At 41.4% G+C, this 72,089-nt stretch overlaps 1 protein-coding gene across 1 annotated transcript; it reads right to left on the bottom strand.

Moving 5' to 3' along the window:
* Window positions 1-45,491: 45,491 nt before the first annotated feature.
* LOC122814889 (oocyte zinc finger protein XlCOF6-like) lies at window positions 45,492-47,399 on the bottom strand. The gene has a single exon (XM_044087159.1). It carries the CDS (start codon window positions 47,397-47,399, stop codon window positions 45,492-45,494), a length of 1,908 nt encoding a protein of 635 aa, XP_043943094.1.
* Window positions 47,400-72,089: the final 24,690 nt, after the last annotated feature.

Consider the following 72,089-nt stretch of genomic DNA (forward strand, 5'->3'; position numbering starts at 1 on the left):
GAGGTTTTTGGACTTTGTCAATGCAAATGCTCTGGAACAGCTGGTCGGCACACCCACTAGGGACTCAAATATCCTGGACATAGTACTCATTAACATGGGGGAGTGTTGCACTATCCCGTATATAATGTCCTCTTTAGACTGGACCACAAAATGGCCTCCTTTGAAATATGTATAAAGTCAGATACACTATCAAGCTCAAAAACACTAAAGAATTTCTCCAAGACAAATTATTTCCTACTAAATGATGGCATAAGAAATTTCAAAGCTCTCCCAAAGCCTGAAAACACAGAATGCTATGCAGAGGTGTACACCAGTTCCCTGTATAGCCACTTAAGCAGTTGTATAGAATAAACGATACCAGACTGGATTAAACCCGGGTCTTGCTGAAAATACAAGCCACCCTGGGGACCCTTGGTATAAACAGGCTATACAACAGAATAATAATGCGCAAAAATAAGCAAGAACGGGCTCAGCAGAAGAAGAAGAAATCCCTCACTAGTCTAAACAAACAAATCAGAGATCTGGTCAAGTCCTCAAAAGCAAATTATGAAAAAAATAACCTTCTTAGCCAAGGGAAATCACAAAGCATTTTTAACTACATCCAGAATCTTCCATTTTACCCGTACCTGCACATTTTTACTTCCTGATTTACAGATTAGCCAATGGCCATCAAATGCTTGTGGTCTTTCTCAGCAAAAGAATTCAGTGATTCTCATGGGGAGAATAATTCTCAGGACTACTGCAATTGTACGCAAGTATGTACAAACATAACCAGTGCATGTCCTTTTCATCTTCATCCAAAAAAGTCCCAGTCATGACTTAAGGCTGCCAGAAACTTTTGAATGTCATTTTAAATTATTTGACATGCTGATGTCAAGTCAGCATGGGAAAGTCTTGGACCAGCTGTGGGGCTAGTGAAATATTATTTTTTTAACTCTATATTACCACTTTTTAATGTGGGAGGAAAGAGGTTTGTCTCCCACCACAGACATCTATTATAAAAGCATTACTAGCATCACTTTAAGGAATTCTGCTTTTATGTTATATTCATGGCACTTTGGTAACACATATACATACATTATATATATATATATATATATATATATATATATATATATATATATATAGTTTGCTACAGGCCTGGGTCTGAGTTCCAAATGAGAGCTACTTTTGTCTTGTCACTTCTATAATTCTAATAGTACCTAAACAGTGGGCTGTGTGTGTGTGTGTGTGTGTGTGTGTGTGTGTGTGTGTGTGTGTGTGTGTGTGTGTGTGTGTGTGTGTGTGTGTGTGTGTGTGTGTGTGTATGTGTGTGTGTGTGTTAGTACCGAGACATAAGTATTCATGAAACCTTCAGCATCCACAGAGTGAGATATACAAAGATGTGCCAAAACACATTTCATGAAGTGTTCGCAAAACCAAAATATCTACATGAATTGACAGAAAAGTCATCCGATGAGGAGATTCATTGCATAGGCATCAGCTATGTAGGTCATAGAAGAAGGTTTGCCCTCAGAGTTCTCTAGATGTTGAAGAGTTCTTAAAAAGCCAGCTAAATACACTGCTAGTTCAGGAAATGCATATGTGTTGGTAATAAACTGATTCATTATGATTGTTTTAACCTGCCACTATTTAAATAATGCTGCACTGCTGAAGAAAGATATTAAAGTACTATTTGTTCACACACACACACACACACACACACACACACACACACACACACACACACACACACACACACACACACACACACACACAAGTGCTTGTGCTTACACACACACACACACACACACACACACACACACACACACACATATATACACACACTGAAGTTTTGAACTAAATAATGATCATAGAACAAGCAATCAAAAATAGTGCTTCCATACATCTCAGATACAACGCTGCCATATATGCCTCAAGCACTGAATATGCTATTGAAATGTATTTAAACACAAACGCACTGTCCCTCCACCACACACACACACACACACACACACACACACACACACACACACACACACACACACACAAAACATACCTTCTAGCCCTAAAAGACAGCATTACACACACCACAAAAGCACTAATACCTGAAACATTTTTAGGTATTAGCTCTACTGTAACTTTATCCAAGAAAGCACTACAGTGCCGAAAGGATATATAGCCAATCCCCAGTGCAGACAAATGCAAACAAGGTGATGGGGTCATTCAATTGTTTGATCATCAATGACAATTTTTTTACATTGCACCTTCAGTCGATCATACACAATGTAAATAAGTTATACAAACTAATAATCTCTCCTTTGACAATCATATTGCCAAAGTAGTTAGGAAATCCTTCTATGTGTCCCATCTAATTACTAAAGGGTTAGCATCTAGAAATAAAGAGGTTATAGTGCCCCTCTACTCGTCACTCATCAGACCCATCATAGAGTACAGTGCCCCATTTGGGATGTACCTCACAACACACTTGGAAGGAATGATTTACATTGCTTTATGCCAATTGTGTAACACTTTTTTATGTTGAAATGAAAACAGGGGAACTTAGGAAGTATATTTTAGAACATCAATATGATATCAAAATAAAAGTTTTAAATCATGCTTTTCATAAACATGCAATTTTTATGAACACAATGTTTTACAACAAATACTATAGATTCAAGACGTAGGGATTATAAAACTTTGATTGAACAAAAATATGTTCTGTGGCAATTTCATTTATAGGCAGCTAAAACACCTGAATTGAATTAAATGATTAATATGTTGTTGTGTCTTTCGGCTTTTCCCGGTTAGGAGTCGCCGCAGTGGAACTTCGGTCCGCTAATGACTGGCAGTAGATTTTTACGTGCTGAGTTGCTGGCCCTGACGCACAACCTTCAATGAAGGTACGCCCATTCACGCATGTCTCCACGCAGAAGACGCTCTAGCTGAGAATCGAACAGGATGTCTTACTGTGAGGCGACAACGCTACCGCAGCACCACCGCAGTAATGAAATGATTAATATAAGGTGCTTTTTTGAAAGATAAGAGGTTTTTAAAAACTATTTTATTAAATGCTTTTAAATTGCAGACTGTTTTATTACAAAAGGTTTTAGATATTTATACATTTTCATGAACGTGCAATTTATGTTTTTGTCAGCTGACTTTTTAATTTTATATCATGTGATGCATTTATATACTATATAACTGTTAAGTTATTCAATGTTTTATTAATTCTGATGAAATCCTTTATTGTGGATGAAAGCAATAAATACATTTTATATCACCATTTTTTGGTGTTTTTTTTTTTTTCTTCAGTATTTTGAGAAGGCCTAGGAGCATTTCCTAAATTATGTTTTTAAATATTTGGTGGCACCTTTTGTCTTACTCAGAGTCCCATGGGTATGTTATATGGCCTTCTTTCTTGTACACTATTGCTCACTCTGAATATTTGTATTTTTATTTGACACTTGTTTACTGGGATAGTCTGACTGGGTCTACAGAACCTATTTTCAGTGGAGGCCTAGGGAGAAAAGCTCCAGGTACAGTAGGATACAAAACATTACAGGCTACAAATGAGATAGTATACATAAATAAATAAATAAATAAATAAAAACAGTTAAAGACATATATTGTGTTACAAGCTATACTACACATCTATACAAACATCTATAAAAAACTTTATTTTCTATTTATAAAAACAATTGAAGGCATATTTTGTGTTCCAAGATATACTACACATGTATGCAGTAATAGACATTTTAACAACATATTAATGGCATATGAGTAAAGAAAATGGGGAAAAATATTATGTAGTAGTACTACAATTTGAGTCTACTGTGCTAAGTGTAAGACAATCTTGTGTAACTGGGGGCATTACTAAAGTTATCTTGCGGGGTCATGAGGACAGTCGTCTGACAGTAGGCGGTTGTAGTACATGAATAAATGTTGCTTCAAGTTAGGAAAACAGTAGATGAACACTTAATGATGTAGGGAAATCCTGAGACAGTTATTAGACTTGAGGCATTACAGACTGAGCAGTAGCTTAGGGAGATGGTATAGAAGACAGAAGGTATTTAGAGTGACATTGGATATTGCATACTGTGTAGCACTGAGATGAAACAGAAGAAGAGGATGGTGCTAGTTTGGAAGCAGAGGAAGAGGTGAGCTTTAGGGTGGATTTATACAGGTGCAGAGCCATGTATTTATGTGATGATTTTTTTAAGGAGGCTTTAATGTAAAGTATAAAAATATAAAGTTGTCAAGGCTGGCAGTTCATCTCATGACAGACCTTTTATCTCATACTTGTGTTTCACTGTCTAGCAATGCAACAATACCCAGTATAACAGAATGTTAAATATTTTGATGATACAGTGCAACACAGACCCATTACTGAGCTATGATCATTGTGCCAAGAATGGTGTTGATAATAAGACACGCGTTCTGCATGCACTGCTTGAAATAATCTCATTAGAGTCATATAGCTCAGACTAGAAAAGGCAATTCTTGCCCACTGTGATTAATGAACATGTTAGCCGTAAAGAAGCTGGAACTCGTTTTTGGCTAATTTACATGTCTCCTGATTTGTAGGTACTGCTGAGCCAGTCACTCTCTCACACATGTTCACAAGCATGTGCTCTCACACACACACACACACACACACACACACACACACACACACACACACACACACACACACACACACACACACACACACACACATATACAAACATTCACTAAAGTTCCCTTACCTTTATCTAGACTCCTGTGGTCCCTCCCACACACACCATAATGTTTTAGTGCCAATACAGCACATCTGACTTAGGCCCTGGTGGTCTGTTGTATCCCCCCACCCTCTAATTCCTGATCTCAGTGCTGTTTTGGCACATAAAGAGTCAGACCTGGTAGTCTAGCTATTCTCCCCACCCCATACTATCATGGGTGCCATTATGGCACATAACACTCTAAGTCTTGCTGTTCAATGGCTCCCGCCAATCATGGTATAGGTGGCTTAGGGTCATTTAAGGGGTATTTCTTGATGGTCAAATGCATCCCCTCATGGATGGCTCCATAGTAATGTTGGTACCATCATGGCACTTTAGGATCTCATTTTTGGTTTCCAGTGTTTCCCCCACTTCGTAATCCCTGTAGTAATGTTGCTGACATCACAGCAGTGCATTTCCTGGTGGTCTACTAGTTCTCCAACCTCAATCCCTATCATGCAGGTGGTGCCATTATGGTGTTTAAAAGTTGTGGCCAGTGTTACCCCCATCACCACCATGCTGTTCCATGCCTTAAGGCACTATTCCCAGTAGCCCCCATAGTAATGCCAGTGCCAGTATAATAGAGTATCCCACCACACCCAACACCCATCTCTGTAGTAATGCTGGTGCCTGTATGTCACTTTTCAACATTATTCAATCCCACCCTGATCCCTATTTTGATGATGGTACAATTTTAGCACTTTTATAGTAAGATTTTTTTTCTAGTGATGTCCATCCACCACATTCATGTTAGGGGTTGAACACAGCATTTTGGCCATCTTCACTACAGCAAAGTGGTGGGGATAGTTATGTTGAACCACACAGCGAAACACTTTCTTGAATTGCTTGACCATGTAGATGACTTCATGAGGAGGTTCCAGTGAAAGAGAAAGCACATGGCTAATTAGCGTATGCTTATCCCCTGGAATGCCTCATTAACATTCCACATGTCTGTGGAGCCAGCTATTTGCAGTGCTGTGTGTCTTTTGTAAGAGTGCTTCATGAAAATCCCAAAACCTACTGAAACATTTACATGGTCATGTATATGTAATGGTGAGTTTATGAATCTATCCCATTGTTTGTACAACAGTGTCTCAACAGTTTCATGAACTTCTTATTAATTTTATCATGTGGACAGCATAATGACAAATAACAAAAATAAAAAAGTCATTATATTTATCCAGAATTGTTTTAAATCTGTCTGCTTTATAATAAAATAGTTAAAAACAAATTGTGTGCATATATAATGGGGCAGCATTTTTAAAATGGACAAAAAAAGGGAAGCAAGTCCACTCAATTAATCTTCCAAAAATGCACTGCAGATCAGACCAGCTGTATATGGGTTGAGCTGTTTACCTCGTCAGTCATTTCTGAAGTTCTGCTGAGTGGGTACTTTCTAAGAAAAAATGTACGCCCCCCCCCCTCTTTTGGAAAATAATTAACTATTTTAGCTCTTTAGAAAAACACAAGTGCAGTTTACAAAAGATACTTTGTAAGTCTTAACATGATTGAGGAACTTCATCCCCATTTCTACCAGACTTAAAACTGAAGGTGCAGAACTGAATGCATTTGTCTGACACTATTCTTTTCATCTAAAGCCACAAAGCTTGCAATCAACCGAGTGATCACCAACCACGAGGTGTAGACTGGTACTGGGAAGCAGAATGTTTTGCTAATAGCAGGCCAAACAAATAATTAAAGGTAGTCAACAACTTTTCTGAAGTCCAAAGTGGACTTTTGAGACATACAACATTTTGGGGCCGTGAGTGAAGGATTCCACGACCCACTCTGCACCTCGTGGTTGGGGATCACTTGGGGAAGTAGCAGAGGAAACAGCAATTAGGATGAATTACAACACCGATAGATGACACAGATCGCAGCAAACACGAAAATTATGAGGGGCTGCTGCTGCTGCCAGCAAGTAGATGAATCGCTGACTTGCATCTCTCCTCTCTGATATGCACAGCCAACCACACAAACCAAGGGACTCATCTGCCTTCACACACACAGCATCCACTCATACATAGACAGCAGCACACACATTAACAATGCATTCAATTTACTTGGATGCATTTCTGTTTTATGGAGGGAAAAACACTGGCTGAATGGGTATCCCCATTACTGGATCTGCATGCTCACACGATCACACACACAAACACAGTCTGTTCAGCATTCATGCGTGAGCACACACGCAAACACAGTCTGTTCAGCATTCATGCACGAGCACACATGCAAACACAGTCTGTTCAGCATTCACGCGTGAGCGCACACACACTTGCACTGCTCATTCACTTTTAACTTTGCAATCAGCACTTTCATACTTACTGCTTTCAGGCACGCATTCACTCACACACATGCAGGCGGGAACAACCATATACAGCACGGTAGATGAGAAAAAAAGCAATGACACAGAGTTACTACAGAAAGAACAGGAAAGTTCTATTTTTCAGACATATGAGTGCATAATTCTGCATGGGCAGGATGAAGAACTGAGCAAACTTACCAAAGAATAGTAGTTCTCCGTCCAGGAACGTTGCCTGCAGCTGCACACAAGGAATTACTTGCTCCAGTCAAGTTTTTATTCTGGAAGGAAACAGAGGTCATAAAAGTGTTCCCCAACAAGCTGATAACGGGCTGGCCGGCATAAATGTCTGCATCACAGTGTGGGAGGATTTGCACTAGAGGGAACTACTGATATGAATGTGTCGAAGGTACGTCATGAAGGGGGAGACAATTTGGAAATGAAAGGATGCGATACTGATGAATGGGGGATGGGCTTTCCTGCCCTATGCTACGGAAAGGTAGATATGTAGAACTAATAAGTGTGTCTGTGCATAACTGTAAATGGCTGGGATGAGTTCACAGGGATAGAGCATGACACGCGGTTGAGCTAAAATGTGTGTAAGCCCGGAATTTTCCTTTAGCAATCAAATCAGTTTTGATTGTTTCTGCCAGTGTTAAACACATTTTAGATAATAATCATTCAATTATATGGTATATTTACACACACACACACACACACACACACACACACACACACACACACACACACACACACACACACACACACACATATATATATAGGTCCCTTACAGAAGACTGACAGCTCACAACACCGACACCAAAAGCCCGACACATGAAATACCGACAATGGGGAAACGGTAAGTCTCCATAGTGTGGAATGAAGATTTCCATTCCTGCACTGTAGTGTGATCTTGGAGTTGGTATATTAAAGTTATGGGGTGTGTGTGGTGGAGTGGATTTGTTAGCAGAAAAAAGGAAATGTTATTTTCCTTTTTTCTGCAGTAGCGCTGTTGTCAGTATTTTGTGTGTCGGGCTTTTGGTGGCAGCGATGTGGGTGTCGGTGTTGTGAGCTGTCGGTCTTCTGTAGGGGTCCCATAAATCTATATATGTGTGTGTGTGTGTGTGTGTGTGTGTGTGTGTGTGTGTGTGTGTGTGTGTGTGTGTATATATATATATATTGGTTCACTTTATAACATCGAAATACTGAAATGTCGAATTTCAGTATCTCGAAGCTATAAAGTCGAATGTTTGAAATAGTGAACGTTCATAATCACGAATTTCACATATGTCGAATATATGTCGAATTCGCGGTTATGAAGTTGCGCTACGTAATGTCCGGGTTTGTGTTTTGGTGGTGCGCGGTGCCGTGTGTGGATGTAGGTGTTATGTCAGGTAAGTGAGTGTTTTATAAGGGTTTTAAGTGAGAGTTAGAGTGTGTGTGAGGGATTGAAGGCTGTGCGTATGTGAGTGAGCTTTTGTGTTGTGCTTGTGCGATCTCGGAGTTAGTATATATAACTAGGGGGGTGCGGGGTGCAGGTGTCTTCAAGCTGTGGGATACCGGATCTGAGCTGGCAACCTTACTAGCATCTGCTCCGATCTCCAAGCTCCTCCCCTTACCCATAACACACCTCCACTACCTTCCAACCCCCTGATCGAGTTTGCTGAATCTTATACTGACCCGACCTGAAAAAAATACTTGTGACCTATAACTGCAGCCTGTAGGCTGTTCATATGCCAAGGTCCGGAGGAAGGAGGGAGGGATGGTTGAAGACAAATGAAGTAGAACTACTCAGATGGAATGCTATGGTGAGTACATAATTTCTTTTTCCTATTCTTGTTTTGGAGTTTTTATATCCAAGCCTGTACTAAAAATGGGCATTTCAGTTCCCAATCAGAATTTCCTTGTAAAGAAGAGCAAATAAATAAATAAATATTTATTTAACTCCAGTGGAGAGAACAGGAAGTTATGTACTCATCACAGTGTTCGATGTATGTAGTCCATCTCACCTTACATTCTTACCCTTGGGTTCGGAGCCGAACCTCGGCTCCGACTTGGCCATACTCTAGCTCGAAGTCTTCAATTGGCTCGTAGCTAAGAGGTATCCCATCATGCAACAGGCCCATTCCCCAGATCTTGTTTGCTGCAAGCACACACACACACACACACACACACACACACACACACTGAGAAGAACAACCCCAACAGAAAGGATTACTGACACCTAGAGGCTATAACTCCAGGTCCTCAAGGAGGGGGTAAGGGGGGGGTTAGTAAGAATGTAAGGTGAGATGGACTACATACATCGACTGTTATGGTGAGTACATAAATTTTTGATGTTATGTAGTCCAATCTTGCCTTCATTCTTACCCTTGGGCCAGCATCCCTAGCACCTTGATCTTGGGTGGCTCAGTGAAAAATACTCTTGAGCACTGTGGAACCAAAGGAAGATCTGCCTCTAGAGACCAGATCTAATTTGTAGTGACTAATAAGAGTATGAGGCAAAGCCCATGTTGCTGCAGCACAAATATCATCCATAGACACACTAGCCTGAAATGCAGTTGAGGTAGCCACAGATCGTGTAGAATGAGCCTTTACTTTAAAGGTTAATTCTTTGCCATTGGAAGCATAAATAAAGGAGATGCAATTGGAAATCCAGTGAGACAATGTTATTCTAGAAACAGGAACCCCAAGTCTAGTGTCTGAAAACGAGACAAACAGTTGATCTGATCTCCTGAAATCTTTTGTCCTATGTAAATAGAAACGCAATTGTCTATGAACGTCTAGCTGATGAAACTTAATTCTGCCTTGTTAGAGAACTTTGGAAAAAATACAGGCAACTCAATGGATTGGTTGATATTGACAACAGAAGCAACCTTTGGAATAAAGGAAGGATTGGTTCTTAAAGAGACCCTATCTTTGTGAAACACCAAATAATCGATAAAGCTTGGAGCTCAGAGACACGCCTAGCTGAAGTTATGGCTACCAAGAATACTGTCTTCCATGACAAGAATTTAATGTCGTGCAGAGCTGCGGGATCAAAGGGAGTCGAGGTGAGCTTCTGTAATACAAAATTGAGGTCCCATGGCATTACTGGATCAAAAACTGGAGGTCGAAGTAACATTGTCCCTTTCAGAAAGGCCCTACAAAGCCTATGAGCCATAAGGTTGTGCTCATTAGCAAAGTGAAAGGTAGAAATCGCTGCCAGTTGCAATTTAATGGTTGCTGCAGCTGACCCCTGACTGAACAGTTGAGAAAGAAATTCTAATATTGCCGAAATAGGCACTGTATAAGGATCAATATGTCTTTTACAGGCCCAAATGGAGAATCTCTTCCACTTACCGGAATAAATCTTCCTGGTAGAAGGCTTGTGGAAAGATAACAGAATGTGGACCACTTCTGGGGAAAAATCATGAAGCCTGACTAAGGATGGAATTGGAGCAGCCAAGCTGTCAACTTGAGGGTCTGGATGGAGGGATGGAACTGTCCTGCATATGAGTCAGCAGATCTGGATCTGGGTTCAGAATCCAGGGATCATCCATTAGATAGGGTTGAAGGAAGGGAAACCAAATCTGACGAGGCCAGTGTGGGGCAATCAGGATCATTTTGCTTCCCAAAGACTGTGCTTTCTGAATGACTTTTGATATCAGAGGAAACAATAAAAAGGCATAGAGAAGACTGAAGGGCCAATCGTGAACCAGAGCATCCCTGGGTGTCTCCCCCTCTGGGGGGATAAGGATGAAGTAGCTGCTGCATTTGGCATTGAGAGGGCTGGCAAATAGATCACAGCAAGGCTGACTCCCATCTGTGGAATATCTTCTCCGCAACATATTTGTTCAGGGATCACTTATGAGGCATTAGGATAGCTCTGCTCAGCCTGTTGGCAATCACGTTGGACTTCCCTGGTATATGGCGTTGCAACTAGAAAGCATTGGGAAGACACCGCCCACTGCCAAACTTGAAGTGTTCTCTGCAAAGGGGGTATGATTTTGTATTGTTAAAATCCTTTTTTTCTGCATATATACCATATCTAATCCCTCTTCTGTTCTTTATCCCATACTTTCTCTTTTGGATTTTAAATAGTTTTGGTACATTTTCCCTCTCTTTTAATACTTCTTTCTCTGCAGCTTTCACCAGATCACTCGATATTTGTTATGCTAAATAAGGTTTTATTTTAATTACTTCAATTATGGATCTTAAATTAGCATCAGCAGTCCTTTATGTTGTCAGATGGATGACTTTACTTCAGTGCTTTTTATCATGGTGCATGAAGCTATCTTTCTTTTTAAAACTCTTCTCATATACTATATATTCTCCAAACATTCTGGGCTTAAAGTTCTGTAAAAGGTATGGAAACCATTCTTAAGCTACGACACAGCTAGTGGTCTGTAAATCACTTCTGCTTTAAGCTTTGACATTTTTGAAAAGTGCTCTTCTCAGCATCTGCAGTGTACCCAAAAATTCTTCCTTCTTTAGTTGATGTGGGTCATCTACATTGGTAACATATTGAACTTAATTTGGAAAACTGTTTTTATTATGCCATTTGCTTCTATTTTTATTAGATCTGGGTATCATTGATCCACAATACTGTAGTTCCTGCTTCTGCTAACATGGTTTGAACACATCAGTACACAGGACAATGTACCGTTTTCCACTTCTGTTTCTCCAAATGTTTACTGTTTCTAATATCATGACAAGGGTGGATCCCATACCCAAGTTACAAAGCAATTAAAGTTCAGGAATGTAGTACAGCTTCAATCTTTCATGTATGCCAACAGTATTCTTCTCAGCTTATACATAGAATTGCTTCATTCTATAGTTTACATGGAGTTATCTATATTGGCAACATATTTAAATATTTATTTATTTATTTGCTCTTCTTTATAAGGAAAGTCTGATTGGGAACTGAAATGCCCATTTTTAGTACACGCTTTGAGAGAAAAACTCCAAAACAAGAATAGAAAAAGAAGTTATGTACTCACCATAATGTTCCATCTGAGTAGTTCTACTTCATTTGTCTTCAACCTGTGGGATACCGGATCCATATCGGATCTGAGCCGGCAACCTTACTAGCATCTGCTCCGATCTCCAAGCTCCTCCCCTTACCCATAACACTCCTCCACTACCTTCCAACCCCCTGATCGAGTTTACTGAATCTTATACTGACCTGACCTGAAAAAAATACTTGTGACCTATAACTGCAGCCTGTAGGCTGTTAATATGCCAAGGTCCGGGGGAAGGAGGGAGGGATGGTTGAAGACAAATGAAGTAGAACTACTCAGATGGAATGCTATGGTGAGTATATAACTTCTTTTTCCTATTCTTGTTTTGGAGTTTTTATATCCAAGCCTGTAATAAAAATGGGCATTTCAGTTCCCAATCAGAATTTCCTTGTAAAGAAGAGCAAATAAATAAATAAATATTTATTTAACTCCAGCGGAGAGAACAGGAAGTTATGTACTCACCACAATGTTCGATGTATATAGTCCATCTCACCTTACATTCTTACCCTTGGGTTCGGAGCCGAACCTCGGCTCTGACTCGGCCATACTCTAGCTCGAAGTCTTCAATTGGCTCGTAGCTAAGAGGTATCCCATCATGCAACAGGCCCATTCCCCAGATCTTGTTTGCTGCAAGCTCACACACACACACACACACTGAGAAGAACAACCCCAACAGAAAGGATTACTGACACCTAGAGGCTATAACTCCAGGTCCTCAAGGAGGGGGTAAGAGGGGGGGGGGTTAGTAAGAATGTAAGGTGAGATGGACTACATACATCGAATGTTATGGTGAGTACATACATTTTTGATGTTATGTAGTCCAATCTTGCCTCCATTCTTACCCATGGGACAGCATCCCTAGCACCTTGATCTTGGGTGGCTCAGTGAAAAATACTGTTGAGCACTGTGGAACCAAAGGAAGATCTGCCTCTAGAGACCAGATCTAATTTGTAGTGACTAATAAAGGTATGAGGCAAAGCCCATGTTGCTGCAGCACAAATATCATCCATAGATACACTAGCCTGAAATGCAGTTGAGGTAGCCACAGATCTTGTAGAATGAGCCTTTACTTTAAAGGTTAATTCTTTGCCATTGGAAGCATAAATAAAGGAGATGCAATTGGAAATCCAGCGAGACAAGGTTATTCTAGAAACAGGAACCCCAAGTCTAGTGTCTGAAAATGAGACAAACAGTTGATCTGATCTCCTGAAATCTTTTGTCCTATGTAAATAGAAACGCAATTGTCGATGAACGTCTAGCTGATGAAACTTAAATTCTGCCTTGTTAGAGAATTTAGGAAAAATTACAGGCAACTCAATGGATTGGTTGATATTGACAACAGAAGCAACCTTTGGAATAAAGGAAGGATTGGTTCTTAAAGAGACCCTATCTTTGTGAAACACCAAATAATCGATAAAGCTTGGAGCTCAGAGACCCGCCTAGCTGAAGTTATGGCTACCAAGAATACTGTCTTCCATGACAAGAATTTAATGTCATGCATAGCTGCGGGATCAAAGGGAGTCGAGGTGAGCTTCTGTAATACAAAATTGAGGTCCCATGGCATTACTGGATCAAAGACTGGAGGTCGGAGTAACATTGTCCCTTTCAGAAAGGCCCTACAAAGCCTATGAGCCATAAGGTTGTGCTCATTAGCAACGTGAAAGGTAGAAATCCCTGCCAGTTGCACTTTAATGGTTGCTGCAGCTGACCCCTGACTGAACAGTTGAGAAAGAAATTCGGAATTGGAGCAGCCAAGCTGTCAACTTGAGGGTCTGGATGGAGGGATGGAACTGTCCTGCATATGAGTCAGCAGATCTGGATCTGGGTTCAGAATCCAGGGATCATCCATTAGATAGGGTTGAAGGAAGGGAAACCAAATCTGACGAGGCCAGTGTGGGGCAATCAGGATAATTTTGCTTCCCAAAGACTGTGCTTTCTGAATGACTTTTGATATCAGAGGAAACAATAAAAAGGCATAGAGAAGACCGAAGGGCCAATCGTGAACCAGACCATCCCTGGGTGTCTCCCCCTCTGGGGGGGATAAGGGTGAAGTAGCTGCTGCATTTGGCATTGAGAGGGCTGGCAAATAGATCGCAGCAAGGCTGACTCCCATCTGTGGAATATCTTCTCCGCAACATATTTGTTCAGGGATCACTTATGAGGCATTAGAATAGCTCTGCTCAGCCTGTCGGCAATCACGTTGGACTTCCTTGGTATATGCGTTGCAACTAGAAAGCGTTGGCAAGACACCGCCCACTGCCAAACTTGAAGTGCCTCTCTGCAAAGGGGGTATGATTTTGTTCCTCCCTGCTTGTTCAGATACCATACCACTGACATGTTGTCTGAGTGGATTGCAATTGTCCCTAGAGGGAGAAAGCTCTGAAGTGCTTGCAACGCTAATAGCACTGCTCTCATCTCCAAGACATTGATATGCAAATGGGTCTTGTGATCCTGCCATGTGCCTTGGACTGTCCTGCCGAGATAATGCCCCCCATACCTGATCTGGGAGGCATCCGTGGTCACCGTGGCAACTAGAGAAAGTGGGACAAAAGGCTTGCCCACACTGAGATTGCTGGCCTGAAGCCACCAGCGTAGATCCTGCTTGCATGTATCCATAATCAGAATAGAATGAGAGAGTGGAAGATACTGTAATGACCATTGGGCGAAAAGCAGCCACTGACAAACCCTCATGTGTAGTCTAGCAAGGGGAACTAGCATGATGGCAGCCATGGTCCCTAATAACTTGAGGACCACTTTTGCACTGACCTTCCTCAATGGTAGCAAGGTGTAGACCTGCTGTTGTAGAGCCTGAATTGTCTCTTCTGGTAAGAAGGCCCTCATGAGCACCATATCTAGTTCGGCACCGATAAAAGTGACATGCTGCGAGGGCAACAAGGCTGATTTTTCCCAACTTAGAGTAATTCCTAACCTTTGCCAAAGTGTAATGGTGGCATCCTTGGTCTGTAACAGTAGATGCCTGGTGGTGGCATAAAGGAGCCAGTCGTCCAGGTACGGAAACACTTGGAATCCCTGACTTCTCAAGTGAGCCATTACCATTGCCATGCATTTGGTGAACACCCTGGGGGCTGTGTTGAGACCAAAGGGCAGAGCGCGAAACTGAAAATGACTGGCTCCCAGCCAGAAGCGTAGATGACTTCTCAATGCCCTGTCCATCTTGATATGGTAGTAAGCATCTTTGAGGTCGATGGAGCACATGCACACATCCTTCCCTAACAGAGGGAGTATTGAATGTAAGTGACCATGCGGAACTTGGACTTTTGTACATGTAGGTTCAATTGGCTGAGATCAAAGATGGTTCTCAGGTCCCCTGTTCTTTCTGGCACCAAAAAGAATCTGGAGTAAGTCCCTAACCCTACTTGGTCTGCGGGGGCAGGCTGGATGGCTCTCTTTGAAAGCAACTTTTTTACTTCTAAAGTTGCTGAATCCCTGTGACTGGGTGGAACTTCTGGAATTCTCTTGATTGGCAGGGGAGGAGAAGAGAAGGGAATATGATAACCTCTGGAAATTATCTTTAATACCCACTTGCCTTGGGTGGCATCTTGCCAGGCTTCTGGGAATAAAGAAATGTGACCGCCAACTGGCTCCAGAGATGCACAGTCGGGCCTCCCTTCAGGAGCACTGGTAGGGAGAAACACGAAAGGAATCACGGTCACCCGGTTATGCGGGCCTCCTCTGCCTAACCACGAAAGGAATCACGGTCACCCAGTTATGCGGGCCTCCTCTGCCTCTAGGGCGGCGTCTACCTGAATTTCCACCCCCTCCCCTGCCTCTGAAGGGGGTATCACTTTGTGTGTCCCAAAATAACCTCTGTGACTTCCCAAACCACATTTTCCCACCCTTCTGCCCCTTGGGGTAAGGTCTAGAAGGCATGGAAAATGGACTCCCACAGCAGACAGGGTTTTTCCTTCCTGCTCACACCTAGTGAGAGTGTCCTTCACCTTGGTTTGAATAACGATGCACCATGAAATGGGGCGTTGGTGAATGTAGACTTGAAGGCCTCCGTGAAATTACACAAGCGCATCCAGGAGTGTCTCCTAAGAGAGACTCCGGAACCCGCTGCCCTGCTCACTCCATCGGCTGCAAATGAGATCAGCCTCATGGAGGAGTTGGTAAGGGAATTTAGGGTAGACATCTGTGCATTGACCTTCTGTGCCACGGCATCAGAAACGTTACCCTGTAGAGAATCTCCTAGATCTTTTAGGAGATCTCTCTGGAGCCTTGTAAAATGTGTCAAGTAGTTTAGTGACCACAGAGTAAAGGCCGCTGAGGTAAACACATGCTTCCTATACCTGTCCATGGCCCGGGACTCCTTGTTAGGTGGATGGACGGTAGACAAAGTTTCAGCAAGTTCCTTCTTGGTGGCTGCTGCCACCACCATGGCATCTACTGGAACGTCTTTTGTCAGATATTCCTTGTCTGTGAGAGCGGACAAAAACTTATTGGGTCTCCTAGGGACCGGTTTCACAGTGTCAGGAGTTTCCCACACCTTTCGATAGACGAGATCTAGTAGCTCATCAAAAGGGGGAGAGACCCAAGAGGAGGAATGTTGAGACCCGAAAGCCTTCAGGAACTCTGACTCATCATCAGAAGGGGATTTGGAGGGCCAGCCACCTCTCTGCTTCAAGATCTCAAGGATATCTGAAAAAGAGATATCTTCAGAAGATGACTTGGAGGACCACTCTGACTCCTCGAGGTCGGTGTCCGACATGAGACTCATCCGGGGAGTCTATGTGTTTCCTCTTACACAATCTCTTTCTGACAGGCTCCTCAGGAAAAAACTCTGGGGAGACGTCAGAAAGTTGGGGACCACTCATGGAGGTATCCTGAGGCTTTGGGTCTCCGCTGTTGAAGAATAAAGGGTGATCCAAAACTGACACCGGTGCCAGAGGGGGAAGAGTATCGGTGCCATAGGATGCAGCTGATGACCTGGCCAGCACGCTCCTCATAACCTCGAAGGCTGATCCCCCTGGCTCCGAAGGCCGACTAACCATAGAGGATATGGTAGTAGCCCTTGGCGCCGAGGAGGTGAGGTCTGAAGCAGATGTCGGATCCAAGCTCACCTGAGCTGAAGCACCGAGAGGAAGGCTCAGAACCAATGAAGATCAATCTAAGCCCCCTCCCTCGGGTCCGACTGGGGAACTGTGGACCCTCGACCTCGTGGACGGAGTCAACGGGGTCGGAGCAGAAATCAGAACCGAAAGGCCAGGTGAAGCTACTGGAACCAACCTAATGGCACCAGACGGAACTGACAACTCTGGCTTCGAAGGCCGAGAAAGGCTTGAAGGAACAATAAATGATGAAGGGGCCATGGGATCTGGAGCCGATTGGGTCAGAGCCAAAATCAATTTGGCCAGCACTGATGACTGAAGCAGTTTCTTCACCACTCTATCAATGTCCTCATCGGAAAGGGTCTTCGAGGACCTGGAGGATATAGTTGGAGATCTGGATCTCCCTACAGAAGGAGACTTACGTGAAGGAGAACCTGGTCGAACAACTGGAGACCGGCTCCGAACCAAAATATCCGTGACTGGCTCCGAAAGACTGGGAGCCGATATAGACTTACTCAATACACTACCTTCTGTCGGCACCAAAGCCAATGGAGCCGAAGAAGGAGAAGCTGTTCTAGCAACTTTCTCTAGTGGCTCTGAAGAAACAGACGGAGCCGAAGAGTGCTTCTTAGCAGTCTTTTTGTCCTTTTTAGCTGGACAGTATATGGCACTTAACCAAGTCTTCCTTGAAGGAGTGTTTAAGCAGTCCTTTCAGAATGATCTTGTTCTTCCTCTCCTGTAGCACGTGGGGACTGAAGGAATGACAAAACAAGCAGGACTCTTGGAGGTGAATAGCCCCCAAGCAGTACATGCACACGGAGTGCCCATCAGTCAAAGACATTTTGTTGTTGCAATCAACACACTTTTTAAAGCCCAAAGGCCTGTGTTCCTTAGAATCCTTAGACATGCTGAATAAAGGAGTACACACACACGTACAAAACAACACGTACACACAATAGACCTAACTAAACCCCGCACAGGAAACTAGAGCCTCTAACTAAAAATGGCCTAGTAACCAATGGGAACAAACACTACAGGGAGAACTAGGTCCTCTAATTTAAATGGGCCTAGCCCAGACAGGACAAAGCACTAAATAAGCTTACAGTATACAGGAAGCACCAAACAAAATGACCACACGGAAACAATGGGGAGGACTAGGTCCTCTAACTGAAACAGGCCTAGCCCGTGGGAAGAAAGGGAGTGAACAGGATACCAAAAACGGCCAACAAAAAAGCCACAAAACCATCAAGAGAGACAAAACAAAGGCAGGTTAACACCACTACCACACACAGTAGCTATGAGAATAGCTTTGTTTGAGCAACAAATAGCCAAAAATTTAGAAAAAAGTATACTTAGCCATGGCCAAAAGCGAAACCACGTCTGAGCATAATGAGCAGCAAATGAGATCTGGGGAATGGGCCTGTTGCATGATGGGATATCTTTTAGCCACGAGCCAATTGAAGACTTCGAGCTAGAGTATGGCCGAGTCAGAGCCAAGGTTTGGCTTCGAACCCAAGGGTAAGAATGAAGGCGAAATTGGACTACATAACATCCCTTTCTAGTACATCGAATGCCAAGGGAGAACAAACATCCTGTGGAACCAATAAGGAGCCGGTCTCCCTGGGTCCAACAAGAGAATTGGAGCTGGGCCCAAAGTGGAGGGAACTTGGCCAGACAAAGGTGGAGTTAATGAAAAAAGTTCCACTCCCACGGATCTGACACCCAAGCTCTGGCTCCGAGAGCAGCTCGGATCCGAGCTGGATGGATCTGACACACTCCAGGCAGTTGTCGGCATTAAGTAAGCAGGTACTATCGGTGCCGACCCCCTGACTAAAGCCATCCTCAGATCCGAGTACTCTGAACCCAGTGGATGGATCGGAGAAGGAAAAATCGGTTGAAAAAAAGGAAGTGAAATCCCCCCTCCTGAGGGAGAGGGGGCTGGCAAGACCCCCATCTGGATCTGAGTACAAATGAACCTCATCATTTTATCCATGTCGACTTCCGATAAGGATTGGGTGGACCTTGACAAGGCCATGGACTCTGACCTTGCGGGTTGGGGCACCAAGGCCCAAGATGTAGAGTGTGTCTCCTCTGGCTCCGGGGAAAACCTCAGAGATCGGAGCTGAGGGGAGTCATGGATCCTATGTGTCTTGACTGGTGAAGGGAGGTCCGGAGACCTCTTGCATTTCTCTCTCAACTTCGGCTCTCTCTCCTTCTCTCTGTGCCTTTTCCACTCTGCTTCTGCAGGCTCTGGCATGGGAGGTTGAGTCCCGGCCTGGGAAGGAGGAGAAGTAAGGGCAAGAGAAGAAGGAGAGGTGGCCACAGCAGCCGTGGTGACCAAAGCCGAAGACGAGGCAACCGCCTCAGATGAGGGAAGAAAGCCTTTCAGGGCCAACTTAGCCTTTCTGTCCTTGATTGCACTTGGGTTAAAACCAGCGCATATAGTGCAGTCCGTACTAAGATGGGCCATGTCCAAGCACATTACACAAAGAGTGTGGCCATCCACAGAGGATAACCTATGGCCACACTCAGTGCATCTTTTAAACATCGACTTATCATCCATAGTATCAGTGGAAAAACAACAAGAAAAATAATTATTTTCCTCACTGAAAACACCCACTCACCACACTCACACACAGAACACACTGATGGGGGGAGAGGAAGCAAACACACTCACGAACTACTCTAAAACTAAGTTAACAACACTAAAAATAGAACACTCGATATGCCAAATGAGGGAAGGAGAAAGGGGAACCTACACTATCACTAACTTAAAGTTAGAAGAGAAAAAGAGACTTTCTAAGAGTTTAATGCCCACTTACTACCTGGAGATCATGATGCTTCAGCTAGCTGCAGCAAACAGAATCTGGGGGTTGGAAGCTACTGGATGTGTATTATGGGTAAGGGGAGGAGCTTGGAGCTCGGAGCAGATGCTAGTAAGGTTGCAGGCTTGGATCCGATACGGATCCGATATCCCATAGGTTGAAGACCAAATGAAGTAAACTACTTCAGATATACATTTTTACAACTCAAAAATAAAATGGTCAACAAACATTATTTACAAAGTATTTTAAAGCAAATGGTCAATAGACATAATTTACAAAGCATATCAGATTAAGGAAAATGCATGTTTTCAAGATGCTATATTAGCACACTTGTATAGTATCCACAATGGACAGAGTTAGGATTGCATACTTCAAATTGTAGGTGTGGTGCATTTGCATAGTTTATTAGTTACCAGGTGATATCTGAGGTGGATTTCAATTGTTGTAGGTTATTCAAAAGCCTGTTGTGGTTTGGAAGTTTGTTCCATGCCTTGGAGATGGTGACAGAGAGTCAATGTAACATTTAATAGACTTATTAGTTTTAAGTGGATAGTGAAGTATTTCATGTGCGGTGAGTAGCTGGGAGAGTGTAATATGTTGATGTTCAAGCCAGATGAGGGTGCTGAGTGTCATGCAGTGATGGGAGTGGTTTGGGAGGCCGCAGGCAAATTTGTTAATTTTGTTGTGGGTGCTTTCTAGTTTGTGTTTGGTGGAAGAGTTGAGATTTGTGAATAATGTTGAGGCATGCAGAAGGGTAGGAAAGAGAAGGGAGGGGCCAGCTATTAGGAAAGAGAAGGGAGGGGCCAGCTATTTGTTTTACTATGAGCACTTAGTAGGTGCTTGGCTCTGTAAACAGAACCTAGCTTGCAGTGTGTCTTAGCTTATCATTGATAACTTCTAGTAATTTTGTGTTGGTGGCATTTTCAATTTTTCTGCTTCAGGTGATAATATTAAGGTCAGTGTTGTTCAGATTTATGTTTTAGGAAGGAACAAGATTAGTTTGACTTTGGTGAGGTTTAACAGCAACTGAGATCTATTTAGCTAGTTTTCTATTGAGGTGAAAGCTTTCTGTGTGATGTTTTCTAAGGGGGGGGACTGGGGCTGAACAAACTAAAGTTGAGTTGTCAGCATATTGTATTATGGCAGTGAGCCTTGATTCCTTGTGCATGTCATTAATGAAGATACTGAAAAGTATTTACCCAAGTATGGAGCCTTGTGGGGACTCCTGTAGGGAGTGGAAAGAAGGTGGGATTGGAGTCATTCCATTTTACAGACTGGATGTATTTGTATAGGTAGATGGTAAACTAGCTAGTTGAGGGAGTTGTGAAGCCTATAAGATCTGGTCTTTGGAGGAGTAATTCCTGTGAGACCATGTCAAAGGGTTTTGACAAGTCCAGGCAAAGGGTGGAGACAAAATTACCTAAGTTTCTTCTTTGCCACGTAACATTTCCTAGATACTATTAATCATTTTTGGTGCTGTGGTGGGTGTGAAAGCCATGGAAGGTAATTGGTTTTTAAGTAGAAAAGCTAGGAGAGGATGAGGTATGCATTTTTCAAGGAGAGGAGACAAAAGATTGCTATAGGGCAATAGTTTGACAGTTCTGTGGATGTGCCACCTTTGTGTAATGGGATTATGAAGGAAGCTTTCCAAAGGGCTGGGATGTAGTTTTTTTGTAACAGATCTATTAACTGTGACAGATACAGGGTAGAAAATGATTTCAGCAACTATACTGAAGTATCTGGATGGCAGGTTGCCAGGAGCTCATATTATAGGTTTCAATTTTTTAATGTATTTATTGATGGTATTTGTCTGGATGGTTGTCAGGTTGAGTTGGGGTGCAGAGCTATGGTCAGTGGGTTAGGTGTGATGGGTATAAGTTGAACTGGGGTGTGGAGCAATGGTTGGGGGCTTGGTGGGGTGGGTATAGGTTGTTATAAGCTGAGTTGGGGTGCAGATCTATGATCAGGGGTTACGTGGGGTAGTGTGGGTATAGGTTGAGCTGGGGTGTGGAGCAATGGTTGGGGGTTTGGTGGGGTGAGTATAGGTTGTTATAAGCTGAGCTGTGGTGCAGAGCTATGGTCAGGGGTTAGGTGGGGTGGTGTGGGTATAGGTTGAGTTGGGGTGTGCAGCCATGTTCGGGGGTAGGTGGGGTGGGTGTAGGTTGTTATAGGTTGGGTTAGGGTTGGAGCTAATGTCAAGCGGTAGGTGGGGTGAGTATCAGTTGTAATAGGTTGAGTTGGGGTGTGCAGCTATGTTCAGGGTGTAGGTGGGGTGGGTATAAATTGTTAAAGGTTAAGTTGGGATCCGGAGCTATGGTCAAGGGCATACCTGTCAACCTGGAAACATCAAAAATCTGGACAAAGGCCCATGAAAAATAGGTACAAATCGGTGTGCTGGTTAACATAACATTTGCATACATAGTTATGTAACCCCACCCACTCCAATGGGATTGTGGGATATCAACTTTCAAACACAAACTGAAGAATAGACAACCAAAATACGGCCCCAGAGATGCAGACCCTGTAGTAAATGGCAACCATTTTATTTTAAATGTGCAGCAATCATGTTCAATGGGAAGGGAGAAGATGAACTTTAGGAATTTGTTTTCGGTGACTTGCAGACTGCAGTATTTGGGTTTTATGGTAAAAGTAGGGCATTTAAAGGTAGGGAATATTCTAATCTTAGAAAAAGAATATTATAGTTTGCTAGGACCTCCTAAAGTCATTCTTCATGGCCTACTGATCAGTGGCGTAGCTATAGTTTGTGCCGCCTGGGGCTGTCTTTGAATTTCACGTGTTTCTACCCCTCATAAAATCTTGGTCGAATGGGGCCTCCCCATATACAGCCCTCCTCCTGCAAAACACTGTAATGTGCAATACTGCTTTGCTTCTACAATGATTTGGATTTTATTTAAAAGTTTTATTTTACATTTTACAGCACAATGACTAATAGACATCTGCTAAAGAAAGCAATGCAGTCTCACAATGAAAACAGACTTACCAATTAGCATTAAAAATTTTCCAGCCTTGAAACCCATATTCACTGAAGCATTGAAATCCACATTCAAAGAAAATACATCTGGCCAGTGGCAGATAAAAAATTAACTCTGGGCTGTTTTCAAGTCATAGGCCCCTTGCACATGAAACATGCATGTGTTCTTGGATACACCTTCCTGACTGTATTAAATTATATTCCTTGTATAATACAGTACAGTTGTTAGACAGCATTTTAAATTTATTGTTTTGAACATTTTTCCAGTAAACAATGAAACAAAATGCATGCACCAATAATAACAAAATTGCCCAGTTCAGAACATTTCCATCATAAAAGTCTACTCAAACTTTTACAATCCACCAGTATCAGTGAGTGAATATGCACAATCTCTGCAGAAGTAAAAGTCATCTAAATAATTTCACATTAAAGAGATCTGTAGCTAATGAAGAGGTTGCTGCTAGCAAACAACTTTATATTTCATTGTTTCATCTACAAATAAAGTGCCTGTTGCCCTTGAGGAATAAATTACCTATGTTACATTAAAAATGATAAGCTAGTAATACTGCAGTAGGGAATGGATGGCAACCTGATAGGTTCACAGTTACTAGTTATCGCCACCAAAGAGGACATTCTCAGGATTGTAGAATCCATCCCCTTTAAAGGGTACCAACACAGTACAGTATTAGCAATGCCTCAACATATTGCGGGAGTAGAACTCACAACCTCCTGCATCAAAAGCAAGTATTCAATCTGTTATGCTATTAACAATGCAAGCAGGCTCAGCATAAGCAGCACTAAACTTCTCTTCCCCTGAAGCTCTCAGCTCCTTGTAAAATCCACTCGACACTCAACTGTATCTCTCAACTTTGCAGCACAAGAAATCTGGAAAAAGCCAAAATTTATTGGGGGGTGGACAAAAACTCAAAAACCAGGGACACGTTTTAAACATTGCTTGTATAATCTTGGAAATTTGCTAGAATAAAATGTGTTACCACCATGCGTTTCACTGGAAAGTCTTGGCCCCAGGACCCTATGCACTACAGTCAGAGCAACATACCACTATGCCAAATCAGCTGTTTCCTGAAAGACAGGAAGACTGAAACTTAAATGGCTATCATTCAGTGAATTCAGTTCTTACCATAGGTCTCAACTTCTTAGCACAAAAAACCTTGACAACGCCAATAATGGGGGAATACAATCCAAATAGGGACAAATTTCATATTTTGATCTTATAAATTTAGAAAATTGCTAGAATAAAAGGTTTTGTGTTACCATGTATTTTATGAAGAATATGAAGTCTGAAATTCAAATGTCTGTCATTATTTAGAGAATTCAATCCTTCACTGATTTGCTATAAAAATCTGGAAAACCGCAGATTTTATGAGGACCAGAACAAAAATATGAGGGAAAAATCTGGACAGTTGCCACAAGTGGTGGTGGGTAGGGAATTCAGGTTCTTGCTACCTGTACCCAAGGTACAGAGTTTGAGACTGAGTAACTCTAGCCAACAGCTATATTTTAACTGTGGCATTTTACATGTCACTCATTTCTTCCTCTGAACTCATATTTTTTACCGTCATCACTAACTGGCACCTTCACAGACTATCTCAAATTCTACCTCAAATAACCTAACTTAACTAAACAAATATGACTGCTTATTCATAATACATGGAGATAACCAGGGAGGAAGACAGATGATTTTTCCAGCATTACAGTGTGTTAATGTTCACTTCTGTACTCTGACCTTTTCAGAAAAATAAAGTGGTTGGAACTGTTACCAAACATTGATAACTGCATAATATTTTTCTGGTTTTGCTCATGTCATGAGCCCAGAACACAGTATTGCCTGAAAAACTGCATTTCTTTAGAACTGCTCAAAAACATCCTCCTTTAACCATTTTTGGTTGGCATTTCATGGCCATCTGCTACAAATTATCATGTCATCAAGAATGTGATTTGTAACACCTGGTCATTGGTCTACCATACAGCTAGGGATCAACCGCCTCCAAATACAAAATTATTACTGTGGTGAAAACTTGTACATTTTGATTAGCCAATGTTGTCTGGCCATGTCTTGTAACTGCAAGAATAATTCGTCTTGTCAAATGATTTTCTACTTATCAGAACACCAAAAATTGGGTTTTGTTTTTAATTATGATGGATCACGGAGCTGAAAACCGATTAATCCAAATGTACCCATAGACTGGCCATTTTGACTGAATGCCATCTGAGTAAATATTTTTTAAATGTGTATCCTGGTTATAGTATAGTTTATTTTATTTGATGCTTTACAGTTGTGATATATATCTAGGAAAATGGGAGGTGATTATTTCACAATCCAGTTGTGCAATTGAACTGTTTCATGGTTTGTTAGTGTGCCAGATGATTAGCCTGTATGACAAATGTACAGCTATAGAATTTTGGGTACTTACGTGTTATCGCAACCACATTTTGTGACATCTTTTACTTTCTTGACTTTTACTAAAACAGCCTCACTGAAGTGCAATATGGAAGCGTAGACTGTCAGGAAGTCTGCTGGGATATCGGTGGTGGTTTTAAAAACTATTAAGACTGATAATTTTTGGGTAGCGTCCTTTAAAGATGCCAAGTGTTGAATTCAGTGATCGCAGTGGTTGTGTGTGTACGTATGTTGGGCTGAAAGGAATGCCGGAGTTAGCGTACGATATTATACACATGCAGAGTTTAAACAACAGATTAGATGCTTTCGTACTGTGGAAAGGATTACTTTTACTGCAGTTCTTGTGGCGAAGGATTATTTCTCAGCATTACCTTGTTCTTTTTGGCTGTATGAAAGTATTATGAAGGTTAGAAACAGGTTTTCTGTAATGTTTTTGTGGTCTTAGGTAGGTTTATCATTGAAACGGCTGATAAAATAATAAAGGTTTGAAAATAGATTTCCTCCTTTACTGACAGCATGTGAAAGGAACGCATTTGAAGTAGAATGGGACTTGGTTGACTGACATGAGATGCCGGTGATAAAAGGGGAAACCTGTTTTCAACCTTATTTTTTGAGCCGTTTCAATGATAAACCTTCCTAAAACTACAAAAAAGATTACAGAACACATCTCTAACCTTCATAACACTGTATAGCTACTACTTGCCCTAAACAGAAGCAACCAGCATTACCGCAAAAATCTGGTTGTGATAACATGTAAGTACCAAATTTTGTGTTTCTGTGTTTTTTACTTCCTTGGATTTATGTAGACCTCAATATCTGTTATAAATCAGCATGTAACCTTTTTTTCAGTTAAATGAGAGAGTGAAGCCCTTTATTACATAATTTTAGTCTTTCAGAATTATTCTTGCATGAGATCCCCTGACTTGTCATGCAGTCATAACACGAAGCATACATGTACATGGAAAACTCCATTTAATGTTGTCATAAAGTCATCACAGATTCTTATTGATGTGCTTTTCTTTACTAATTGTGCAGTTTGCCCATTAACTTTTATATGCTTTAGCAGGAAATCCTTCATGCAAGAATCCATTAATTTCAGCCCCCAACAAACCTGAAACATATGATACATGTCTCATTTTTAGAAGTGTAAGAGTTATACTTTCTGCAGCACATACTTTCTCAAATATCTTACTGGGTTTATCTGACAGGTGTGTACACACACACACACACACACACACACACACATGCGCACGCACACACTTCCCCTGGAGCATAAGTTGAATAGCCATATATAATAAAATAACGAACCAAATCCCTTGCAGCAGCTTATACTAAATGAACCATATGCAGAAGAAAAGAGCTGCACACACACTTCCCTTGCAGCAGCATATATTGAATAGCAATATAACAAAATACCGAACTAAATCCCTTGCAGCAGCATTTACTAAACGAACGAACCATATGTGGAAGAAAAAACTGCACACACACTTCCCTTTCTCTTGCAGTGTAAGTTGAATAGCAGCAATATAATAAAATAATGAATCAAAATTCTTTCAGGCTTGTAGCAACAGCTTGTAGTAAATGAACCAAATGCGGAAAAAAAGAACTGCTCGTCCTTACCTGGAGCACCCAGAAATGCTCGCACATTACCCTCAAGTCCAATTCCGACAGGCTGGCAGGCTGTTCACGGAGCTGATGTCATCGTGCAAGTTACTGGCACCTAGTTTTGTGTCACTGTTTCCAGGCATTGTCTCTTTCTCTCACAAGTTTAGTTTGATGGCTTAGCCATGGGGCAGAATTTATTTTCTCTCTTTTCTGTTTCTATGGGGCTTATTGGTTTAGTATGGTTAAGGAGGAGTTACTGGGGTGATGTTTCATCTAGAGGCAGATATTCGAGGGGCTCCCAGTCACATTGTTTAAGTGTGTCATTAAATATACATTTGTAAAAACTTGTCCAATTTCTCACAGAGTTGAGATACAGGGGTTTGGAGTTGCTTCTGGTATTTACTATTGATGTAGGTGCTGATTGCTGAGAAAGTCTGGGAGGGTACTGGTCAGCTTACTGTTTTCAGGGCTGGTTGTGGATACGCAGTCTATTATGGCTATTTCTTTAGATACTTTGTCAAATCTGGTTGGCAAAGTTGCTTATTAACTTTGGTTCTCCTACTACAACTGGAACCTGAAACCATAGCCCAGCACCCTTTTCAGTGGCAGCAGCAATAACAGAGAAGCCAAGGCCATGGAGGAAGAAGAGGGCAGGGAAGAGAAGGAAACATGGACTGAAAAGGAGTAACTATGCAAAGCTATGTCTGAGGAGGGGGGGGGGGCAGATGATTTTCAATCTTTCTTCATAGGAGTTGAATACTTCTGAAATCCAACTTTTAATGAAGGGACTTTCATGTATTCCTGCTAGTAATGGCCTAGTGAAGGACACTTTAACTTTATTTAAAAATGCTTGTTAGAAATTTAGATTTAATTTATAAGGAAGCAGAGAGTAATTCCTTGTCTTTTAAGGAGGAGGGTACTTTTACACATATGCATCACCCAGGCACTGAAGCAATCCTGAATATATGTGAATGCATCATCCATGCACTGAAGCAATCCTGAATATATGTGAATGCATCACCCATGCACTGAAGCAATCCTGAATATATGTGAATGCATCATCCATGCACTGAAGCAATCCTGAATATATGTGAATGCATCACCCATGCACTGAAGCGATCCTGAATATATGTGAATGCATCACCCATGCACTGAAGCGATCCTGAATACATGTGAATGCATCACCCATGCACTGAAGCAATCCTGAATACATGTGAATGCATCACCCATGCACTGAAGCAATCCTGAATACATGTGAATGCATCACCCATGCACTGAAGCAATCCTGAATACATGTGAATGCATCACCCATGCACTGAAGCAATCGTGAGTAAATGTGAATACATCACCCATGCACTGAAGCAATCGTGAGTAAATGTGAACAGGATATTAGAAAGTTTTTATTCTGTAAGTACAAAAGGTTCTTCCTATAATTTATTCACAGAAGAATATGAAGCATTACATACACTATATCTTAATAAAAATATTGTTGAGAAACATTCTCCATCTATGGATGTTTTATTAGCAGATAGTACAACTTACAAATTAATTAATATGATGTAGCAAAGATTATAATGGACTAAATCTTATTATCTACAATTTACATGCACGTGGGTTGATCACAACTGAGTTGTTTGCATATTTCTATGTTCCTAAATCACTCACCTTAGAGGTGTATGGCTTTCCAAAAATACATAAAAATAATTTAGATCCTCCAATGAGACCAAATGTCTTAGTGCAAGGCTGGTTGACTGTAGCAATATCTAAATATTTAGATAAAACTTACAGGAAGTCTGTTGATGCACAGGACAGTATGAAATGATCAATAAATATTTTTACAAAGTTTATATGCATGGGATACTTTTAGTAATGTTGATACTTTCTATCCATTTACTATGGACATGCAAGCTTTATTTACAGTTATCCTTAACTGTGATGTAATAAAATTTGTAAGAAGTAATTTATCAGTTTGTACTATTTCCACACTGAATATGAAGTTGTATATTGTTAGAGTTAGCTTTGGAAAATAATATGCTTATTTTTGAAGATGAAGCATTTGTAGACAAAAGGTGTAATGATCTGCATAGCCTGTGCCAGTCGTACACTAATTTAGTATTTGTGGATTGGAAGATTAAATTCTTTTCTCATATTTATACTACTAACATTTAAAACTTGTAGATGATATTTTTATGATTTGGCAGGGCAGTGAACAAATGTTACCTGACTTTAAATTATATCTGGAAACTACAATTAACTTTCTGAGATTTGATATTAATTTTCAGATAATTTTGGAGATTTTCCTGATAGCACTATTCATTAGAATCAGACAGGAAAGTTAGCTAGTTCCACGTTTAGGAGAGCATGCAAGAAAAACTCCTGTCTCCATCACAATACTATGTACCCAATTCATGTCTCTGAAAATGTTTTTAGAAGTCGATTTATGAATGCTTCAAAACTGACTACCAATATGCAGGATCTGAATACAGCTATGGATGAGATTAGCCCAGACTTTTAAGCTAAAGGCTATAACTCATATATATATATATATATATATGTGTGTGTGTGTGCGTGTATGTATATATATATATATATATATATATATATATATATGTCTAGCTATATATATTATATACATATATATATATATATATATTTATATATATTCTATATCTATATATTTATATCTCTCTCTCTCTCTCTCTCTCTCTATATATATATATATATATATGGGTCTACCTGACATGGTCTACAGGCCATATGATTGACACTCATTTGGTCGACAGTTTATTTGGTCGACAGGCAGATTTGCCCCCCTCCCCAATGTTGTGCGACCCTGAAGTAGATATATATAGTTGGGGTGTGTGGGCACAGTCCCCACATTGGGGGTGTGGGGCAAAGCCCACATAACATGCTTGTCGACCAAATGAACTGTCGACCAAATGAGTGTCGATCATATGGCCTGTCATATATGTCATATATATATATATATATATATATATATATATATATATATATATATATATATATATATATATATATATATATATATATTACACACACATTGCTTGGACCAGAATACAGCATTAAAAATAGGACAGTGTACAGGTTTACAAGAGTCCATTGGCATACAACAGGGACATTAAACGCATTTGTAACACTGCTAAGAAACATCAGAGCATTTTGTCTAGTAATGCAGATACTTGCAGATACTTGTCTAGTAATGCAGATACTTGCAGATACTTGCAGCAGAACAGGTGATGCACCAAGTTCAGTTTTAGAAATACAAATAACTTGAGAAGGCAATTATGTTATAAAATAAATATTACAATACAGCAGAGGGTCAATTATCTGCATGCAACCTTCCAAACTTTTCAGGTAGGAAAAAATTGCTTAGCACAAAAATATACAAAAAGTAAGCAATGTCTATGTACATCAGTCCACTGGCAAAAAATAAATGTTGAATGGCTGTGCTAGTTGTAGAATTAGACATCCAATTTATGTAGCAACATGCCAGAAATGGTCATTTTACATTGGTATGATTAATTTACCTTCAGAGAACATATTGTGAAACATATTTATGACATCATGAAATGCAATACTAGCAATCTATTACACAGGCATGTATCAGGTAGTGGCAAAAGTTACAAATTTAAGTTTCAAGCCATGCAAATAGTTAACAAGGGGTGAGATGTGTTGGTTGTATGAACCATGCTGAAAATATACATCTTAGTCTAAACCAGGTCTGAATTATTATGTTTCATTAAAACTTCTTTTAATGCAATATGGCCTGGTGATGCCTGTAGGTGTTTCTGCAATTACATCCTACTGACGCCTCTAGGCATCAAATATTGGTCGTTCATGTTTGCATTAATAATTTCAAAAACATGCTATACAAAGTACTAAAATATTTCATCTTAAAGCATACAAAAGGGTAATCAGAACCATGTTGATATTTAACCACTGTTTAGCGCAGGTAGAGATATTAATTGTTGCTCATACAATATGTATTTATATTGTTAAAAATGTCATTCTTTCTTAATATATCAAAAAAAGAAGTATGTACTCACCATAACGTTCCATTTGAGTAGGTAACTTCATTTATTCGCAACCTGTGGGTAATGGATCCGACCTGGAACCGAGCCGGCAGCTTTCCAAGCTAGAGAGCCAAGCTCCAAGCTCCTCCCCTTACCCACAATACCCTGCTACCTCCCTCCAGTCCTCAGATCGAGTTTGCCCAATTAGCAGACAACACCAAGACAAACAATACCTGAACATCCTAACCTGATACATACCAGGACTGAATCATTCTATCATTCAGGTAACGAAATCCAGGTTAGGGGGAAGGACGGGGGCTTGGTTGCTGACAAATGAAGTTACCTACTCAGATGGAACATTATGGTGAGTACATAACTTCTTTATCTGAAGTAGTTAACTTCATTTGATCAGCAACCTGTGGGACAGAGTCCCCAGCTACCAAAAAACTTGGGAGGCCCTCAAGGAAGAATATTCCGGAGCACTGCAGAGCCAAAGGCTGCCCTCCCTCTGGATATCAGATCTAATTTATAATGCAAAATAAAGGTATGAGAAGAAGCCCAAGTACCCGCAGAACAGATGTCATCCAAGGGAACCCTTGACCAAAAGGCAGCAGAGGTAGCCATAGAACGGGTAGAATGAGCATGAACCCCCATGGGCTCAGGCCTACCAGAAATTTTGTACGTGAGCAAAATGCAGTGAGATATCCACCTAGCTAGAGTCACCTTCATTATTGGTTTACCCAAGGATGGCTTAGCAAAGGAAACAAAGAGCTGCTCCGACTTGCGAGAGGCAGCTGTTCTGTGCAAGGAAAAGCGCAATTGTCTATGCACATCTAATGAATGCAGTCTGTACTCCCCCTTGTTCTGGTAGGGAAGAAAACAAGCAGATTAATGGATTGGTTGATGTTAGCCTCGGAAGCCATTTTAGGTAAAAAGGAGGGATTAGTCCTGAGGGATACTCTGTCCTTATGGAAGACAAGATACGGAGGTTTAGAACAAAGGGCCTGAAGCTCCGATACCTTCTAGCTGAGGTAATAGCAATCAAGAAAGCAGTTTTCCAAGACAAAAACTTTATGTCAACAGAAGCTGCAGGCTCAAAGGGTGGACCAGTCAGAGCCTGGAGGACTAAGGTTAGGTCCCATGGAGGAACTGCATTCTTGCCAGGAGGTCTTAAAAGAAAGGTGCCCTTCAAGAAAGTCTTACAGATCTTAGCGGAAGCTAAAGGACCAAGATTGTCCCCGGTGTGGAAGTGGGAAATGGCCGCCATTTGAACCTTCAAAGTCGAAGAACTGGCCTCTGGATGGAAAATGTGAGATAGGAATTCAAGTACTGCTGAAATAGAAGTCGTAAAAGGGTCCAAATTCCTATGCCCGGCCCAGATGGAAAAACGTTTCCATTTACTGTTGTACACCTTCCTGGTAGAAGGCTTATGTGCCACCACCAGGATGGATTTAACTGCGGATGAGATACCGGGAGTTCTAGCCACTAATGGAACTGGATCAACCAAGCCGAAAGCTTTTGGTCATCCAGATTCGGAGTTTTCAATCCCGAAGGATGAGAGATCAGATCCGGAATGGGATCTAAGATCCAAGGAGGAACTATGAGATGAGACCGTAGGTACGGGAACCAGGTTTGACGAGGCCATAATGGGGCTATGAGGATAACCTTGCTCCCCAACCAACGAGATTTCTGCAAGAATTTTGTCATTAATGGGAGAGGAGGATAAGCATAAAGAAGACCGGATGGCCAAGCATGAACTAGAGCGTCTCTGGGGCTCTCCCCGGTGGAGGAATTAGAGCAAAAAACTCACTGCACTTTGCATTCGAAGGCAATGTGAAGAGATCGCAGCAAGGTTTACCCCATTTGAGGAAGATCTGTTTTGCTACTAAGGGGTAAGGTGAGAGGATAGTTTGACTCAGCTTGTCCGATAAAATGTTGGACCGACCCGGAATGTGCATAGCTAGCAGAAAATGGTTGGTGGATATTGCCCACTCCCAAACTCTCATGGCCTCTCGGCAAAGTGGGTAAGACCTGGTCCCCCCCTGTTTGTTGATGTACCAGACTACTGACATGTTGTCTGTCTGAATTGCAATAGTCCTCAGAGGAAGAAGGGCATGGAGAGCTTGCAACGCTAGAAGCACTGCCCTCATCTCCAGAACACTGATATGCAGAACGGTCTCTGTTTGAGTCCACGTGCCTTGGACAGTTCTGCCCATGCAATGCCCCCCCCCACCCTAGGTGAGAAGCGTCCATGGTCACCATGGCTTGGGGTAGAGGCATCAAAAATGGCCGCCCTTCCCGAAGCTCTCGGGAATGGAGCCACCAAAGCAGGCATTCCCTGCTGAGGGGAATCGGGGAGTCCAACGGATGTAGAAGGATGGACCACTGGACCTGTAAGGTCCATTAAAGAACCCTAATGTTCAAGCGGGCTAGGGGTGAGAGGTTGATAGCTGCTGCCACTGACCCTTGGGTCCTCAGGACTAATTCCGCTGGTGGGGCCGGAGATTGTAGAAGTGCTAAGACGTGGAGAGTTAGGTTGCGGAGTCTGTCCGACGTCAAGAAGGCCTTGGACTGAAGCGTGTCTATTCTGGACCCTATGAAGTCCAGGACCTGAACAGGCTGAAGGGACGATTTTTTGTAATTTATAGTGATCCCCAACTGGCGGGCCAAGAGCAGGAAACAATCCCTGGCTGAGCATAGTAGATGCCTGGTGGGAGTGGCGAGGAGTCAGTCGTCCAGGTAAGGAAAGACCTGTATTCCCTGAAGCCTCAGGTAGGCCGCTACAACTGCCATGACCTTGGTGAACACCCTGGGGGCTGTGGTGAGGCCAAAAGGGAGGACCCTGAACTGATAATGATTGGCCCCCAACCAAAAGCGGAGAAACCTCCTGGATCGCCTGTCCATGAGAATGTGATAGTACGCATCCTTGAGGTCTATGGAGCACATCCAGTCATTCTTCTGCAGAAGGGGGAGAATAGATTGAAGAGTGACCATCCGGAATTTCAATGTAGACAGGTCGAGAATTGCCCTTAAGTCCCCCGTCTTTTTTGGCACCAAAAAGAACCTGGAGTAATTGCCCGACCTGGACTGGCCTGGGGGGACGTGCTGGATGGCTCTTTTTCTTAGCAGCTCCTTTATCTCTAGAGCCGCCACCTCCCTCTGACTGGGTGGAACATCGGGGAGACGCCTCAACTGAGGGGGAGGATTTATGAAGGGGATAGAGTAACCTCTGGATATTATTCGGAGCACCCAGCGATCTATCATGATGGACTCCCAATGTGCTAGGTGTTCTGAGAAATGCCCCCCCGACTGCCTCCAGAGAGGAGCAATCGGGCAACCCCTCAGGGTTGTTGCGCGGGTTGGTCGGAAAAAGGTTCCCTCGACCCATAATTCTTCGGCCCCCCCCCCTGCCTCTGGGCCAGCGTCCACCTTGTCCTCCCCTGCCTCTAAAGGATGAAGGGTCCGAGCGTAACGGGATTGTTGAGATTTCTGGAACCACATCTTCTTTTGTCCTCTCTGGTTCCTGGAAAAGTACCTTTGAGGAGCCGAGATGCGGATTCCGACGGCAAACAATGTCTTCCCATCTTTCTCGCTCTGGAGCAGCGTATCACGGATGGTCTTGCCAAACAGAGTAGAACCGTCAAATGGAGCGTTCGCGAAGGACGCCTTGAAGGGTTCCGCAAAATCGCAAAGTCGGAGCCAGGTGTGATGCCGTAAGGCGATGCTTGCTCCGCTGGCTCTAGCTGCCCCCTCCGTGGCATGGGAGAGAAGCCACATAGATGTGCTGGATATTGATTTTAGAGTGGCCATTCGTGCCGAGAAGGTTCGTTTGTCCTCGGCCGACATGGACTCCAGGGGTGATCCAGCGTACTGTTCCACTAGGTCCCGCCGAAGCCTAATCACGTGTGCCAAGTAATTCAGCACCCTTATGGAAAAGGTGGCTGAAGCAAACATCTGCTTTCCGAAGTGATCCATCATCTGAGACTCCTTGTCGGGAGGATGTACCGAGGAACTATCCTGTGCTAGTTCCTCCTTGGTGGCAGCCGCCACCACCACCATGGCATCTACCGGGGAATCTTTATTCCATGCTGTCCTGTCTGTCGGGGGACTAAGGATCTTATCTGGTCTCCTGGGGATTGGCTCTACAGTGTCCAGCTCCTTCCACGCCCTGGTAGTAATTAGATCTACCAGGGTGTCGGCCGGAGGGGACACCCAAGAGGTAGACGGGCCTGCGTCAAATGCCCCCAGAAACACTGACTCATCCGAGGAAGGTTTCTGGGCTGACCAGCCCCCTCAAATGTGCAGCATCTCCATAATGTCATCAAAGGAGACGTCCTCGGGGGGTGACCTGGGGGAACCTTCCCCTTCCTCCAAGTCAGTGTCTTCTGTGAGGGACTCAGGGGAGTCCAAGTGCCTCCTCTTACACTTTCGTTTGTGAGGAACCTCCTTGGGGGGACTGTCCAAGGAGGGCTCACCAACGGGGTCATGCTCCTCTACAGGAACTAGCTGGGGTGTAGACACAGGCTGTCCCTGGGGCCGGATGATGGAAGACAGGCCCATCTGCAAGGGAATGACGGGTGGATCCATAGCACGAGCCTGGGGCTTCGAATCCCTCAAGAGGACCCTCTCCACCACGTCGAAAGCCGAAGGTGAACCACTCTCCCTGGGATCCGAGAGCAGACCCTCAGATCTGACTTGTGGATCGGCGCTGGAGCAGAAGCGATCGGACCCGAAAGGGAAGTGTGCTCTGACCATATCGGAGCCGAAGACACACTAACCCCTCCAAATCCAAGGCTCGGCTCATGGCTCCAAGAGCTCAGATTCGAAAAAGGACCCGATAAACTCGAAGGTAAGGCCGGTGTCGAAGTAGCGATTACTATCGTGCCAATTCCCTGGCTCTGAGGATACTCAGATCCGACGGCTCTGAAACCCAATAATGGATCGGAGAAGGAGCAATGAGGGTAAAGAAGGGGGGAGGCAAGAGCACTCCCATCTGCATCTGGGCCTGAAGGAAGCGACGCATCATCCGGTCCATGTCCGCATCAGAAAGGCTTCTTGTAGACCTAGAAGAAGCTGCCGAGGCTGGCCGGGAAGGCTGCCTTGATGACCTCGAAGGTGGCCTGGGCTCCTCCTCCAGCTCTGGAGAGAAACGTGGGGAACAGAGCCGAGAGGGGGAGGACCCAGCAACCTTCAAGGGAGAACACAGCTGCTTTGCCAGCAGGGCCGAGGGGGCAGAGTCGGCCCGCCACTTGTGGCTCCTATGCCTCTCTTTGTCCTTGTCTCTCTCTTTCTCCCTCTCTCTATCTCTCCTATCTTTCTTTCTAGGGTCCCTCTCTCCCTGGGACACAGTGGGAGGTTGAGTCCCAGCCAGGGGAGCAGGAACCATTGGCGGAACAGCCGCAGCCATGACTGGCGCCACTGAGGGAGAGGAGGAAGAAGTAGAATCCACGGGCAAAAGGCCTGCTAAGATTAACTTGTTCCTCCTGGTTAAAGGCGGCTGGTTAAAGGTGGCACAAACGTGGCAGCCTGATGTTAAATGTGCAATCCCCAGGCAAAAAACACACTGAGTGTGGCCATCGGCTGGGGACAGCTTATGGCCACACTCAGAGCATTTGGAAAAAATGGCCTTAGGGCCTTCAGCCATGACTAACACAATCACACTCCCTAACACACAGACAAGGGGAAGAGAAATACACTAAGTTTAACTAAACTAAATTAACTAGTCTAAGGGATCGACTATCACACACACACGCACTTTTTAAACTGGTAAAGAACAGAGAAAAACACCTATTCTAATCTTACCTAATTGCAAGGAACTCATCACTCGTGCTAATAGAAGCCGCGGCAAACGAGATCTGAGGACTGGAGGGAGGTAGCAGGGTATTATGGGTAAGGGGGAGGAGCTTGGAGCTCGGATCTCTAGCTTGGAAAGCTGCTGGCTCAGATCCAGGTCGGATCCGATACCCACAGGTTGCTGATCAAATGAAGTTAACTACTTCAGATCCAAGTATCACAGAGAGAACTGATTAGTCTCATATGAAAGCACTCAGCTAGATGAACAAAATGCTACTAACAGTATGTGTGTAACATGAGTGGTTGATGAGATACTGTAAGTTATTTACAAAATATTACAAACTTAAATCACTGTTAATACTCAATAAACAGATGAAATGATACAAAACTTTAATAAATACTCAAATGATAATAAAAAACAACCAGTAAGTGCTTTCATTCATTAAAAGAACTTTAGACCAGGTTCACTAAAAAACACCGGTAAGCATTTTTTAAAAAATATTTACGGTGTTTACTGTGATGTATAAAAACAGTTTAAAACCTAGAATGTAAAGAATACTACCACTATAAAAACAGTTTGTATTTAAGAGTGTGCCATTTATACTTACTTAGTAGCTCCTATGGTTCCAGAAATTTGCACATAGGTTCATAGATTAGTATTAGACTAACTGCCCTTGTGGGCCATTTTAAGCCTAGCCAATTAACCCATGTGAGAATCAAAGCCTGCACCTTGTGTCTGTAAGGGAAACACCTTAACCATTATGCCATCCTCCCACCCACTTGTTTCAAATGCAAGAACATAATTTGTTTCTATCACAAAGCATAGGCTTCGCCCATTTGAAGTTACAGTGCAAACTTCCAGAGCTCCATTGGAGGAAATAAATTAAAGGAGAAATATTTAAAAAATATGTTATTTTTTTAGCAATATTTATGTATTACCCATAGTATTTTTGCTTTGTCATATTTATATACTGTGTATGCAACTGTATGTTTAAATTAATTTTGTGCATGTACTGTATGGCATCACTGTCATGTGTTCTTAGACTTTCTACTTTTTTATAAATACAAGAAGAATACATTAGTGAAAATGCAGTTTATTGTTCTCCAATAAAGTTTTGACTTGCTTGTTATTCAGAACCATTTTATGTTTTTTTCCTACTACTATTAGAATGGAGTACATTTATTCTGTAGTGCTCTCATTATGGTTTCATATCCCCGTATATGACTTTCATGTCTCTCAGTACGCTAATCACCTTACTCACAAGGTGCAGCTATTTCAATTTTATGCTTTTTCTTTTTTTTTTGTCCGACTACAATATCTGGTCTTCTTGGTCCTACTTCAACCATCAGTACTGGATAGTACCTTGCGATTCTTACTTCCTTCAATCTTTGTGGTTTGCATTTCCAGTACTTCTCAGGCACCTGTATGTTATAATCTTTACACAGTCTCCATTGTTACAATCTTGCCACATTACTGCATCTTTCAGTCTAAAGACCAACAGCCTTAACTATATCCCAACCTGCAATGGGGTTTCTGATGGTATGTGAAGCAAGCTCACTCTTTCGTACAAGACTCTTATTACATGAAGCACCATTACAGAGTTTGTCATTTTTTTTAATTTTCCAAATGTTTATGTTTTTTAATAACATGACAGTTATGGACCCCACTCCTAAGAGTAGGTGTAATTAAAGTTCATGAGATCAGTAATGCTTCAGTCTTTGCAGATTGCCAAGTGTTATCTTATTAGAGCCAACACTGTACCCAGAAATGCCTCCTTCTATAGTTCATATCACATCAATTGCATTAAGACCATGTTAAAGTACACTTGGAAATATTTTCTTAGCCCAGTTCTCCTACTACAGCTGAAACTATCTGAGATTCCTTGTTCCACTTTACTCAAGATTCTGTTTCCAAATCTTGATATTTTATTACTTTAAGATTCTTGGTATGGAAATGATATGCTTTGTCACTGCATGTATTAATCACTTGTTTAAATTTTGGAAACATTTGTGGGTGGTCAATATGTAATGGCTGAACTTCAGGAGATCAACAGTTATATCATTCAGAATTTTTCTCCCCTTTCTTTGCAGTACGTTTAATTTGCAGGGTGTGGGGGTACAACCCTCAAGTCACAGGGTATGTGTGGGGGAGGGTGGCAAAGCCACACATATAAATGTTTTTGGTTTCAATTCTACAGGTTTACATTTGTGATCACTTGACTTAGCTTATTTTAGGTAGCAATGAATGCAGTCGCCAATAAGGCAGTTCGATGTTTTGCGTTTCGAAGAATCATGCTGGTGATTATTCATTATACTTTTCTTACCTCTTGGGACATTTATATGACTTGTCCCTTTTTTAATTTCTACACATATTTTGGGTTTCTAATACCATGACAGCAATGGACCTCGTTCCTTACGTTCATGAGATGAATATTTCTTCAGTCTTTGATGTTTGCCAGGAGTGAGTTTTCTTATAAGATCTGAAGCTTGACAGAGTAAGAAATCCCAAGGAGTTACGACTGCAACAGTGAAGCCTGATGTACATCTTTAGGCACATTTAGTACTTTTATACTGCATCTCCCAGTTTAGTTTCTCCAAGTGTTTTAGGTTTTTAATACCAAGGGAGTAATGGACCCTATTCCTAAGTCAGGGTATGATTAAGAGTTCATGAAATTAGTACTATTTCAGTCTTTGATGTTAGCCAAGAGTTCTCTTCTCAACACCCCCACTGTGTCCAGAATTGCCTCCTTCTGTAATTCATATGGGGTTACATGTATGTGTAGGATATCTAAGTACAAGTGTAGATTCTTTCTTATGAGACCCATTGCTCCTACTACTGTTGGAACAGTCTGGATAGCTTTCTTCCACATTGCCTTTATTTCTCCCTGGAAATCCTGGTATTTTATGACTGTGTCTCTCTGTACATAAAATACTGTAATCAGTGGATGTAGCAATTTCACTGATCAATGCTACTTTTGTCTTTTTTCCATGGACTACTATATTTGTTTTTTTTTTTTTTGCATCTGTTTTTTAAACTATTGGTATTGGGTGATGCCATGATAATTATATAAACTTCATAATTCTCTGCAATACTTTGTGTTTCATATTTCCAATGCTTCTCAGCTGTTTTTGTACTGTAGTGTTTGCACAATTCTCAAAGCAACAGTCTTGCTACATTAATGCGTCTTTCAGTAAACAGGCCCTCTGCCATTAGTGTATCGCATCCAGCAACAAGATGCATGACTGCTTCCAGTTTTGTTTTACAGAACCTACATTCATCTTTTTCTCCCACCCTTTATAATAGACTTTGTAAACAAATGTGTATGTAGTCCACTATCCTGGGACACCATCATTATTAGCCTTTCATCATCTTGTTTCAATTCATCTCTCCTTAACCATTCCTAGGTCAAATCTTGGTCAACATGAAGTTGTCACAGGAGATTCACTACCATATTTATGGATTTTCCAATTTTCTTTCCTTCTCATCTGATCTTTTCCTTATATATTGTTTTTGTTTTTTGGCACATTCAATTGCTGTCTGGGTTGGCTACTTCTGGTTAATTTCCATTCTCACTTGATACTGCAATGTTTCTGTTAAACTACACAAACAGGTCATCTTAGACTTCTTATTCTTCTAATGTTTTACAACTTCCACTATGTTTGGATCTGACAAGGTCAGTAGATATGTATGCAGTCTCATGATTGCAGACCTTTACATTAAATCAGTTTTATGGAGGCCCACACCTCCTTCAAAGCAGTGACTATATAATCTTGGTTACACTGATTTTTATGCATCATTTCATAAGAATGAATCATTTTCCCTGTTTTCATTCCCAGCCTTTTCCAATATTTTTAGGGCCAGTCAGTTCCCCCAAAACTATAAGCTAGAACAGGCGGAGCAAATTTCTTTATAGCTTGGACTCTGCCTTCACATCTAGGAATAGTTTTCAGTATTAGTTTTAGTCTTCTGAAGTATTCTTTGCTGAGTTTTATACACATTTATTCATGAATTACTGTTGACCCTTCACCTGTTCCCAAAAATTTACCCACTCCCTCCTGCTCACTTTTCTTTATATCACATTTCTGTCCAAAGTTGACATTTTCTTTGTGTTGCAGCTTTTGTTTTAAATGTTGTTTTTGCACAATTAACAAGATCAAATGTCATTCTTATAGTACTGGAGAAAACAGTTTGAACTATTTGTAGTTCTGCTTTCAACTCCTCATCTGATGAGCTGTACAGTTTTAAGTAATTCACAAAAAGTAAACTATAAATCTTCAAAAAGGTTGGTTTCTGTGAGCCAAATTGAAACCATAGCCTAATCTATTAAGTAATCAGGTTAATGGGTTAAAGGCAAGACAAAACAGCAGCAGTGACAAAGAATCTCCCTGGAATATCTCCCTTTGAATTTTTATCCCTATAATAACATCTCCCTTTAATTTCTCCAACTCTATTGGGTTTCTAATACCACAATGGGAATGGACTCCATTCTTAAGTCAAAGTATGATTAAAGTTTATGAAATTAGTATTGTTTCTCTCTTTGATGTCACCTGCAATGTGCCCAGTAATGACTCCTTCTGCAATTCGTATGGAGTTACATGTATTGGTAACATCTAAATATGATTGTAGATTCTTTTTTGTAAGACCCGTTGCTCCTACTGCTATTGGAACTGTCTGGGTATCTTTCTTCCACATTGCTCTCATTTCTGCTTGCACATCCTGATATTTTATGACTTTGTATCTCTCTGAACATAAGACACTGTAGTCACTGGGTGTGGCAATTTGAATGATTAATGCTACTTTTGTCTTCTTTTCATGGACCACTATATCTGATTTTCTCACATCTATCTTTTGAGCTGTTGGTAATGGGTGATCTCATGTGATGCAGACTTCATCATTTTCTATGATGCTTTGTGTCTCATATTTCCAGTGTTTTTCAGCTACTTCAATATTATAATTTTTGCATGATCCCCACTGCAACAGTCTTGTTACATTATTAATGCCTTTCAGTATACAGTCCTTCTGCTATTAATATATCACAACCAGCAACAAGGTGTGCGACTGTTTCCAATTCTGTTTTACAAAACCTACATTTGTCTGTTTCTAAATCGATGTGTACGTAGCCCACTATCTTGGGCCGCCATTAACCTTTCCTCTGTACTAACCTTCACTGAGTGTGGGATTTCTCATGGGATACAAGGCATTTCTTTGTTGTAAAACTCTTTTGTTACATGCTGTACATTTACATGGCTTGCCACCAGTGTGGGTCCTCTCATGTTGTATGCAATTGCTCTTATGTAAAAAACTCTTATTGCATGTACCACATTTATACTGCTTCTCCTCAGTGTGAGCTTTCTTGTGGCACGTCAGCACCCCATTTGACATAAATGTCTTTCCACATGTTAAACATTTATATGGCCTATCATCACTGTGGGCCCTCTCATGGCATGTTAGTTGAAATTTCCACCTAAAACTTTTGTCACATGCAGCACATATATATTGGTTCTCCGAACTGTGGGATTTTTTCATGGGATATGAGTCTTTTTTCCATGCAAAACTCTTGTCACGTATTGTACATTTATAAGGCCTGTCAGTTTTTTAATTTCTCAAAGTCTTTTGGGTTTCTAATACCATGACGGGAATGGACCCCATTCCTACGTCAAAGTATGATTAAAGTTCATGAAATTAGTATTGTTTCATTCTTTGATGTTAGCCAAAAGTGCTCTTCACAGCACCCGCAATATGCCCAGTAATGGCTCCTTCTGCAATTCGTACAGTGTTACATGAATTAGTAACATATCTAAATACAATTGTCTGCCTGCAGATCCTAATGTTTTATGACTTTGTGACTCTCTGTATACAAGACACTGCAGTCATTGGGTGTGGCAATTTCAGTGATCAATGCTACTTTAGTCTACTTTTCTTGGACCACTACATTCAGTTTTCTAGCATTTTTCTTTTGAACTGTTGGTAATGGATGATCCCATGTGATATAAACCTCATCATTTTCTATGATTCTCTTTGGCTCATGTTTCCAGTGTTTTTCAGCCACTTCAATACCATAATGTTTGCACAATCCCCAGTGCAACAGTCTTGCCACATTATTATGCCTTTCAGTATACAGTTCTTCTGCTATTAGTATGTCACAACCAGCAACGAGGTGTGCGACTGTTTCCAATTTGGTTTTACAAAACCTACATTTGTCTGTTTCTCCCACATGTTCAATATATTTTGTAAACCAGCATGTATGTAGCCCACTATCATAGGCTGCCAATATTAAGCTTTCATCTCTTGGTTTAAATCTGCCTCTCCTTAACCATTCCTGCATTTGTTCCTGATCAATATGAGCTTCTTCCAGCAGTTTTCTATACTTGCAACTATATTTATGCTATTTCCACATTTCTTGGCTTCTCATCTGGTCCTTCACCTTATATTCTTTCTTTTGTTTTTAGGCATATTCAGTTGCTGCCTGATTTTGTTCTGTTTCTGGTTTGATTTCAATTCCTACTTGATGTCGATATGCTTCTGCTAGATTAAGCAGAGAAGTCATTTTAGATTTATGCTCCTCGTGGTTCAAATCTTTCATTAAGTTTGGGTCTTGTGAGGTCAGCAGATATGTGTCGAGTCCATGATTGGAGATCTATGCATGTAATCAATTTCAAGGAGGCCCATCCCTCCTTCAGAACGGGGAATATATAATCTTGGTATACAATGATTTTTATAAATAGTTTGATGAGCATGAAGCATCCTTCTTGTTTTCCTCTCAAACTGATCCAACACATTTTGTGGCCAGTCAATCACTCCAAAACTGTAAGTTAGGACAGGAAGAGCAAATTGGTTTATAGCCTGGATTTTGTTCCTATATGTCAATGCTGTTTTCAGGATTAATTTAAGTATTCTAAAGTATTCCTTACTAGGTTTTATTTGCATTTGTTCATGTTTTATTGTTGATCCTTCGTCAATTCCCAAACATTTATACACTCCCTCTTGCTCAAGTTATTTTATATCACATTCTTGTCCCAAACTGATGTTTTCCTGGTGCTGCTGTTTTCCCTGCTTTAAAGGTTGCTTTTGCACATTTATCAAGACCAAATGACATTCTTATACTATCATTTGAAAAAGTTTTGACAACCTGCAGCTGTGCTTTCAGTTCCTCATCTGATGAGCTATACAGTTATAAATCATTGACAAAGAGAAGATGAAAAATCTGTACACTTTCTTGTTTTCTAGGAGCCAAATTGTAGCCATGGTCTAAGCTGTTAAGTAAACAGCTTAAAAGGTTAATGGCAAGGCAGAATAGCAACTGTGACAGAGTCACCCTAGAATATCCTCCTTTGAATTTTTATCCCTGGGATAATAATCTGTTCTTTATCATGGCTTATTTGCAAAGTGGTCTGCCGCTGTTTCATGGTCACTGTAATGTAGTCGATCAGTGTAGGGTGCATCTTATACATTTTTAAGCACTCTTATCCATGAATGTGGGATACTATCAAATGCTTCTTTATAGTCAATCAATGCCAGATTTAGATTCTTCCCCTTTTTACAGTTCTCCACCATGACTTTATTTAACAACAAATGATCCTTTGTTCCATATGACTTTCTTTTATTGCCCTTTTCTTCTACTGCCATAATTGAGTTTTCTTCTAAATGACTATAAATTCTATCAGCATCAGTTCATTGTATAGTTTATACTTCATCGGAAGGCAAGTTACTGGGCTATAATTTAATTTTCAGGGTAGCTTGCAGGTTTACTCTTAAGTAGGAGCATTGTTTTACCTGTTGTTAGCCAGGTTGGTGTCTGTTCTTGGTGCGCATATAAATAGTTCTTACTCAAGGCTAAATCTTTATGCAAAGATGTTAATACTTTTAACTAAAAGTTAGGTACTGCATCTGGGCCTGGGGTTTTCCAGTTAGAGGTTTTTCTTAACTTTGTTTCAAACTCTTTGGCTGTTACTTCATCCCATTTCATATCCTGCACCTTTAAACTTCTTATTCTTTCTTTAATTTGTTCTATCCATTTAGCATCTTTGTTATGTTCTACAGGATCTTCATAGATACTTCTCCTAAATGTATCTATTTCCTCCTTTTTTGGTGGTCTTTCAGTTCCTTTTACCTTGTTTCCCAATTCTCTATAAAACTTTTTAACATATCTAAATATGATTGCAGATTCTTTTTTATAAGACCCATTGCTCCTACTACTATTGGAACTGTCTGGGTATCTTTCTTTCACATTGTTCTCGTTTTTGCTTGCAAATCCTGATATTTTATGACTTTGTCTCTCTCTTTATGCAGGACACTGTGGTATCTGGGTATAGCAATTTCAATGATCAATGCTACTTTTGTCTTCTCTTCATGGACCACTATATCTGGCTTTCTCACACCTATCTTTTTTGAACTGTTGGTAATGGGTGATCCCATGTGATGCAGACTTCATCATGTTCTATGATGCTTTGTGTCTCATGTTTCCAGTGTTTTTTCAGATACTTCAATATTATGTTTGCTCAATCTCCAGTGCAACAGTCTTGCTACATTATTATGGCTTTTAGTAAACAGTCCTTCTGCCATTAGTATATCATAACCAGCAACAAGGTGTGTAACTGTTTCCAATTCGGTTTTACAAAACCTACATTTGTCTGTTTCTAAACCAATGTGTACGTAGCCCACTACTTTGGGCCGCCAGTATTAACCTTTCATCTATACTAACTTTCATCAAGTGTGGGATTTCTCATGGGATATAAGGCATTTCTTTGTTGTAAAACTCTTGTTACATGCTGTACATTTATATGGCTTGTCACCAGTGTGGGTCCTCTCATGTTGTGTGCAATTGCTCTTACGTAAAAAACTCTTATCGCATGTACCACATTTATACTGCTTCTCTTCAGTGTGAGCTTTCTCGTGGCGCTTCAGCACCCCATTTGACATAAAAGTCTTGCCACATGTTAAACATTTATATGGCCTATCACCACTGTGAGTCCTCTCGTGGTATGTTAGCTGAAATTTCCATCTAAAACTTTTGTCACATGCAGCACATTTATATTGGTTCTCTGAAATGTGGGATTTTTCATGGGATATGAGGCTTTTCTTCCATGCAAAACTCTTGTCACATATTGTACATTTATAAGGCCTGTCACCAGTGTGGCTTTTCTCATGGTATTTGACATATTTCTGCCTCATAAAACTCTTGTTGCATATTGCACATTTATATGGTCTGTCACTAGTATGACTTTTCTCATGGTATCGGAGGTATTTCTTTGACATAAAACTCTTTTCACATATTGCACATTTCAGAGGGCTCTCACCAGTGTGTCTTCTTCTATGATCTACAAGTAGACTATTCCACACAAAGCTCTTCTCACAATGCGTACATTTATACGGCCTGTCACCCGTGTGGGTCCTCTCATGCTGTACGAGATAGCTCTTCCATTTAAAACTCTTATCACATGTCGCACATTTATGACGCTTCTCAGCGTGAATTTTCTCATGGGGAGTTAGCACCCCTTTTAACATAAAACTCTTGTCACGTGTTGCACATTTATATGGTATTTCACCACTGTGGGTTCTCTCATGGTATTTTAGCTGAGATTTCCACATAAAACTTTTGTTACACATAGTGCATGTATATTGCTTCTCCTCTGTGTGGAAGTTTTCATGGGATTTGAGGTTATGCTTCCATGTAAAACTCTTGTCTCGTGTCTCAAATTTATATGGCCTTTCATCGCTATAGGTTTTCTCATGGTATATGACATACTTCCTTTTTGTAAAACTCTTGTCACATTTTGCACGTTTATATGGTCTCTCATTAGTGAGACTTTTTCTATGATATGCAAGCTCAGTCTCACTCACAAAGCTCTTATGGCGTGCTGTACGCTTACATGACTTTTTACCGGTGTGGGCCCTCTCATGGTATGTGAGTTGAATATTCCTCACAAAGGTCTTGTCACATCTTTTTCGTTTATATGGCTTTTTTCTAGTCTGAGTTTTTTTGTGGTCTATGGAGAAACGATTCCTTTTCAAATTGTTACTATGCTTTCCAAACTGATATGCTTTTCCTACATTTTGGGTTTGCTCACTGGATGCGTTAGCATTTTGTGAGGTTTCACAAATAGTGGGTGCATCTTCTGTAAGGACATTCTCATGGAACTCAGAAGGGCTGTTCCATCTGACTGTCTCACAATATGATGGACTTGTGTGTGATTTCTTCTGCATCAGCATTTTCTCACAGACAGCAAGAGACTTGCATTGATGTATTCTTGCACAGTCTTTTTGGTGCACTGACAAACTGTGTTTCTTTTTGTCATAGTCTTCAGTTTCTTCAAATGTTCTGGTATTTTTAATGATGCTGAGAGTGTGGCACTCATCCATAGGTGTCTCCCTGGCATGAGTTTTACAGTAAGTTGGAAAGCTACAATGAAATGTAGATCTATTTTTATAGTCACTGAGTACAGATAAATTCTCCAACTTGTCAGCTTTCTTAAGCATTTTTAGTTCATTCTCTTGGCTAGAGTGTGTGTCATATTCCATGCATTTATTGTGTCTATTTCCAGTTAGAGTTAATTTGTGTTTTGCAGAAAATGTTATACAGAAGTTCTTGGCACATTCAGAAATCTGATGCTCCATCCGTAATGACATCTGACACGGACTCTTACAGCAATGCGTGGCCCTACAGACTTAAAGACACAGTTAACAAGCTATTATTAGAACATGAGAACATTTTCATATAAAATATTTCTCTTCAAATAAAGGTTATATTATGAGCTGTGTACAATGCAACATACAAAGCATTTTTCTTTATACATTTAAGCACAAATATATAATTTTATACTTTTTTGTATAAACTCTGCCAACCAACCTGATGTACATAGTGCTAAACTTACCTATTCAAATCTCCTCCCCTACACAACACTGTGCTTTCCCAGATTCTTTAATTCTAGACAACATATGCTAGCAACTTTCTAACACACTTTCTGTCTCCATTCCTAGACAACAGCAGTATTTCCCTATTAATATTAAAGAGATATTTCATCACATCTTCTATCATTTAAAATAAATAATAAAAGTAGTGTGCATGTCTCAGATGGGAGGAGTTACTGCTGGCGCATGCAATGACAGCAGATGACATCATCTGAACTTCACCCCTGGTACAGAGTTTGAATGTAGACGTGCATCCCTAGTACAGAGTTTGATTGTAATTCTGGAAATGTGACTGTAATGATAAAGAAAAAAAAACAGTTTTCACAGAAGCACATAAGTAATTAATAATTGCTGAACTCTAACCTTATGTGCAGCCAACCTAAGTACTTGTTTTTTCTGTCCAATGTCTGTAATTCCAAGGCTCAGAAGTAAAGTACAGTTGTGTACACTTACCATAAATGTAGATGTTTGAGTGTATTCACTGTTGCAGTCATCACATTAGGGTTATCTGCTTGCAGTAGCCCTCAGTTGGCCTGATTAACAAATTCTTGGGTCCTGTGACGGATGCTGTCTCTTCTTCCATGACGTCAGGTCGTTAGGGGGTATAAAACATGTAGCTGACGCCATTACATCAGTTTTTCCCCAGATGTCAGGTGCCCCCACAATGGGAAGCAATTATATGTTATGGTACACCTCCATCAAAAAGCAAATACACCAGAAAAACTTAAATATACCAAACAAGAAGGAAAGGTAGAGCCAAGAGAAGTCAGGGGGCTGGAGTGAGGGTAACCAGGACTGCAACAGTGAATACACTCGAACATCTACATTTATGGTAAGTGTACACAACTGTACTATGTTCTTTGTGTTTCACTGTTGCAGTCATTACATTTGGGTTGATTCCCAAAGCTAAGGAAGGGAGGAGGAAGTTACAGAGCATTAGGGCCAGCTATTAAGCCCTGCAAGACTTCAGTGGCAAAACCAGGTCTGGATTTAGAAAAAATAGGCATGTGGTAATGCTTGGTGAAAGTATGTACAGAGCTCCAGGTAGCAGCTTCTAGGATGTCCCTGGTAGGAACTCCTCTGAGAAAGGCTGCAGAGGTAGATGCAGCCCTGGTGGAATGTGATCTTATCCCCTGTGGGGTAGGTTTTCTATGGTGCTTGTAGCAGAAATTAATGCAATGGGCTATCCATTTGGAAATGGTTTGCTTTGAAATGGCCTTCCCCTCTGCCCCTGCAGCAAAGCCAACTAGCAGCTGTTCAGATTTTCTGAGAGGCTTAGTCCTGTCCAAATAAAATCTAAGTTGTCTGTGCACGTCCAGAGGGTGCAGTATTCATTCCCCTTTGTTTTGTGGATTAGGGAAAAAAGTAGGCAAATTAATGGACTGATTTAGAGCAACACTAGACACCACCTTGGGCTTAAAGGAAGGACTGGTCCTGAGGGAAACCCTGTCTGCATGGAAGATAATGAAGTGTTTCATTGCCATGAGGGCCTGTAATTCAGACACTCTTCTTGCAGAAGTGATGGCTAGAAGGAAGGCTGTTTTCCAAGAAAGGAATTTCAACTCTGCTGTTGCAGCTGGCTCAAAGGGGGGGGGGGAGCTTTTCCAATACAAAGTTAAGGTCCCAGACTGGAGTGGGGGCTCTCCTGGGTGGTCTTAAATTTTTGGCCCCTCTAAGGAATTGTTTTAGCAGGGGGTGAGAGAAGACGGGTGGCTCAGTATTATAATGTGCTGAAATGGCAGAGGCATGAATTTTAATTGACGAGAAGGATAGGGCCTTGTGGAGCATTTCTGTTAAGTACTGAAGAATATGAGGTAAGCTGGGCACCATTGTGCCATCCCCTGAGTCTGGCTCCAAGAACAGTATCTTTTCCACTTTTCGGCATAGGATTTTCTAGTACTAGGTTCCTTGCCTCCAGAATGACATCTAGCACCTGCTTACTGAGGGATGCTATTGGAGAGCTCAAGGAATTAGCCAGGCTGCAAGGTTCACGGTTTGAAGCTGAGGGTGCAGAATCTGGCCCGCCTGCTGGGACAGCAGGGAAGGGGTCTGAGGCAGGTGCCATGGTTCCAGCAGTATCATACTGCGCAAGAGGGGGTACCAGTGCTGGTGTGGCCAGTCTAGTGCAATCAGTATTGTCCTTGGCTTGTCCTGTTTGATCTTTAGTAGAACCTTCGAGAGGAGAGGCAGATGGGGAAAGGCATAAACCAAGAGGCTTTCCCAGGTAAAGGACAGGGCATCCACTTGACAAGCTTGACTGTGGAGAGTCCTTGTGCAAAATTTGTCCAATTGGTAGTTCTGAGGGGAGGCAAACAGGTCTACCTCTGGAGTCCCCATTTGTTCCTCAAGAGGTTGAATATTTTTGGTTCTAGTTTCCATTTGTGTGGGTCCATGAGATTTCTGCTTAAGTCGTCTGCCAGTGAATTTAGCTTGCCTGGCAGGAATAGAGCTTGTAGGTGCACTTGGTAGCTCAAGGCTGTGTTCCACAGAGCCATGGCTAGACTGCAGAGAAGGTACGAGTGGGTTCCCCCTGCTTGCTTATGTACCACATAACTGTGGTGTTGTCTGTCTTTACCAATAGTTGTTCTGGAAGAATGTGGTCTTTGAAGGCTGTCAGGGAATTCTGTACAGCTAGCATTTACCGATATGCAGGTGCATCTGTCTCGGGTTCCATTTGCCCTGAATGTACTGCCCTGCCAAGTGAGCCCCCCATGCATAGTCTGATGCAACTGTTGTTAGGGTTTGGGCAGCAAGGGGTAGAGTGAATGGGAGCCCTTTGTTGTAGTAGCAGGCCACTGCCCACCAAAGGAACTCTGTCTTTATACAAGGAATGATAGGAATCATTGATTCCAGGTCCTGAGAATGTTGACACCATAGGCTTTTTAGATACCATTGTAGTTTCCTCATATGCAGTCTTGCATATGGAATTAGTAGAAGCAAGAGGCCATGAACCCCAGGGCTTGCAGAATTTTCCTTGCAGATAGCTGGGGTTTTGTGGCCAATAGTTTGAAGTAGGTTGTCAAACAAACTTGTTTCTCCAGAGTGAGGAAAGCCATCTGGGAAGTTGTGTTCAAGCTTGCTTCCAGGAATACAATCTGTTGGCAGGGTACTAGGTGAGATTTATTTTCATTTATGGTGTACCCCAGTGAGGTTAGAAGTTTCTTTACAAAAGTCAGATGTTGTAATAGCAAGTCCTGACTTTCTGCCTGAATCAGACAATTGTCCAAGTATGGGTATATTTGAATATTTCTCTGCATGCAAAATGTAATGGCTGGAGCTAGACACTCTATGAATACTCTGGGCGCAGTAGATAAGCCAAAGGGAAATGCAGAGAACTGAAGCATGGGTATTTCCTGCAAGATTCCCTTATTGGGATGTGCAGGTAAGCTTTCTTTAAGTCTAAAGTTGCCAGCCAGGCATCTTTGCCTAGCATAGGAAGAAGCTGTTGAAGTGTTAGCATTCTGAATTTTGGAATTACCAGAAAGGTGTTTAAAATAGAGAAGTCCAGGATAGGACACCAGGAGCTGTCTTTTCTGGGTACCAGGAAAAGTCTTGAATAAAAACCTTGTCTCCTTTGTCCTGCTGGGACAGGTTGAATAGCCCTGATACTTAGAAGAGACAGAACTTGCTTTTGGGCCTCCACCCACTGATTTGGGGGTAGGTCTGGCCAACCATTTGGGGTTGGTAGTGTGTGGAAGTGGAATCTGTATCCGTGGGAAAGTATGTTCAAAACCCATTTGTCCTGGGTAATGAGTTCCCAGTTTTTTGCATGCAGGGTGAACTTTCCTCCTAAGGGAGCAGGCAGTTGAGCATGGCTTGGAAGGGTTAAGATTAAGTCATTGTACCATTTTTCCATAGGGGGTGGCTTACTACTCCCTGCTTTGGAAGTGGGAGCCCTCCACTGCTTAGGTCTGTGCACAGCCTGAGACTGTAACCTAGGTGGTCTGCTGTTCCTGGGTTTGAACTGCGAAGGCCTGGAAGAGACTGGAAAGGACCAATTCTTTGGAGGCCAATGTCTACTAAATCTGTGAGGCTGTACTTGTAGGAAATCTTTAACAGTTTGCATAGATTTAGCTTTTTCCTCCATCATTTTGAGGACTTCTGCTTTGTTGCCAAAAAGGCAGTCTTGGTTTAAGGGAGCATCCAGTAATTTAGCTTTAACATGATCTGGCATGTTTTGCTCCTTAAGCCAAGCATGCCTTCTAAGTACAGACCCAGTGACAGCAGCCCTGCAAGATGCTTCTAAAGCATCAAAACCACACTGCAAAGTATGTTTACCAACTTGTTCTGCAGAATGCATTAAATCCTGTAATTATTTGTGTTCAGCCCAGTCAGGAATCAACATCATTTTCTGTTTAAGTAGTCCCATAATATGCTGCTGATACTTTAACATATGAAACTGGCAATTTAAAGCCCTAATGGCCAAAGTAGCAGAAATGTATACCTTCTTACCCCATCTGTCTAAGGCTCTAGAATCTCTATCAGAAGGGGTATGATTTTTGGCAGCAGTAGCCTTAATGCCTTTTGGTCCTTGAGAAATGGTCTCTGGATCCACAGTAGGATTCCTGAAGAGGAACTTGTGAGTGTCAGGTACTCTGTAATACCTGTCAGGTTTTCTGGGAGCTGGAGGTAAAGTGTCTGGGGAAAGGCTAGATTCCAAGAAAGCATCATCTACAATGTCCAGAACAGGAGGGATAGCTAAAGGCCTGTGTTGACGAAGGGGTAAGAATTCTCTAAGTCTCTTTTTGGAGTCAGAGTAATCCTGGATTTTCCAGCAGAAATGCTCCCTAAACGTGTGCAAGGTTTCACCAAAGGAAAAATCTTCTGGAGGGGAAGTGGAGGGAATGGAATCCTCTGCATCAGAATCCTCATAGGTAGATAAGGGCAAATCCTGGTAATCAGAAGGAGCAGAAATATCAGATTCCTGATCAGAAGAATCAGAAGGAAAATCAGTTCTAGGTCTCTTAGAGGGGGAAAACTGGCTTCCCTAATTAAGGTAATAAGGTCTTCAGCCATTCTAAGCATTTGTTTTTTAGGCATATGGGCTAGAGCCTGCAGTTTGGTCATCCGTTTTCTAGGGGTGGTGCGAGTTTTAGGCCTGGATGAAGATGATGGCAGTATAAAATGCAAGTCTGTAGGCCTAATACACCCTCAGAAGCCAGTGCCTGCACAGCGGCTCTGGACCTATCCAAGGTAGAGACATCTGCAGGTTCCATAGTCGAGGAAGCATCTCGCGGCATACCAGACTCCAAATGGGTCTCAGTAGAGGCCTGCAAATCTGAAGTAGTGGGTATCTGGGGGCTGCAAAAGCACCTCACCTCACTGAGTACCGGCGGACTGGCGACTAGCTTAATGGAAGCGTCGTCGGCAGTTTTGGACCTATGTGGTCTGTCTCTGTCTTTATCTTTACTCTTTTTGGAAGATCAGTAGTCGGATGGCTTAACGATGCCATTTTGGAGTACTGAGATTGAGTAAGGAAGCAATTTGCTGCAAAGATAGCCTGATGACGAATAGTTTGGGGGTTGAACAAGGCACAAAACCGACAGAGAGGGATGTCGTGGTCTGGGCCTAAACAGGGGATGCAGTACAAATGAAAATCTCTATGAGGTATTTGCTTTCCACAAGTAAGACAACTGTTAACTTTTACTGACATTGGTTGGAGCAAGAAAAAGGATCCTCAGTGGGGACTTATCTTTTTTTGAAGACTTCGGATCTGAAACTCGAAAATGAAAATTTCAGGAGTTGGCCGACCGGCACTTGTGAACTGTTTCTGCTTCGGGCACCGCACGGCAAGAAAGACTGATGTAATGGTGTCAGGTGCGTGTTTTATACCCCTGATGACCTGACGTCATGGAAGAAGAGACAGCATCCGATGCAGGAATCCGAAGACTCTGGTATTCAGGCCGGCTGAGGGCTATCTGCAGGCAGATAACCCTAATGTGATGACTGCAACAGTGAAACACGAAGAGCATCACCAAACTTAAAGTTAGCAAAAATGATGTCTTTGTAAAAACCCAGGAACTTTACCATCAAAAATATGCAAAACAGAAGAATGCTCTCCAGTGGTGGGGGCATAAACATTGAATTCATGATAAACAACTAGAAAAAAAGGAGTGGAGTAGGTAAAAAACAAGGAAAACAAAACAAGGAACTTTCTTGTTGTTATAGCGATTAAAATAGATGATTTCTCTGCAAGTCATGGAATCCGCTGCTGAAATCTTAAGACTGTCTAAACAGGTAAACTCTCTGAGAAGGGCACAAAACTTACTGATATCTATACACCAAATGTATAAAAACCTAGGCCTTTTACAGTTCAGGGGTAGAGTATCAAACTCCAAAAACCTGCTACATGAGTTAGAGTCCTGCAGGCCCAAACTATTCTTTTTTTGTGTAGTATCAGTAGCTTACAAATAGTACACTAACCTTTGGTGCTGGAAGACCAGAAGGCTGTGGGTTCTATTCTCGGTCCAAGTAACTGGATTGCTGACATTGCAGTATACTACTAGAGGGTGCTGCATTCCTGAGTGTGCTTCCTTCAGATGACAAGTTATCCACAGTGGCTTGAGTTGGTGGTAGCTCAGGTGGATATAAAAGATCCCACAGTACCTACTGAAAAGAGTGGGGAAGTTTCCTGATGCCCTGGCCAAATTTCTCCTACTAGTACAAGTACCACCTAAGGTATTTCCTGAAAAGAAGCCACTAGCCTAGTGGGACTGGCCAGTCAACAAAAGATAAATAACATAAAATAAAATAAATAAATAAAATGCTCCATCTGCCATTGGAACTTAAGAACTGTGAACTATTAGAAAGGGAAATTGCTTCTTGGCAGGTAGTCAAATTTTCAACAATCTCATGACCAAGCAGATTATTTTAGTTTTTGAATAGAATGATTTGAATACTAAAATGAAAAGTACTGCAAATAATTTCAATGAGAGTGCAGACTCTGATCATACTTTTCACCAGACACTTAAAGATATTTTTGCTGAATGCTACACTGTACTACTAAATAACGGAATAAGGAACTTTCCGGTGACCTAGTACACTGTGCTGTCAGCAGTTGGCACATCTCAAAACTGTCAAGGTTACCAGAATTCATTATAAAAAAAGAACACACTCCAAATTTGTTTTGTTGTTTCAATGATTTGCATTTTCTCTAGCAACAAAAAAAAAATGAAACTTTTCTTTGCGTTTCCATCACAGCTAAATAATATGCATAGCCAAGTAAGATGAGCTTTTACTTCACTGAAAGCAGCCAGTAATACACTTAAGGAGCTGTATCTTTTACAATGGGGTACAGAGGTGCTGGGAGATTTACGATTACAAGAATTAACCCCCCACACATTTAACAATACTAATATTTGTTTAACTTTCAGGCTTTTTCTGTTTATGTTCTGTGGTTTGCTTGTAGGGGCAATTATCTTTAGTAAGCTTTCATGTGCTAAATATACAAACTTGCAGTAGGACTCTAAAAAGTTTGCAGCAGCTAAGCATAGCCTATTTGCCTTGAGAGAATAACTGTTGCAATATTCACAGAAGAGCATGTCCCTGTATATGCAAGAGACAGGGGTCAAGTTACACATGTAACTCTAGAAGGGAACAACAAATGATGATCACAGGAGGTGTCAGTTACCCTAGCAACAGGGAACAGGGCAGTGTCTCAAACTGCCCTGTTACTGCTTATGTGAATAATACGATTCCGTATCATACAATGCAAAATGATAATAATAACTATATTATGCATTCATGGTGCTATCTGGGTGAAGCTGGTGCCACAAAAACACACAATGAGCACAGCTGCAAAAGCAAATGGTTAACACTGGAAGCCACACAGTGTGATACTGGGCAAGGCTTCATGCACTACTGGTACAGACATAAATATGAAGCCTGGACTAGGACAAGGCCTATAACAAAGGCTAACATTCCTAACATCCCTGATGTGAAAGGAAAACACTTCCTCATCTATATGTATGTATGTATGTATGTATACACACACACACACACACACACACACACACACACACACACACACACACACACACACACACACACACACATGCATGTGCTTATGTTATATTACAATGTACAGTCCAACAGACAGACAGATATGACTTGCACATCAAAGACATTCCATAACATTAGCTATGCCTATATGTCCCTACACATAATACATGTTCAGACAGTCCTCCTTACGAAAGAGTGCCATCATCAAGTGTAAGTGATGCTACAGTACTCAGAAAATAGTAGTGCATGTGTTACGGTAAAGAGTGTGTGGCTGTTGGTTTCAGGGATGTTTCTCTTTAAATAGATAAAATTAAGTACAGTGTTGAGACTATATCATCAGACAGTGATGCTTTTATTTATGTCAGCACAGGCTGATTACCTGCTTAACATGTAAACAGGAAATACCTACAGAGTTACAATGGGTAGTACATGGAATGGGCCAGGACTGAACAGCATGTCTATGAGCTACATGTGGTACTGGTTGCCATATGCTTCTGCACAATGTCTGTAAACAAGCATGGGGTCTCGTTCATAGCATGCCTAGTATTCCAGAATCCTTTCAACAATTTTTAATTAAACCATGGATAGATTCAGCGATACACACTGGCATAGGCTGCAAAGCTTTGCAAGCTAAAATGTGCTGACCACAGGCCTTCCAGTCTTGGAATTATGATCATTTCACAACTTCAGGGCAGTGCCTTGACCTGAACATAAACTGTTTTTTAATCAGGACTTGAATTTACCTTATATGATATTTAAGACAGTTTCATAACTAGTACAAATAATCACATGAAAAGAACCAGTTTAATACAGGTTTGTACATGGCTGGTCTGTCTGCAGGAAATATAACTTGGTGAAATGACCATGTCAGTTACTGAAAGGCACAGACATCACCCAGAGGCTTCTTCAAATAGTTATGGTAATATTTCAAATGGTAACATAATAAGTTATTCACAAGCAGTTACTGGCAGAACATGTCTGATGAACAAGGGAAGAATGATTTTACTGCAATGAATTTCTAGGCAAACAGGGGCCTATTTATGCAGCTCTTCCTGTATCAGTGCTGGAAAGTATGTTGTTATCAAACTGCAAAAGCATTCTATTATGTGCTGAACTGAGCACACTACAAGTCGGACAAATCGTCTGATGTATAAACATGTTAACTTTTATAAACAAAATGTATTCACCATCTTGAGGAAGCACAATGCAAAGTGGGCATATGTGCACACTGTAATCTTAAAGCAAAAACATTTCTAGAATAATTTGTTTTTATCTCACATGCAGCAGTCTTGATTTAGTAATTGAGGACATCTTGCAACAGGTCACATTATTCTGCTCTTTTGGTTAATAATTTTGTTAATTGTTTAGATTTTATGTTCTAATACTTTTGTTTCTTTTTTTTTACAAAACCACATACCATACAAGTAAAAAAGTTATCTACACTTGAATATAGAAAAAAAAAAAACACCAGCCAAACACAAACCCACAAAGGAAAACAAACAAGAAAAAAGAATGTTAAACAGAAGGAAAGGGGAAAGAAAAGAAATGAAAAAGAAAATAACATCTAAAGAATCTCCAAAAGAGAAAAAAGCAGAAAATAATAAGAAACCTATACAACAAACAATCATTAGACAGCCTGCAAACCAACACACTTCATATCCACGGAAAAACAATCATTTAATTCTATTACAGGAAATAGTGCAGCTTTCCACTTACTAAGAACTTGCCTTCTGGTAACCACCATAGCTAGACTCATTTTCACTAGATGTGGTCCAGAAAACTGACAAAATATTTAGCAAATAATAATTTACAAAGGTATGTACATCCCAATGTCTATCAATTTTTGCATAAATTTCCAACACGACTGAATAAGTGGACAAAGCCACCAACAATGAATTAGATTTGCATTTACCACGATAATGCCAGCAATTTGCACTGAGTAATTGATTCATTATGCTCCAGCTATGAGGTGTACAATTAATACCACATACAATGTTATACTGAATAGAAATGTTTAATAGATTTCCATATATACCTTAAATTGTCCTTCCTATTTGAACTTTGTTGCACATGTAGATATAGAATTATTTTAATAACAGTCTTGCAGATGATGGATAGTAACTTCCTTTTATCTAAACGATCTATTTTCCTTGATTATTATAAAACAGAGAGAGATGCTATCTTGTTATAATTTCTCAATCATCAAAGGCATATTTTTATGGATATCATCACTGCATGTATAAAATTCAATATTCTTAATGAATTTTACACACAAGGAAAAAATGTGGTAGTCTTCTACCTGTCCAAAGAACACTGAAATAATGGTTAAATGATATTGTCTAATTTTGGCAGGGTTTGTAAAGTCCTAAAAAAGAATCAGGTTCAATATAATTACACAATGCTGATACTAAATATCTATCAGATGTAACCATCAAAGAAATGATTAAATAAATGTCTTTTCTCTGGTATGAAACAATAATTAAATTGAAAAAAGTTCATGATATTGCATGACACCACACATCAGGCATAGTCAAACCACCCTGACCACGAGGATCACATACAAATGACCGTGGAATGCAGGGAGAACCTCCATTCAAAAAAAAATAAATAAATAAATAAATAAATTAGAAACAATCCTTTTCATTTTATTGTACTAACCTGGAGCAAGAGATGCCAATAAATTTTAAAATGAAGAGAAATACATTGGAAGACAAATCATTTTAATAACATTAATTCTTCCCATCATGGAAACAGCATTACCCAGTTTAAGCACAACTTAGACAAGTAGATAGGGAATAGGAAATTTACACCAGGCCTGGCATCCATGTTAATTATGGACTGAGGTCGTTTATAAATGCCTGGCCCTCAACGTTCTATTTGGATGCAAGGCATCATTATTCTTCTGAGAAAACTGGCGAGGCTTAGAAAGCACCCGTGAGTCGTTAGCCTAGTAACAGTCTACAAATCTATGACACTGTAAAGAAACAAAAGTTTATTTTTATATTAACATATATATTTTCATACTTATTCTTACTCACGTCATGATAAACATACAAAATCAAGTACACAAGGAACTAACTCAGGATCCTTCAGTTGATATAATGTATCGTCTGAATAAAAACTTAAGTCTTTGAGATTTCTTATAGTTAATACTATAACCAACTACACATTCACACTCAGAAAAAAATGTTTAATAGTCAGCAAATCTTAAAAATAATTCTTTGACACAATAATGCTGGGAATTCATTAAAGGCCCTGGCCCCTCCAGCGTGATCAGCCCATTTGTGATTCAGGACCATGATAGCCGCAATGAGGTTGGACCTCATTATCTGCTCATTTTCATGTTTCATGAATTGCAGTAGCACCCTACTGCTCATGTAGGCAACAGAATCCCCCTGCCAGTCTCACTCGTACATGTACACACACACACACACACACACACACACACACACACACACACACACACACACACACACACACACACACACCATAGTCCCTGCCACTGTCTCTACCCTCCACTGGTTCTCCTCACCCTGTTATACATTAGTGCCATGACAGCACATATGTCTTATGCCTTGGTGGTCTAGTCTATCCCCCTACATTCTAATCCCTCTATTGTCAATGCCATTGTGGCACTTTAAAAGTGCATCCCCAGTGGTCTAGCATTCTCCCCACCCATATGGCGTCCATGACATTATGGCACTTTATCCCCCAGTCCCTTAATACTTCTGGTACCAATACAGCACTTTACAGTGTCTGATTGTCCCCATCCCCATTAGTCAGCTTTGTGCCTTAAGGAACCTTATTTCTGGCGTATTTCCCAATCCCCCTAATAATGGCAATGCCATTATAACACCTAAACGTATGCCCTGGTGTCCAGTATATTTTCCTAACACCCTGATCACCACTGTAATACTGTGCCTTGACAACACTTATACAGCAATCACTAGTGTTCAGTGGTTCCCTCCCCCACCCCCCATTTCGCTGCTAATGCCATTATGGCACTTAAAAGTAGTCCCTCGTGTCTAAAGCCCCCCCCCACAAGGAGAGTGTTTTGTGGTACAATATGGCCTTTTCGCTGTGTTCAGTACCATAATGTAGTGGGGATGACTGTGCTAATCTACCTGGCTGAGAGATTTCTTGAATTTTCAGCTGTATAGATGCCTTCCTTGAGGCAGTTCTGAGGATTGAGCACATAGCTAATTAACATATGCCTCTCACTCCAGAATGCCTCATTAGCATCTAGCATGGCTGTGGGGATTGCCCCTTGAGGTGCTGGAGGACAATGTAGCACCATGTGAGAGATGTTCTAGAATCACAAGAAAATATCTCAACATGTACACAGAGGTGTGCATGTCATGGTGTCTCTATGAATCCCTCCAGTATCATTTGCACAAGCAATCGGAGTAATTACTTCCCTTACACTCAATCCTGCTGTTGAATTTTGTTTAATAACCGCTTAACAGCAATTTTGAAAATATAAACTGAAAGTGGTTTATTTGCCTAACACCTGTCTTAAGTTCAAATTTCTCAGTATATTGAACATTAATCTTCAAAACAGCAAACATACTGTCTTATAAATTTTAATAGCTTTTGTATGTCTCTCCAGAAATGTATAATATTCTAGATTAAACGACTAGACATTAATATTCACTCATTGTAAATCTGAGAATATGCCAACGGAAAAAGGTCCGGTCGCCCAGACTTTTTCTGTTAGTATATCTCGTAATTCTTGCTTTTTTTTTTTAAAAAAAAAATAAAATGAAGACTTGAAGCAAACAAGGGAGACGGCGTAGACAAAAATAAAAGAATAATCAGGTAAGTTCTTCAAAACTTAAAAAACTTACCTGATTATCCTTTTATTTTGTCTCTCCCAACTCTCCCGAACGTAAAATGTCTCCTGGTTTTGTTTTTATAGTCAATAAAAAAAAAAGAAGCAGCAACGGAGATCGTCCTTTCCTGTTGCTACCTCTGCACAGCACTGATGTACTGCGTAAGTGTGGGAGTGCAAGTCCCATACGCATGCACACTACATCAGAAACAACCCCAGGATATCAGAAAAACGCAGAAGGGCAGCATGGAGGCATTATACAAAGACATCATTTAGGAAAAGTAAGTATTTTTTTTTAAATAATGTCACTGTACAATAGCAATAACTGACTCCGTGGTTATGGTATACTGAAATTTACTCAAGGCTGGCTTTATTTAATCACTCGGGCTTCGCCATCATGATTAAACCACACCAACGGCGGGTAAATCTTCAATATACCACACCGACATTGTCGGTTATTGCTTAAATATACAATATATAATTTCTATTTAACAAATTAAAATATATACAGCAACATCTAGTTTTATTAAATCAATTGCTTCATCCGGTCTCTTATTGATGATATAAATTGATGTCTGAAGTAGATGATTTGCCTGTGCTATGGATCAATCTACGCAAAAAAACAAAATGAAAAGTACCACAAATTCCACGAAAAGTACCACACATTCCATTTAAATGGGCAGTAATTTTATTATTTTATTGCCCAGATTCAATAAACCCTACATGTTCCGATTACACCGTGTGCACATGAGCACTGTTTTGGATTCAGTAAGTGGCTCTATACAGTGTGTAGAGTCGTGCAACAAGGTAAACACAGTGGCATGCTAATTACAGCATAAGCAGCTGAAATGTATGCTAATCAACCAATCCAAGATGGAGGAGCTATTCAATAAGCTATAAAGCAACCGTGCAGACTCACGGCTGATTTTCCCTGTGAATTCCAAAATCTACTGGAACACAGCCATGAAAAGGACTCTACACAGAAACAATGTCAGGGGCTGCTGTTCATGTGTACATACAACAGGCTGAAGTCTGTGCTGCTGCTGCTATCAGACCACGGCCAAGAAGGAGAAGAGTTTTCAGACCACGTTTACTTTTCACAATCTGCATGAAGTGGAAATTGTAGAGTGCTATAGGATGGACAGAGAAATACTACAGAAACTCTGCAACCTCTGTCATCCTCAACTCAGAGCCAGGGCAAACCAAGGGGAACCTATACATGTGGAGACAAAGGTATGTGTAGCACAGGGAACTTTCAGAGACCAACAGGGGCATGCTGGGGGAGTCACAGGCAACAGCATCCAGGATCCTCCATCAATTCCTTAATGCTATGCTCCAACATGCTAGTGACCATATATATTTTCCCAGTACTCCTGAGGACAGAGCCACAAATAAGCAGAGGTTCTACCCTGTAGCACACCACCAAAAAGTACTGGGTTCCATAGATTGTACACATACAGAAATTAAGGCACCACTCTGGAAACATGGAAGACTCTACATAAATAAAAAGAGCTACCACTTTTTTAACTGCCAAGTCATGTGTAATGACAAAGGCATCATCTTGAATGTGTGTGCCGGCAACCCTGGCAGTTACCATGACTCACAAATCTGGCACACCTCCCAACTGTACCAGATGTTCACTAGGGGTGATATCCTACAGGGTCATTTACTGGGGGGTGCAGGTTATGCACTGGAACTGTGGCTGATGACACCCATCACAAATGCACACACACCTGCTGAAGAATGCCATAATGATGCACATGTTCAAGCCAGAAATATCATAGAGCATGTGTTTAGGCTACTGAAGTTGTGGTTCCAGCGCCTAGATACATCTGGGGGATCCCTGCAGTGCAATCCATGTGCATGTACTAAAATCTTCACTGTCTGTGCCATGCTACACAATATCATTCTGAGAAAGCAGCTTCAGCAGGATCAACAAGGGGAAGGAGCACACATCCCACCACCCACGGCAAGGTCACCACAGCCACATGCAGGTGAGGAGTCAGAGGGGGATTCAGCAGCTGTTATGGGTGTAGGCAGATGTAGGTGTGCTCAATATGCCCTTGCGTTACCTAAGAGGCAATGCATAGCACACTCACTCACCACCTAAAGGGCTGAAACCTTCCCCCTACACACATACATGTAGTAACACTGATGCCAGGCAGCTTTCACAACCTTTACCTACCCATGTATGGACTGTGTACTGCTAGCATTAGACTGAGTCAGCCCTGAACTACAACTGTTGCAAATGCTGGATTTACAAGGTAAGTGTTGAACCTGGAGTGTATTGTGTAATAATATGAATGAATGGCATATCATTGCATGCTGTTACTTGCTAATGTAAGCAAGTAAAAGGTGGGAGATTTGTACAGAAATGACTTTAACATGTGACAGCAGAGACTTATGTGACTATACGTGTCCTGTATCAACTAGCAGGCCTCAGGCATCAAAGATTCACACTGTCATACCTCTCAAAAGTACTGATGGTCACCGAATGCCCTCAGTTTAGTGCCATACTTTTGTACCAGAAAATCATTAAAGAGAGAAGTTAGAAAGTAATGAAACACATTTCAGTTTCAGACTTCACAGCCCTCACAACATCATTAACAAACTGATGCACAAAAGTTTCATTCTATCAACTTGTCTAACTTTGTAAGACCAAAATATGTCAAAGGTAAAATTACCAGTTCAACATCACAAATACAGATGTACTAAGCAATAAGTCAGCTATGCAACCACAGGCACAAAGGTTATGTATCCCTGAATACAAAAGATACAAAAGAGGGGTATGGCACAGTTATCCTCATTTGCACAGGGTGTTGTGGGGGTGGGGGCTAGGTTGACACAAAAGGTTGTTGAGTGTATGTGAGCAGGAAGGAGAAGCAAGCAGACATTTGGATAAAGTAACAAATGGCCAGTTAAAGAAAATGAGCTTTAAGCTAAACGGCTGAACCATGTAACTGCTGTGTGTGTGTGTGTGTGTGTGTGTGTGTGTGTGTGTGTGTGTGTGTGTGTGTGTGTGTGTGTGTGTGTCTATATTGGTCCTCCAGTTGAAACCGATTTGTGAGTGTCTGCATGAACACAGTCAAGCTCTGTGCTAGCTCTATGTCTTGTGAGTGTCTGCATGAATGTAGCCAAGCTCTGTGCTAGATCTATGTCTTAGTATGTTGGACGGGTGTGAGCTGTGCATGGTAGAGGTGGCAGTTCGTTGTTGTGCCCAACCCATGTGAACTGGCTCTGCCAGGAGACACCCATGGTCAGATGCACTACTGCTACCTGAAAGTGACTAATGTCTGCTGGACGAGCTCCCTCACAAGGCTTCCCAGGACCAGGACCCCATGGCCTGACACGTCTGGGTGTGGACACTTAAACCACTGACAGAGCAGTGGAAGTAATGCCACAATGGCAGTTTGATCAGGCACAGCCACGGTGGCTAACAGCAGATGACGTGGCTGACCTACGCCCATGAGGATGCCATCCCCTCCCAGAAGATGTTTCATCACAGACACCGCCTGATCTGATGTGTCATTCATCTGATCCACTGAATCAGCAACACTGTGGAGGCAGTCAGACATGTCAGCCTGTGCCACATCTACAACCCTAAGCATTTCTCTGGAGGATCTATAGGAACATGTCTATTCTTCCATGATGGTCCTAAACATATGTCAAGTGGAAAGGAAAGAGACACCTGAATCAGGTGAAGGACAGAAAGCAGGCCTCCTCTGAGCACCTCTAACAACCCTCCTGCATGGTACCTCTCCCACATTTTGGCTATGACCAGGGTCAACAGGCAGTGAAGCCACAGTAATAACTCTTCCCTGATCGAGTGTCTCACCCTCCACCTGTCCAACATCTGAGGATTCGCTGGAATGGATTGACGTAGGCCTAATGGCTGTACCTGATGGAATTACAGGGGATGGCTGAGTGTCAACCTCAGTGTCAGATTCAACCTCTGCACCCCCTGACTGTGCCTCTGTTTGCCCACCATCATCATCAACATCAGAGTCTGCCGATACTCTGACATCAGGTGGCAAGAGTCCTACACTTCCACTGTCAGGATCACTTGTGATTATAAGCAAAAAACACAAGAAAGAAATTAATAGCTACATTGCAAATGTATGCTAACAAGCTAAACAAAGTGGTGCCACTGCTACAGACAGTACTGCAATACAGGGACGTCGGGAGGCATATGCACTGTACTGAATTCAGTACAACTTATTTAGAAGGGGGGTAGCTTTTGAAATGTTCACTTTTTTGTTTTTTCGTGCTTTACTGCACGATGACGTCAGCGCATCAGGGCAGCCAGTCGGAATGGAGCTCACCACGCACCGCACATGTATTTCCGGCCGCCAGCTCAAATGCATTTCGAGCGGGAGGATGTACACATTATGTTGGACTTCGGGAGGATGTACACGTTATGTTGGACTTCAAGGACGTTCTGGGTCGGGTTGGTGAGGATGTACACATTATGTTGGTCGAAAGGAGGATGTTGGTCTCACTTCAAGGACGTTCTGGTGAGTAATAGTTTGTGTGTGTGTGTGTGTGTGTGTGTGTGTGTGTGTGTGTGTGTGTGTGTGTGTGTGTGTGAAGCTATCTTCTGAGGTGGTTCAAAGGATTCAAACATTTTTTGTGTATGTAATCAATAGCTTTTGCTTTATCAGTACACTGGCCATATTCTTTACATTATGCACATTTATTACCTTTCAGACTTTGTACTCTTGAATGAGATATTTTACACAGAATATTGAAATTTTAAGAAGGATTTCAAGAGCTAGTATGATACTGTCTCATAAATAAAATTACAGTTCTCAAAGTTTAAATATGGTAGAAGAAAATTTTCTGTAATGACAGAGGAAAATCGATATACATACATACATATTTCAGGCTCAGGCAATAACGTCCTTCAAGACTGCCGATGTAGCAAAACAGTTATTCCCATAATAAGTGCCCGGATAGTTCTTAAACATATCTAAATTAGTGATTGCTTTAATGTGATTTGGTAGTCTATTCCATGAATCAGATAATCTCTCTCTCTCTCAGTGAACCATTATGTACACCTCTCATTTCTATATTATTTTCTACACAGGTTGTCTGATGACCCTCTAATACTTTTTGATATCCCCAATCATTCCGAGAGGTAATTTTTGCTAAATGCCCTAAATACCAGAATAAGGTATCCTCTTAAATATCTATATAAGACATTGCAAAAGTTTAAGTGTTTTCGCCTTTTATAATAACTTAAATGGTGTGTGTGTGTGTGAATGCCCCAGGTGGGATGGGATGTACTGGTAAGGAATACCTCAGGCTTGAACCCTGTACCTTGTAAGCGGGTGTTAAAGACCTAAATTCCCTACCCACCACCATTTGTAAAAAAATTGCAGATTTTTGCCTCATATTTGATCTGATCTATTCTGTTCCTCATATCTGTGGTGTTTAAATATTGCAATGCTTGAAATTTGATGGTGCAGTGGTAGCAACGTAGCATTGTTGGTTCTTGGCTGGGGTGCCTTCTTTGTGGGGGGGGGTCTGTATCTTCTCCCTGTGTTTGTGTGGGTTTGCTTTTGTGTCCTCCCATGTTACAAAGACATGTCTGCATTATTTTTTCCTGGGCCTCTGCTGAGAATTGTTTTTTTTTTTTTTTTGTTCCAAGTCAGACTGTCCTGATTAACAAATTGACAGGCATTTAAATTTCAGACTTCAGGTTTCTGAATGTTTACTTCCTTACATATTTGATGGTGTAGTGGCAGTATTGTTGCCTCACAGCTATAGGTTTTCTGGTTTGATTCTTGGCTGGGGTGCCTTCTGTGTTGAGTCTGCATCTTATCCCTGTGTTTGTGACATAGTAAAACAACTTTTTATTCTAGCAATAAATGTATAGTAACACAACCTTTTATAGCAATTTTTAAGTTTATGACTATTTGAAATTTGTCCTTATTTTTGGGACTGTAATACCCTGTTATTGGCTTTGTCCAGGTTTTTTGTGCTAAGGTTGACAGCTATGGCAAGAACGGAATTCACTGAATATGTTTGAGGGCTGTATTCCCTCATTACTGGGTTTGTCCAGGTGTTTTGTGCTAAGAGGTTGACAGCTATGGTGAGAACTGAATTCATTAAATGATAGCCATTTAAGTTTCAGTCTTCCTCTCTTTCACAAAGCAGGTGATTTGGCATAGTGGTATGTTGTTCTGACTATTTTGCACAGTGACCTTGGCAGTAAAATGTATGATGGTAACACAGCATTTTATTCTAGCAGCTTTCCAAGATTATACAAGCAATGTTTAATGTGTTCCTGTTTTTGCCCTTTTGACCCACCCCAATAAATTTGGCTTTTTCCAGACTTCTTGTGCTGCGTTGAGATGTAGTTGAGTATTGTGTAGATTTTACAAGGAGCTGAGAGCTGCAGGAAGAGAAGTTTAGTGCTGATTATGCTAAGTCGGCTCACATTGCTAGTAGCACAAAATGTTGTGTACTTGCTTTTAATGCAGAAGGTTGTTGGTTCTACTCCCATAAGGGGTGAATGCTGCTGTACTGAAAGTTAAGACACTAACTATGAGCCTGTTATCAGTTTGCCATCCATTTCCTATTGCAATATTACTAGCTTATTATTAATGTAATTTAGGCAATTTATTCCTCAGGGGCATCAGACACTTTATTTTTCGGTGAAGTCATGAAATATAAAGGTGATTGCTAGCAACAACCTCTTCATTAGCTAGATTTATTTAACGTGGAATTATTTAGATGACTTTTTTACTACTTCAGAGATTGTGCATATTATTTACTGATAATGGTGGACTGTAGAAGTTTGAATAGGCTTTATGATGGAAATGTTCTGAATTGGGCAGTTTTGTTTCATTGTTTACTGGAAAAATGTTCAAAGCAATAGGAAGGTATATCAAAGAGCACATGTATGTTTCATATGCAAGGGGCCTATGATTTAAAAGCAGCCCAGAATTAATTTTTATCTGCCACGGGTAAAATGTATTTTTCTTTAAATGTGGGTTTTAATGTTTCAATGAATGAGTTTCAAGGGCAGAGAAGTTTTAATGCCAAGTTTGTTTAGCAGATGTCTTAGTGTTTGTGCTGTAAAATGCAAAATAAAACTTTCAAATGAAGTTCAAATCATCATAGAAGTAAATCAGTATGCACATTAGTGTTTATGGTAAATGGAGTGAAATAGCAAAGTAATGGATCATTGGAATGGCTGCAGGGGAGGCTCCATTCGACCATGGTTTTGTGAGGGGGAAGGGCGGCAAACTTAGACAGCCCCAGCTGAACTATACCTCCCAACTGTCCAGATTTTCAAAGAATGAATAGATTTTTTGCTTCTTATTTTTGGTTTGTTCCTCAATTTGTGGTTTTCTGGCAAATGATTTAGGAATTAAGTCACTAAATGACACTAGTTTCAGACTTTATAACCTTCAGAAAAATGCATGCTAAAATAAGACCTGTTCTATAAACTGTCCCAGTTTATACAATAGCAATTTTAGTACTGTTTATATGTTCCCTCAATATATTTGGCCTTGTCCAGATTTATTGCATTAACAGGTTGAGAGGTACATGCAAATAAATTGCTTTATAGAATTAGGCATAGCCAAACCTCAACTGTCCCTGATTTTGGCTCAAAATGTTGCTCTTCTCCTAATGATCCCTCCACAAAATAGCAATTTTGGAAGAAAACATAGAGGGTTTACTTTACTTTTATAAATAACTGTAATGATCAGAGTTATACATTACTTTTATTTCAGAAATGCATGTAGATTCTCTAATTTTGTCAGCTGCTCTAAATTAACTGTGCTCATATTAAAATGGTGTCCTCCTTTGACAGGTTCCCAGCTGTATTGTCTGGCAATTTTATATTTTTTGCATCACATTTTTGGTCCGTTTTCATAAAATTGGGACAACCTGGTTTTAAGGCAACGATTTTAACTGTTTGTACAGATTTTGCCTTCTCTTCCATTTTCTTCATTACCTGTTGGGCAGGAGAACCAAATAGACTGACCTTATCCATAGGAGCATCTAATAACTTTGCTTTAACATGATCCGGCAAGACCTGTTCCTTCAACCATGCATGCCTTCTTATAACTGTGCCAGTCATGGCTGATCTAAATGAAGCCTCCAGTGCATCATAGCCACATTTTAAAGAATGGTTACTAACCTGCTGAATGTTATTCACCATTTCTAGAACATATTTCTTATCTAAGGAATCATCAGAGGACAGTTTCTTAGTTAACTGATCAAGCATAAACTCTTGGTATTGGATTATATGAAACTGACAGTTCAAAGCTCTAGCTGAGAGAGTAGCAGAGGTGTATACTTTTTTACCCCATCTCTCTAAGGACCTGGATTTCCTTTCAGAAGGGAGAGGGTTTTTCGCTGAGGTCGAAGCTACTGCCTTAGGCCCCTGGGAGATAGTCTCAGGATCTGCAAAAGGAGCCTTGTATAAGTGGTGATGAGTGTCCGGGACCCTGTAAAACCTATCGGGCTTAGCAGGGGCTGGAGGTAAAGTATCAGGAGCAGTGCAAGCATCATTAAATGCATCATCCACAACAGGAAGAACTGGAGGTATAGCTAAAGGCCTATGTTGCGGTAAGTGTAAAAAGGTCCTAAGCCTTTTTCTTGAATCTGAGAAATCTTGTCCCTGCCATTGGAATTGCTCTCTCATGGCATGTAAGGTTTCCCCAAAGGAAAATTCCTCTGGTGGAGAGGCAGAAGGAATAGATTCTTCAGCATCGGAATCTTCATAAGCAGAAAAAGGAGCCTCTGGATGGTCTGTATTGTCTGTATCAACAGAAGAGTCATCTGAGGACACTGGCTCAGGGGGCTCTGTTCTAGGTCTCTTTTCTGGAGGTTGAGAGGCCCTGTCTGGGTGAGATTGGGATCCCCTAATTAAAGAGATGAGATCCTCTGCCAGAGTAAGCATTTGGGAACTGGAACTGGGCCTGTGAGAGGGGGGCTTAACAGGCACAGACTTAGCAGTTTTGGCTGCTTTAGCCCTGGCAAAGGCCTTTATAGACATGGCTGCAGGAGGCCTAGCAGCACCACGTGCTGGGGTAGAGACATCCAAAGGGATGGTGTCCGATAATTCTTGAGAAACCACAGTAGTAGGCAAAACTTCAGAGGCCGATTCAACTAGGGTAGAAGGGGCCTCGTAGTAGACATGGATGCGGCTGAAGAGTGACCCGGCTCCTCGGTTTCGGCGAAACCGAGACACTCGCGGTTTGCTTAACCGTGGTTTCGGCCAAAACCGCGGACCGCGAGTGTCGGTCCTTTTCTTTGCGTTTCTTAACAATTTGAGTAGTCGGAGGATCCGACGGCATAATGTACGCAAAATCTGAGCCGAAAAACTGTTCAGCAAACTCTGACCCGGCCTAAGCGTTCGTCGGTTGAAGGAAGCACAGGCTAAACAAGCTGCTACGTCGTGGTCTGGGCCTAAACAAGGTAAGCAGTAAGAGTGGAAATCTTTATGAGGTATTTGTTTCCCACAAGTTAAACAGTTATTCACTTTTTCTGACATCGGCTGAGGCAAGAAAGAGTCTAGCGGTACTTAGCTTTTAGAAGTCTTGATAGTATTCGGTAGTAGTAATCTCTGGATCTGACCGACCGGCACTTGCGAACAGCTTCTGCTTGGGCGCAGCGGCAAGAAAGACTGAGGAAAATGGCGTCGGCTGATGCCTTTATACCCGAAGACCTGCAGTGATGACGTCGGGTGAAGTGCGACACCAGCCGAGGCCAGACCCAGACTTTGGAATCCGGCCGACCGAAGGGCTGCCTGACGACAGGACAACCCATTTGTAAGGACTGCAGATGCATCCTTGAAGGACATCAGGGATATGGCACAGTTACCTTCACTTGCACAGGGTGTTGTGGGGGTGGGGGCTAGGTTGACACAAAAAGTTGTTGAGTGTGTGTGAGCAGGAAGGAGAAGCAGGCAGACATTTGGATAAAGTAACAAACGGCCAGTTAAAGAAAATGAGCTTTAAGCTAAATGGCTGAACCATGTAACTGCCATGTGTGTGTGTGTGTGTGTGTGTGTGTGTGTGTGTGTGTGTGTGTGTGTCTATATTGGTCCTCCAGTTGAAACTGATTTGTGAGTGTCTGCATGAACACAGTCAAGCTCTGTGCTAGCTCTATGTCTTGTGAGTGTCTGCATGAACGCAGCCAGGCTCTGTGCTAGATCTATGTCTTAGTATGTTGGACAGGTGTGAGCTGTACATGGTAGAGGTGGCAGTTCATTGTTGTGCCCGACCATGTGAACTGGCTCTGCCAGGAGACACCCATGGTCAGATGCACTGCTGCTACCTGAAAGTGACTGATGTCTGCTGGACGAGCTCCCTCACAAGGCTTCCCAGGACCAAGACCCCATGGCCTGACACGTCTGGGTGTGGACACTTAAACCACTGACAGAGCAGTGGAAGTAATGCCACAATGGCAGTTTGATTAGGCACAGCCACGGTGGCTAACAGCAGATGACGTGGCTGACCTACGCCCATGAGGATGCCATCCCCTCCCAGAAGATGTTTCATCACAGACACCGCCTGATCTGATGTGTCATTCATCTGATCCACTGAATTAGCAACACTGTGGAGGCAGTCAGACATGTCAGCCTGTGCCACATCTACAACCCTAAGCATTTCTCTGGAGGATCTATAGGAACATGTCTATTCTTCCATGATGGTCCTAAACATACGTCAAGTGGCAAGGAAAGAGACACCTGGATCAGGTGAAGGACAGAAAGCAGGCCTCCTCTGAGCACCTCTAACAACCCTCCTGCATGGTACCTCTCCCACATTTTGGCTATGACCAGAGTCAACAGGCACTGAAGCCACAGTAACAACACTTCCCTGATCGAGTGTCTCACCCTCCACCTGTCCAATATCTGAGGGTTCGCTGGAATGGATTGACGTAGGCCTAATGGCTGTACCTGATGGAATTACAGGGTATGGCTGAGTGTCAACCTCGGTGTCAGATTCAACCTCTGCACCCTCTGACTGTGCCTCTGTTTGCCCACCATCATCATCATCATCAGAGTCTGCCGATACTCTGACATCAGGTGGCAAGAGTCCTACACTTCCACTGTCAGGATCACTTGTGATTATAAGCAAAAAACACAGGAAAGAAATTAATAGCTACACTGCAAATGTATGCTAACAAGCTAAACAAAGTGGTGCCACTGCTACAGACAGTACTGCAATATACACAGAAGTCTTGAAATCCACATCACACATATGGATAAAATATATATTCATTTGAACTGCTCATCACTACTGACAAAGAGATATTTGGATTACCATGTAAAGATGATGCTATACTTCCCATGGATGATGGTCCTGGAAGAAGTTAAGCAAAAAGTAAGGATAACATCATCACAGTAACATAGGGGGTTAAAACTTTCTGCCCTTTATATGTCAATTAATGATGCTTTAAAAAGAAACTTGGATGACGAGTCCAACCTAAGCCCATGTGTCATCAATCAGAATGTGTCATTAACTGTAGTAATCTACAACTACCCCCCATACAAATCTGTTGTTAAACAGAACTTATGTATTGCTGTCAATATTCTACTA

The sequence above is a fragment of the Protopterus annectens genome, chromosome 11.part0 (assembly GCF_019279795.1).
Source record: "Protopterus annectens isolate FY-2018-M chromosome 11.part0, PAN1.0, whole genome shotgun sequence".
Taxonomy (NCBI): domain Eukaryota; kingdom Metazoa; phylum Chordata; order Ceratodontiformes; family Protopteridae; genus Protopterus; species Protopterus annectens.

Excerpts from the sequence above, each read along its gene's own strand:
- LOC122814889 (XM_044087159.1), bottom strand. The coding sequence starts at position 47,399 with ATGGAGCATCAGATTTCTGAATGTGCCAAGAACTTCTGTATAACATTT.